This window comes from Ziziphus jujuba, chromosome 1 (assembly GCF_031755915.1).
Source record: "Ziziphus jujuba cultivar Dongzao chromosome 1, ASM3175591v1".
In the NCBI taxonomy this organism is placed as follows: domain Eukaryota; kingdom Viridiplantae; phylum Streptophyta; class Magnoliopsida; order Rosales; family Rhamnaceae; genus Ziziphus; species Ziziphus jujuba.
In genome coordinates, this window is record NC_083379.1 from 9,476,388 (window position 1) to 9,548,476 (window position 72,089).

The following is a 72,089-nucleotide window of genomic DNA, read 5'->3' on the forward strand; positions in this document are numbered from 1 at the left end:
AAAAATAAAGGTCAAAACTTCAAAGGGTGATTAAAAAATAAATAAAAAAAAGGGGAAAAGTGTACAAATTTAGACCATTAGGAGGGAGAAGACGAAGGGAGAAGATAAATTTAGTAATTAAAGCTGAAGAAAGAATTTTTAGACACAAAAAATAAAATAAAATACTCAGCACAGTCCATTTATCACAAAATGATCAGCTCATGAATTCCCTGAAATGCAATTCCAAGGGAAGTCTAAAGCAAAAGAGAAAAGCAAAATTATAGTTGAAGAAGAGAAGGAAATGATGGTGGGAAGCAATTGCAAGGGGAAAACCCAATAAAAATTCTCCAACGAGAAGGAAAGAGTGAGAGGTTTAAAAAAAAATAAAAATGAAAACAAAAATAAAGAAGAGAAGAGAAGTAAAAGCAAGGAAAAGATAATTAGCAGAGACCGCAAGGAAGAAACCAAGGGCCTCCTTTTTTCTGCTTTATATAAGCTTTTCTTTTTTGTTTTTGCTTTTGGTTTCGTGGCAATATCACTTTTAATCTTGGGGGAAGAGTCTGTTGGACTCACTCTGTTTGTTCTATTTCTTCTGCCTAATAAAATAAGTAATAATATAATATTTTTGTGGGGTGGAGATGACAGAAGAAGAGGGAATGTTGGAAAGAGTAAAGCAGAGCATAGTGGAAAGCTTCGGAGAGAGAACAGAGACAGTCAGATAATAAGCTCATTATGTTCTACTTTTTTCCCTGTAAAAATAACTGAAGAAATTGTTTGCAAAAACGCCCATTTTGCTTTCTGTACTAAAATTACGTGTTAATCGTGTGCTATTTCGGTTAAATTTTTTACAGAAAATGCAAAAGAATCTATGATGTAAGTTTTGAGTAATTCAAGATGTAAAATCTTAAGGAAAAAATATATATACGTATATGATACAAGCTACAATATCCAATAATTTGAAACGCAATAATGTCGATAATATTATTTTTGTTGCTGTTGTTGGTGAAAATTTTTTTCTTATTATTATTTATTGTTTTTGAAGATAATTCATTGACAACTACTTACGTCACTAGGTTTGTGTACTTTAAGTCAGTCTCCCAACGTAAAGAGAAGCATAAAAAATTATAAAACAAATACTTTAGTAGGACCGATATAGATTGGATTTTTTATTTTTTTTTTCTTTTGGCTAAAAGTAGAGGTTGGAAATCTTTAGACAATATTATCCTCGAATTTTAATCAAAATTCTGTCTCACGCATCTAGATCTTTTTTTTTATGCTCTTTATTCCGTCTCCATCTCTTTTTTTTTTTTTTTTTTTTTTTTTTTTGTGGGAATTAGTAGTCAAGAACAAACCGAAAGGGAGGGTTTCATTTTCATTATATAGCGGATTAGTGCTGATAAATTGCTAGTTAAGCTGATAACCACTCACTCACCGGAACTGACTATTCTTTCTGAAGATGAGTAGTGAACCTTCTCTCTTGCATTTTACTAAATTTAATTTTCTCCTCAGCTTCTTCCTTTGGCTGCTGAGTTCCCAACTGATCAAGTTTCAGGTTGTCGCTCAGACCTTGAATGATGATGATGGTACGTACTAATTGATATTTAGTTTTGATCATGGAATATAAATGAGTGTAATTACGTGTAGCTGTTGGATTATATATGTTTGACATAACGTATGATTCAACTGTTTTAAATAATTATATTCATTTATTTTTATACAAAAAACTAAAAAATCAAAAATATTTCTGTCTAAACTGGACGGCATGGTTATGATATTAAAAAATTAATGCTTTAAATTCAACGCTTAATGTACTTTAATTTTTTTTTTTGGGTAAAAAAATTTTTAGAGGTCAGCGACAATAAAATAATGTTTGCCGTGCATGCAGTGTCAGCTTCGGGCATAATAGCAGAAAAGTTGGATTTGAAACCACCACCACGTTTTGCGGACCAATATTGCAACAACACTGCCGCTGCTTATGAAGCGGGCGTGTATTGCGACTGCAGCTACAACAGTTCCACCCTTTGCCACATCGTTGCCATGTATATAATACATGCATGCATATAAATATTAGACATAGAGGGTCCCGTGGAAAATATGTATTCCAATTATAGTACCTGCTATAAGTGATACTTTAATAAATACTTTAAAACTGAAAATTCAATTGAAAAAGTTGAAACCTTTAACAAGTAGCATTTATTCATATCTAAATTTAATCGTTATTTTCAAAATAATTTTTGAAAATCCAAATCTATATAATACATATATATATATATATAGAGAGAGAGAGAGAGAGAAAGAGAGAGAAAGAGAGAGTATTTTTTAGTTTTTTCATTTATTTACCCAGTAACCCTTCGTTAATTAATTAGCATTTGATTATTCATCATTTTCCTTTTTGTCATGTACGCAGTTCGCTGAGCAATAGAGGCTTGACCGGAATAATTCCTGCTGAAGTGGCCAACCTTACGTATCTAGAAAGCCTGTACGTATATACCACATTGATTTCTTTTGGCTTCTTATAATATTAAATTATCAAAAGCAATATTGTTTGACTGAAGTTACAAATCTACTATTAAATTGTCATGTTTTGAAAGTACTAAGAATAATTGATGTTATCGAAATTTAAATTTAAGTTATATAAATATATTCTCAATTTTAAAATTGTCATTCCATATTAATCTGTATAAAAATTATTTATGATTATTAATTAAATATTTTATTAGTTTAGTTTTTCTCTAAAATAATTAATTTTTAAAAGAAAATTTTACATTTTATAACATTTAGTTTTGTTTCTTTCTATAACTACGACTTTATTTACTCGATGTTATAAACTTTTTTTGGGATAACTTTTGTTTTTGTTTCATTTCATGAACACCAATATGTTGTTTATAAACCACTATTTGGCATAACTTTCCTTTTATTCCTTATTATTTTCTAAGAAGAGATTATTATTACAGTCCTTTGGTTTGAAGAGTTTCTCTATTCCATGGAAATTTCAAAAGATTTTTTACTTGGATCTTTATAATTTAAAATCTCTTTTGGAATCTTTTTTCTCTATGACCCTAATCGTGGAATTTTGTTTAAATCTTAGAATAGAATCTTCATGATTAAAAGTCTTTTTTGAAGAATCTTTGAAAATCTTTTAGGATCTTAGTCTTATGTCTTTCCTAATTTGCTTCGCATCTTAGTTTGGTGAAAATATTTCATATTTTTGGTTGTTTTCTTCATAAAAGGTCTCTTCCATCGATGTATAAGAAAATTCAAATTAAAGGTTTATTTGATTCATGAAATTTTACCATGTTTAAATTTAAATTTATTGTCACATGCTAAAAATATATAAACTATAAAATTTAACATTTAATTAATTTTTATCAAATTTGAACATTGGCTAAACCTTGATTTTAAGTAAATATTTTTACCAAATATATAAATAAAAATTATCAATTTTTTATTTTTTATTTTTATAAATAACTATTTACCTAAGTATGATTTGAAGACCTTAAACTATATTTTATATCTAACAATATACATAAGGTCAAATAAGGTTGATTTAGTTAGTATATCTTTTATATCAATATGTATAAAGTTGTAGATTCGGATTTTACTATATTTTACAAACTCTTATAGTCCTCCAAAACAATTTTAAAATTCAACTGTTGAAGTAATTTAATAACTAATAATACAGAGATTGATGGAAAAATATCATGATACTTTTGATAGGAAAATGACTAAATATAAATTTATATATGTTTATTGTATATAAAATATTGAGATGATGACTATAAAATATCATGAAAGAGTAATAAACTTGGAGAATTTAATTAATACCCATTTTTATATTAATTTTAAAAAAAAAGTAGTACCTATTTTTGAAGGTCCTCAATTAAAGATCTAGTCAAGCTTATATTTAATGTATTATCCAAATGTACATATATATAATAATTATATATTTCGTCGATCTGCAGCGATCTTTCTAACAACAAACTTTATGGTGGAATACCTGATGAGTTGGGAACTTTGACGTGTCTCTACATTATGTAAGTGCGTAATTTAGTATAAGAAAATTAAATTTATTGTTAAAGACGAAAATAAAATAATTAATTGATTGGAAAACTAAAATGCTGACGGAATTTTATGCACTTCCAGAGATCTTTCAAATAACCAATTGACTGGGGAAATTCCACGTAGTCTTGGGAATTTGAATCCTTATGTTTCGTAAGTCTTTTTAATGCTTTGTTAAATGTGAAATGTGTGAAAATAAAAAAAAAAGTAATAATAATGATAATAAATATGTTAAAAGATATACAACGATCCGTAATGTTGATAAAATATATCAAAATATAAGCTAAAAAATTTACAGTAAATCAAAAGGAATATAATGTACAAAAAAGACGTTGATGCAAAATTTTATTTTGTGGTTTTAGTAGAGCCTTTTTTTTAATTAATATTAATATTATTATTATTATTATTTTTAGTTTTGAGCATAAAATTTACAAAATTTAAATGTTTTTCTCCGCAATAGAAACTCTACACGGCTCTTTTTCCTATCTGGAAGCAGCGGTTTTCCCAGCAGTTTTGACGACAATGATACCCATCTATGTGCTGCTTTCAAATTGTACGTCTTTTTCAGTTTTTACGTTTGATTTTATTTGAATTTCTAATTTATGTTTTACTTTTAGGTAGTACTGAGGATACAGGTAAGTCTACAAAAAATTTACTAACATTGCATTGTAAAATAATGTGTTATTATTTTGTTAATTTAAATATAAATAAATGAACAATTTGTTATTATATTTTAAAAATGATGTAATTATATATAAATTAATAACATTTCTAAAGTCTTCTTAAATAACAAAAACTTTGTCGCAGGGATCTATCAATGAACGAACTAGAAGGGCCCATACCAGAATCCCTGGGAAACATAGAAGTGTAAGTCACTGAAGTCTATTCTATATACGTCAACTTCCTAAATTTCTTTTGTGATTGATCTGTAGCACGCTGTTACATGAACTTTTACTCGCAAACTGTCAAGCCTCTTTTGGGGTTAAAGGGATTGTGAGGGATCGGGCTTCCTGTTTGTTACGCTGCCCATATGGCCGTAAGGCCCATTACAAATAACTAATTGGTTTTTGATATTTAAATTGCAGTACTAGTATTACAAATAATTAAAGTATAAATTAAACTAATTATTGTAGGAGAGTGGTTGCTGGACAAAATTAAGAATATTACTAACTTTTCTTTGGAAAACCATCATATAAACTTTTAAATTTTCTTGTCTAACGGTTGATGGACATATAACTTTAATTAAAAACTTAATAAAAATTTTTTTAATGAAAAATTTTAATATATTGTAATTTAGTTAATGAACAACAATTATGAACCATTGGAGAAAATTAGCAGTATAAGGGACAACAAATTATTTATCAAATAATATAGCAAATGACATGATTATATATTAGTGATTGTAAAATTCATATAGCATAAACATGATAACAAATTAATTACAAATTGTTCGGTCATTTAATTTGCAAGTATTGAGTAAATAAATTTAGCAAACAATTTGATTTCTATAACATTGCTTAGATTGAATAATAGTAGAGGTATCAAAAAGTCTACCAATATACTTATAATTAAGTGATAAGTTGCCATTTTTTAAGTGATTGGTGAATAATGCTAGAGCATAAAAAATCTATTAAAATATTTATCAAATAATGAAATGTCAAACACTGCTTAGATTGAATAATACTAGAGGTATCAAAAAGTCTATCAATATGCTTATTAAGTGATAAGTTGCCATTTTTTAAGTGATTTGTGAATAATACTAGAGCATAAAAAGTCTATTAAAATATTTATCAAATAATGAAATGTCAAATATAACTTATATCTCCCCATATTTTATTTATTTGATTGTTCACTTATTCATATTTATGTTATATTAATTTTTCAACCAAAAAAATAATATCAATCAAAATGTCTACTAAGATTACAAAGTATTGAAGTGTAATGTTTTTAAATAGTTTGTATTTAGCTACACTTAGTGATCTAATTTTTCATTTATTCATAGTTAGGTTATCTTAATTTTTCAACCAAAAAATAATAATAGTCACATTGTCATATGATAAACATGTTGGCGAGATTTTTGGTACTTTTTTTTTCTTTCTATTTTTCAAAACTTATATATATTTTTAAAAAATACTATATATTTTCAGTAATTTAATTTAATTAATTTTACAAAGAAAAAAACTTAAAATAAAAGAGGAAAACACTGCCTTTCTCAACTTAAAATAAAAGAGGAAAACACTGCCTTTCTGTCAGGACCCGTCCAGAATTCCTCCTCCGGAACCCTAGACAGCCCTGATCCCAGGGAAATACCACCGAACCTTCCAACGGAAAATCCGGCAGCACCTCCCCTAAGGGATTTACTTACCACAAATTTACCTGCACTGAAAACACAAACTCAAAAATATCCCCTTATTCCTCCCACAAACTACAAATTGGTTCCACAAATTGCAGCACTTAAAAAAAAATAAATACAGTAATCCAGTGCAAAATAAATACAACAAGAGTGAAAGAAATATTACAACTGCAATAAAAGAATAACAGGGTACTGCCGAACTAAAACAGCGAGGAAGATCAAGTCCGCTCCGAGTGAACACCGACAACCTGGTACCTAGAGGAACGGAATTTAAGAGTGTGAGATGCTAATCATCTCAGTGAGCGACCCTACTACTATACCATATAATATCACAGTAATAAGTATAAATAATAATTATTTGGAAATAATATTTTCTCTCAAAACCCTTACAATTCACTCAGTTGGAAAGGTTCCCCTTTTAAAACAATTTCACAAAACCCTTTATCCATATTCCCCGAAAACCAAGACATCAATTAAATACCAGAAGCGGTAACAATTATATTTTTCATTAACATTTTATTTTTAAAACACAGTTTTGAAAATCATTTGATGCACCCACTATATACCAGTGGCGCCAACAGTACCCAGCGTCCCAAGGTACCGCCAGACAGGAGGTTATAGAAAGAAACCGGCATACGGTCGCGTGGCGTCCCACTGCGCCGCTGCTAACCTGGTGTCCCGGCCAAAGGGGGGTGGCCGCCCTCTCCGATGGCATCCCCAGAACACCCTCATAATATCAACCGCGCGCTACTCACACCCACCTGCGCGCTAATCATATCCGTGTGCACAATATCCATATCACATATACCATATCACATAATCAGAACACCAGTACGTGCACGGTGCATCTAAAAATCATAAAATCCACAATTTAAATTATAAAACAAATTTCACATTTTTCATAAACATAGCGGGCATAATCCATCCGCTTGAACCGGGAAATTCTCCACAATTTCCTTATAATTAATACCATAAATCCCATGATTTTCAAATCCACCAACTCCCAAATCCATCAATTCAAATATCCACATTTTTTCCAAGCATAAATAATTTCTCGAAATATCATAATCAAATCCCATAATATTTTATGGGCATATTTCATAAAAATTGAAATCACCAACATAACCAAATATTTTCCTTGAAATATTTGAAAATCAAATCGTACCCAATTTACCATTAAAACCACACCAATTTCAAAATCCTCAAATCCATAAAATAATTTCACATGGCATACTTTTATAAAATGCACATTTTCTTAAATCCAATAAATTCATAAATAATTCTACAATAAATCCAATAAATATTTGGCACATAGAAATTAAATTCCAAATATTTAATTCACACATAATATATTCATCAATTAAATTCCCCAAATTAATTTGAAGGTGGGTCACTCACCTTGTGCACGTATCTCAATCAAGATCCTCCGCAGGATCGACTCCGCTACTTGCACGTGCACCTAAAACATCCACAGTACCAAAACCACAAATATTAATATTTTATTCGGGTAATCCCCAACTGGGTACCCGGGGAGCGAACACCAAACGATAACTAAAATTTACGAATTATATACCGAATCGAAGCTCGAGTGATGCTAATCACAGATCCGGTCTTAATTTCCGATGATCGTACCCGACGGGGTTTGAATTTTATCGGGAAGCTTTTCGGGTTTCGGCTCCGCAATTCTCCCAAACCGTCGCGAATTGGTGGAAACGGAAGTCGGATTTGGGTTCAGGAGGTCGAACACTGCAGACTGGAGCTGGCCGGAAATTTTTGGGTTCTCGCCGGAACAGTAATTTCCGGCGGGCCGCCACGTCACCGGCAACCGTCGCCGGAACAGTAATTTCCGACGGTGGCCGTTTGCTGTGAAATTTTGCAGATTTGTAGATCGTGAGGAGAGCAATCCAACGGGACCGACGGTGAGCAAAACGGAGGTCGGACGGCGGAGAAATCACCGTTTGAAGATTTTCGACCCCTCGCCGGAAAACGCTCCGATCCCGGCGCGTCGGTGGTCCGATGGCCGTGATTTTTGGTGGGTAGGCCGGACTTGAGGAGAGGATGCTGGGTGTATGGCGCGTGTACTGTATATCGGCCGGAATAGTGCCGATTCGCGGTGGCCGGCGGTGGAGGGGAAAAATCGCCGCCAAACTTCGAACGTCCGATCCGGGCGCGTCCGGCGGCCGTTCGCCGTGAAATTTGGAGGTTTTGCCGGAAATGAGGTGGGCAATCTGGCTGGCCGGCGCGTGTACAGTAACTAGGCCGGAAAAACGTGAAAATGGCCGGCGGCCGGCGGGTCCTCTCTCTCTCTTTCTCTCTCCTCTCTCTCTTTCTCTCTCTTCTCTCTCTTTCTCTCTCTTCCCCGAGAGTTTTTCAAAATTAAAACCCTGTATGACACTGTTCATGCCACGTGGACCACTCAGAAGCTGACACGTGGCATTTCACTGTTCACGACCCAAAAATATTAAAATAATACGGTATCCGGTAAACTTCAAACGTCCATAACTTTTTAACCGGATGTCCGTTTTGAGCGTGCCGCTAGTCTGTGAACTCGTATCGACGAGCACTTCACAACCATGCATGAGTCAAAGCTCAATTCCCCATAAACAAAAAGTCAACTCCGGCACCCCTTGGACAGTTTGGACCGCAACTTGTTTCGTCCATAACTTTCAAACCGTAGCTCCCTTTTCGACGTGCTACCAGTCTACGAACTCGTGGCATCGTGCACTTCGCCACGGTACCCTAGTCAACTCAAAATTCCCACCGAGTCAAAAAGTCAACTTTTGACCCCTTCGGTCAACGGTCAACGGTCAACCTCGGTCAACGTGCACGGATTCCGGTGCGATTCGGGACGGGGTGTTACACTTTCTCCAACCAAAACAAGACCCTGCATTTAAATTTGCATGGCTATTTCAATTTAGACACGAAAAAAAAAAAATGAACATATATTTTATAAGGACCTAGCGGTTTTTGAAATTCTGTTTAAAATGTACCATAAAAAAATAAAAGAAAATCCTTATAAAAATATAAAATATTTCCAATTAGGAATGGTAGAATTTGAAGTTCATCAATTTTTGTTTTTCTTTGTGAATAATTTGAAGTTCATCATTAACTACAGGATTGTGCCTAGCTGTGATATATATATATATATATATATATATATTCATTTTTACACAATTTTCAGAAAAAAAAATTATGAAAAGATAAATAGTTTTTAAAAAACTAGTGTTGCCTTTTTTTTTCTTTTTCTCTTTTTAAAATGTTAAATACATTTTAACTACCCTTTGATTTGAGAAAAGTTCATGTTGGGGTTTGTTTTGTTACGTTTTTCTATTTTTTGGTTCCTTTTTTATATTTTTGTAATCTTTTTTATTTTTATATTATTGTTTTTGCATTTGATACCCTCTATTTTCTAAAAGTTACTAATGGACTTCTTATGGTTCATCCATTTTTCAACCTTAAGTTCTATTTTTTTTCCTTTTCTTTTAAATTAAATGGTGTTTTTTTAAATAATTTAAGCTGAGTTAATGATTACAAATTTAAAAAATAAAAGAAAAAAGATTTAGAATATAACATGAGTATTACCCCTATAAAATGATGTTAAGAAAAAATATTGTTTTTGACGGATTAATTATTTATTGATAAATGAATATTTACTAATTCAAAATTTTTTTATATTTTTACTACTTGTATATATATATATATATATATATAACCAAGATATATGTATGACTTATAAATATGCACATCAACGGTGATCATATGATCTGGTTGACAATTATATATTTTTTTGCAACTAAGAAAAGGTCTTTTAAGCATTAGTAATATAGAAATAATTGTTTGCTTCTAAATGAAAAAATATATATGTATCTTTTTTATTATTTATGAACTTTTACAATTAGATTGTCCCGGAAAACATCTCACTAAATGATATAATGCGATGTGTAAATTTTATATAATCGTCATACTAGTTTTGGTGGGACATTTTCCCATACATTCTTGACAAAAAATTCCTCCACAAGAGAATGAATACATATGTGTGTGTTTGCATTGTGAAAAATTAAGAATGATTTTGCGTTCAATTTAGGTACAAAGAAAAGGGACTTTATATGTATATTTGGAAAAAAAAGTAATATAAACTAATTGTTTGCTACAAAACGAAAAAAAAATATATATATATATATATATATATATATTTTATTATTCATCAACTTTTATTATGAGATTGTTCGAGAAAACATCCCACTAAATGATCTAATGTGATGTTTAAATTTATATAAATGCCATACTGTTTTGGTGGGACATTTTTCCATAACTTCTCGATAAAAAATTCCTTAATAAGAGAATGGATATGTGAGTGTGTGGTGGGGTGAATTGTAAAAGATAATGAATGAGTTGGAATTCAGAAAATTATGAACGAGTTTGAGTTCATTTTAGGTACAAAGAAAAGGTAAAAGGCTTTATATGCATATTTGGAGAAAAAGTTCAATTTGGAAAATAGAAGCTGTAGGTCAAAAGTTCCTTAGTATTATGTATTATGAATTGTTATGTGTTATTTATTTATTTATTGTATACATAAGTAATATTAATTTATATATTTATTAGGTCAAGAATTATTATTTTAAGCAATTAGCGAGGTTATTAATTTACTACATTGGTTCAAGTACTGAGTCAGGGAAATTTTTTATTGTTTAAAAGAGATTATTAATTTAGCAAACATTCATTAAACCATTAATATTTAATGATTTCGTTAAAAATAAATAACTTTTAGAACTTTGAGGGTATCAAATGCAATATATATATATATATATATATTTAGAAACCTTGAAATGAACCTTTTTTTTTCTTTTTTTTTTTTTTTGATAGTAAACCTAAATGAACTTTGTCCAAACTAATGGGTGGTAAGGTATTTCTAACCTTAATTTTTAAAAGAATATTAGTATTTATCACTGTTAATAATCATCATTGTGGAGCTATGCTGTTATGCAAATAATGGATTGGGTGCATTTAAGATTTTTTTTTTATAAATAAATTATCTTGTGGACCTGTAGAATTATTAATGGTAACCATCAATAGCGATAAATAATATTTTTTTAAGGGTAACTACATTTTTATACTCGTGAAATGTAATAATTTTTTTTTTTTTTTGTGTAATTTGCCCTTTATATTATAAAAGCCTTCACATTACCCCCTCAATGATTACTTTTTTGTTAAATAAGTCCAATCATATATTTTGATAAATAAGTATGATGAAAAAAATTTCGCAAATAAATATCATGAAAGTAACTCATACTATATATGTTTAGAAATTATTTTGTTTAATTTAATTTTACTTTTTCACAATATGCATCACTAATTTTATCTTAAGCATCAAGCATAAAATAGAATTAAATGATTGGACTAAAGTGACAAAAACATAATAGCTCAGGGATCATAAAGGGATTTATAATTTGATTAGCATATTACCACGGGGTTAGGCTGGTTTTACTTTTGGAACATTTTTCCTTTCTTAAACTTCTTTTTCCCAATTTATTCGAATATTTTTAAAATAAAATTGCTTATTGATTTTCCCAACATCTATAATCTTCCAACTTCAGGAATGAAAGCTTGGGCGCTGTTGATTCTCTCTGCTCAACCTTTTCCATGTAAGTTTTGATAGACTAGCTAGCTATCTCTTTCCTCATAATTTACAGGTGTATATATACATACATATATATATATATATATATATATATATATATATATATATATATATATATATAAGTTAGACTCATATCAAATTTTTTTTATTAGCTTGATTACATCAAAAATTAAAATTTAAAATTTAAAAAATGATCAAATAAGGATTTAGGTAACATACTAAAATTTTATTTAAAGAATGTAAACTTTGTTGGAATTTGATTATTAATAAATATAATTTTAAATATTATACAATCCAATGGTTGAAAAAGGAAGTCTTGATATTAGTCTTGATATTATAAAACCTGATTTGAGTTTGATTATATATATATATACACACAACTAGGTTTTTATCAAATCAATGGATGGTTTTATTATTGAAACTTCATTTTTAACTCTTGAATTTATTTAAGAGTTGAGATTTAAAAATTTATTTGTGGTCATCTAGGTCCCACAATATTTATTTTGCCTAAGTAGAATTTTAGAATATTACTAAACTCATATTTGATCAATAATCAAATTTTAAATTCCAGTTCTTGAAGTGATTTAGACACTAATAATGAAGCCTTCAGTTTGATCTGATATGAGCATAGTAGTGGACCTAGGAAATTTTTCTAAGGAGTTGTTAATATTGGGATTTTTTTTTTTTTTTGAGGGGCATTAGATCATATGATAATGTTTACTTATTTTTAAACTTATAGTGTGTGAAATACAAGCATATACAAAAACACAACATTTGTATTTTGTTATATTGTAGTCCAAGTTAGAGCATCTACCAAATTATGGGTTAAATTTTCTTCTTTTTTTTTTTTTCCTATAAATTTCTTTCAAAGAAAAATTTAATCTTCACTGCTTTGGTAATAAAAAATAAATTGATGGCAAAGTTATAAACTAGACACACTTCTTAAGACAAAATAAATAAATAAGTTTTAATTTTGTTACAATTTTAAAAATTAAAGTAGTTGAAAACCATAAAAGAAAAATAACAAAAGATACGTCATAAAAATATGACAACTTAACTTCTTTATAATTAAAATGAAAATGAAATAAAAAATTATATTAAGAATATTAATTAAATATGTTTATTTCATACATGCAGTGGTTTATCATACAATCGGTTGAGTGGAGGCATACCGGCAAGTCTCGGGACTTTGAAGTTCCTTACATCCCTGTAAGTTTATACATATATAAAATGCTATCATGTCACGTAATAGTTATCAATGGGATTAATATCCTTTTGATAAGTTAAATGATTATATTTACTTTTTCAATTTAATTTTCTAAAATAAATAATCATTTCATGATTAAATACTATCAATTAATCATATCAGCAATGTTCCATTAATATTTATTATTACTGATGATAAATAACAAAATTCATATATATAATTTTAATTGGAAAATATGAACATAAATAAATAAAATAAATAAATAAAAATGCTCAGTCAATGAACTTGGTTGACATTTTGTATCTCAAAATCAGTCAGGTAAGCATTTCCAATCACACATAATGCAGTACCAGTAGTTCAAGTGATAAATTTTGCAATTTTAAATCATTCTCACAAGATCAATATTGTCATTATGGAAGGGAGTTGGGTGAGAATAACCTCAATGGTTCTCTTCCAGCGACACTTGGAAATTTGACTTCACTATCATCCCTGTAAGTATATGTCCATAAAAACATATTTAATTCAGTAAATATACTTTAGAAAAAAAAAAAACATTTTTTTTTGTGTTAAAAATACCAAAATACCAAAATTGAGAGTGAGAAGTTGCATATGTTTATATATAAATTTGAATATGTGACTTCAGCTGGTTGCAATCCAATAATTTCACCGGTCCTTTGCCAAAGAGTTATGGCAAACTTTCGGGCCTCCAAAGATTGTAAGTTAATTTGCTTTTCCACAGTTAATTCACATATAATCTAGCCTAATTAAGTTTAACATTTAAGAAACGCTTGATTGGTCAATACAGTTCAATATCTGGGAATTCGTTGTCTGGTCCTTTCCCCGACTTCATTACTAATTGGACTTCTATCAGCACTCTGTAAGTTTTCTTATATGGTTAATTAATTAATTAACTTGTTAATTAAAATTGGTTATAAATTTTTGTGATATGTTTCTTTACAGAAACAATCTAATAACAATGCTACATTCTCTTTTGTAGGTGAAGTTGTGAATTTGAATAATCTAATGATTAAAAAGAAAGAGAAACTTTTATTATATAAAATTGAATTTTTTTTTTTAATGACAGTAATTTAGCTAAATATTTTTTTTTTTACACTTATCATGCATACAGCTTGCTCTACGGAAACGACTTTTCGGGCAGGATACCTCCAGAAATATTTAATTTGTCAGGTCTCAGTGATCTGTAAGTTTGTATTCATGCTATAATAACTTTTTCTTTTCATTTTCTTTTTGGTGGATAAAATGCTATCTATAACTTGTTTGGTAACTATTGACAATAAAAAAAAAAGAAAAAAGAAAAAAAAAACTTGTTTTGTAACATTTTAGGTGTTATTTGTTAAAACATTGTTTTTTGATTTTTTATACTTAATTTTATGTAATTTATTTATTTCAAATGATAATTATAAGTGTTAGTTAAAGTCTTTTAAACACTTCAATTTTACTACAAATTTAAAGCGTAGGAGATTAAAAAAACACCAAAAAAATTAAAAAATAGTTTGAAATGGTTTTACGATCTATTTTTATGTTTTTTTTTTTTTTCAAAGTTATAGTTATTTGATATGTCATTAAATAAAAAAATTATGTAGAATTAAGTTAAAATCAAAGCAACAGGTGACACTTTTAAGTAATCAAACATACATGAATGATGGATGGCAACGACAGTACTTATTTATAGTGACGTAAAGAAAAAAAGTTTATCAAATGAAATTCATTTTACAAATAGTTTTCGACTTTGTGTTAAAGTATACTAACCTAGTCTTTCATTGGCTAAGTTTGGAAAGTCTAAAGAGTATAATCGGTTGAACTTTTTGGGTGGAATCCCAAGACTTAATATAGTTTGGAACAATTATCAATTTGATGTACGTTTTCTTTAACATTGCAGCAATGTTATACCCAATTTTTTTCTTTTCTCTTTTAATCCTGTGATTATATGAGAAGTCTAACTATTATTTAAAGGCCAAACCAATTATACATAATTAAAGTAAAATCTTTTAAAAAAATAAAATTTAATATAAAAAAATAAATATTAGAAATCAAGCACCTGGTTATTTGTTCTATTTTTTACAGGATGATAAGTGGTGTGCTGTACTCTTCTTTCCAATTCCCACCGGTTTCAAACCTATCGGACATAACTAATCTGTAAGTAAATTAATTAATTATTATACTATGTGTTGCATGAAAAATATTTGTTAGCAAACATTTATCCCTTTATGACAAAAAAACCATTATCTATTTATGACCAAAAAAAAAAGTTTATATAAATATTGAGAATTTTGAACAAGTTTAAAGAATCAGGGGTGTATTTAATATGAATTTTAAAAGATTTTTCATTTTATTTTAAGTAAATGACTTTTAGTAAGATCACAGACTTTTATTGATTTTTGTTGAGTATACAAAATTATAAAAAAAAAATCCTATAGACTTTTATAGATTTTTATTTAAAATGATATAAAAATTTTTAATAGATGTTGATAAACTTGCATTGAATAGTTTTTATTGTAATAAATTATATTTTTTATGCTAATAAAAATATTTTCTTCAAAGAATAAAAAAGACAAGTCGCTTGAAGAATGAAAAAGTGTTTAAAAAGGACCAAAAAAAAAAAATTCATAATGGCTTTATATTTTTTCCAATACTTAAAAATATCGGAAAAATTTTACTGTGTATTAAATAACGTAGAAAAGATAATAAAAAATGATAAAAAAAAGATTTTTCTTTTAATCCAAATTACTGGTTCATTGCATTTTGGGATGTGTATTTTAAATAAAAAAATTAAAAAAAACAATTGTATATTCTTTTACTTAGAAAAAGGAATTGTTTGTTTGAGAAAAAAAATATTCTTCGGTGACATTTTTGTGTTTTTGTTAGGCCTTTTTCACTATAGTTTGGAAATATATACTACGAGGAACTATCGTATATACATTATGATATTTGACCCCCACAACCTCATCTGGTTTCTACAGGGTAATGAGAAACTGCGAGATCACGGGTGCAATTCCTAGATACCTTTTTAATGTGTCATCATTAAAACATTTGTAAGTTATTATATTTATTATCCATTTAATATGAGGTCTATAAAAAACGGTTTTGCTTCATTAATAATGTCAAGCATTAATTTAAGCGGAAACATCTGTTCGTCAAATTTCCAGATTAATAATATATGCTTTACATAATTTTATTCTGCAGAGACTTGAGCTTCAACAACTTAGCCGGTGATATTCCAGAACTTTTGACCAATGATTTAAACTTAACCTATATGTAAGGGAAATCATAAACGTATAAACATATATATTATATAAATACATAATCATGCTTATCTTAGGATTTTAATATTTCAATATTAAGTTCATATAGGCTATTAGGACATCATAATATGAACTAATTCTCTCTCCATATATATATATATATGTGTGTGTGTGTGTGTGTGTGTGTGTGTGTGTGTGTGTGTGTGTGTGTATGTGTGTCTGGGTAAAGACACCATAAAGAGTTCAAAACATCCAATATATTGCAAGCCACATCATCCATATTGTTGCCATTTAGGGAAAAAAAAAACAATATATATCTATATATATATATATATATATATGTATATTAATAAGGTTTTAAAATATATTCAATCAACCTTTTATAATTATTACAGTAGATCCCTTGCAAATCTTATAGCACATTGTTATTTCCTCATTTAAATTTTATTTTTTTAAAACAATAAAAACATATTTAGGTTTAATGTAATATCATTTAAATAATGTAGTTTGCCATATAAAATTTCTTTGCCATAACAATATTATAAAGTCTTTACCATATGTTTATATAGGATCGGTTCTCCTTGCTTTAATACATATGTGAATCTTATATTGGTCTTTTTGTGTTATCTATTTGATCGTACTCTAACTACAATTTAAAATTAATTAGTAATTTAATATAAATTTAGTGATATACTAAAAAAAATAATTTTTTTGAAAATTCGATGAACCATAAATATAATTTCAATTATTAATCTCTAAAGCTATCTAATAGTTAATAATAGAAGCTTCTATTATAATGTGAACATTTAACTTAAGCAACATGTTACCTATGTATAAAAATATTAGGTATCCACGTTATGATGAAGGACAACTCCCAGCTGTAGCAAATATATATATATATATATATATATATATGTATCAAGTGCGGACGCTAGCTAACTTGTGGACATTGTGTGGATGCAAACATAATCCACACTACATATGTTTGAATCTGCACGATGTCTACAAGTAAGCATCTTCACCTTATAAATGCTATATAAATATATATATGTGTGTGTGTGTTTACTTTTGAATCATTGTATATATCACTCTGTCTATATGCATATATTTGAATCACATGATATCTAATGAGCTTATTTTGTGCAAGATAGGTATTCTATTTCAAACATTCTTGCGGATATAAATCATGTTATCTGTGGTCAATATTTTGCTCAGGTCTTTTGCAAATAATAAGCTTAATGGGAGAATCCCAGCTTGGATTGGTGCAGCTAAATGGAGTCAGATCACGTAATGTTTTACTATTCAAAACTTTGAAACCATGTAATCATATATATATATATATATATATAGATAGATAGAGTGTATATATATATATGATGTTACAAAGTTATGTTTTTAGGATGATGATTTTTTATCTCCATTTTTATATTCCATTATAGTTTGAGTAATGATAAAGTTTTATTTCATTTTAAAGAGCAATTATATTTTTTTTTACTTAATTTATTTTAGTTCTTTATTAATGTTCTTAAATGAGATATCACCATAACAATAGCAAAAATAGATAGTGAGATGAGGCCAGTATTGAGCCTACTATCAACATGAACCATGACAATATCACAGTACATGGTGAATAGCATAATTCAGTCATAATGGCATATAATTAAATTTCATAATTTGTTTTAGAATGCTGATGCTTTCAATAATCAGCATATGACCCTCTACATGTTGTAAGGGATCGTTTATTCTCTCATGTCCTAGTAATATGGGAACTAATGTCATTACATGTCCACGTATTTATATATCTCAGAGATCTTTCCAACAACAACTTTTCGAAGTTCGACTCGGAATTACTGAGAAAAAATTCGGAAAATCTGTAAGGATTAACACTGATTTCTCAAATTTCTCTCTTTCTCCTCTCTCTCTCTCTCTCTCTATACATATATATATGTACACACACATGATATCATTGGTAAATTTAATTGCTGTAAATAGGGTAGATTGAACTTCAGCTATGAAACTTATTAATTAATCCTCGTTTTTGCAGGAACCTTTTTAATTGCTGTAATCAACCCATTCTGCCAAATATGTAGGTTATTGTTTGCTCTGTTGTGCTAAATAAATAGGAGAAATTCTCACAAATTTTTTTTCTTTTTTGGTAAATGATTTCTTAACAATTTGATGGTCAAAATTCCAGGACTAATTTTTGGAATCAGATGAAAGGGAAAGGGTGTCCTAAAGGGAAACATATGAGTATGTTAATTTATTTTTAAAATATATGTTCATTGCTGATCTAATGATGAATGTTTCAGTTTTAAGTTTTCATTATTTATTGGTCAACCTAGTACTTAAATTAAAATTTCGGATTAAGAAAGAATGGGCTTATTGGATCTGCAGAATATTCATTGTTCATTAATTGTGGTGGTGAGGGAACATTTATTGATGGGCATCAATATGACACTGATAATGAAACATCACAATATTTTATAAGCCCAAAAGGAAACTGGGCTTATAGCAATTCTGGAGGCTTTTTGTCAACATCTTTGAATTCCAGTGATTTTATCAAAAGAGCGAAATGTGGAATTTCAGTAGCTGACGCACCTCTATATGAAAAGGCTCGCCTCTCTCCGACCTCCCTAAAGTATTATGGGGTTTGTTTGCGTAAAGGTAGATACAATGTCACACTTCATTTTGCTGAAATTGTTTATGCTGAAGATGACGAGCATAGCAGTTCAATGAAAAGGATTTTCCATGTTGATATACAGGTAAATAACCAATTTTTTTTTTTTCACTCTGTAATGTTGTCAAAATTTGCCAATTTCAATTTTTGAGGAACTTATTAGAACTTCTTGTAAATTATTATAGGGTGAGAGGCAATTAACAGATTTCAACATCAAAGAGAGCGCAGGAGGTCCAAATAAAATTGTAGTAAAAACAAATCTCACAGCAAATGTTACTGATAATGGTGTGTTGGAGATCCACTTGCACTGGGCTGGAAAAGGGTCCACGGCGGATTTATCTCCTTCTAGTGGGAATCTTCGAAGTCGTTTTAGTGGGCCTCTTATTTCGGCCATCACTGTAACTCCTGGTAAAATGTCTTACTAAATTAATGTTTATGTTCCTTTCGGTGAATATTATTGAGCATACGAGAAATTTTGATTGTATAAATAGAAGCTTTAACACTTTTTTTTTTAAATTATTTTAATTGAGAACCTGAGAAAATCTCACATTAATGATAAATTTTTTTTTTTTTTTTTTTTTGGCTAACATTAATCAGAGTTCAAAATCGAAGGTAAGAAGCTGTCTCCTTTAGAAATTTCAATGATTACATTGGCTTCAATAGTATTTGCAGCGCTGCTTTTGTTGGCTTTGGCTTGGGCATTGGGCTGGTTTGGAAAAGTAGAGCTTCACGGTAAGATAAACTACAAAATTATGGATATAGGGTAACAAACAATCAATTTATTATATATATGTTTAAGTATCATTTATACTTTCTTTGATTTTTTTTATTTTTTTAATTTTGTTTGGAACAGAAATAAATGTAGGACAAGAGAAGCCTGTCACCCTCAAACAGTTAAAAGATGCCACTGCAAAATTCAGCAAAGAAATGGAGATTGGTAAAGGGAGCTCCGGGACAGTTTATAGGGTAAATTTTTAAAGGGCAGCTTCTATCTACCAATGTCCTTGACCAAAACTGTTGTCTAATTAATACCATCTTGTCTGTGGCACACCTAACGATCTATGAATCATCCATGGTCATAATTATTCATAACTTCATTCCCTATATATATATATATATATATATATATATATACTTCTTATATTATTTGCACATTGCTAGATGTGTTCATTCAATGTCCAAAATAATTTGTCAGAGATTATTTTTGGCAACTATTTTGGTTCATGGAACAACCTTCAATTTTCATATCCTTATCTATTGAGTAAATGTTAATTTGGATATAAAATACAAATGTTAATTTTTTTTCCATAAAATATAAATAATAATTTGTCAATTGAATGGATGCAGGCTCAACTGACGCCCGAATATAATGTAGCTGTGAAGAGGGTTTTCATTAATTCGATTGAAGGGATCAACAAAACGAAAAGTGAATTTTATAATAGCTTACAAAAATTGGCACATGATAATCTGGTTCAACTATTTGATGTCTATGTTGGAAAGAACATGTATTTGCTCATATACGAATATATGGAAAACAGATCCCTTCAAGATGTCTTGTTTGGCGGTATGCATTTTCTATACTTACTATCATATCTCCAGCTTTTTGCTTCAAATACTTAAAAAAATAAAAAATAAATAAAAAAATCATATAGGAGTTTATTATTAGAGATGAATTAATTAAGTATCTCATTTTCTATGGATTATTTGATTAAAATATACAAAATTGCAATTACTCAAAGTGTTTTATTCTATTTCAGAAAAAAAAAAAAAAAATCCTGTTCCAAATCACATGACTTATAATATAATATATACATATATGGTCATGACTCATTCTTTCATTGGAGAGAATTCTAACAAGAATTATCTTGAACACGTTGTGTGACATTGTCCTGAATGATTCTAGACATATTTTTTTCTGGATGATATATTTATATATATTTTTTTTGTAGGATACCGAAACTGATAATGAAAGTGTCATTGGTTAAGGTTAAATAATGGCTCTATTTATTTTTCCCTCAAAATAATTATTTGGGAATTGAAGTAATGACTTAATGATTTGCAGAATCAAAATCCAAGATCACACTCGACTGGGAAGCTAGATATAATATATGCCTTGGCATAGCGAAGGGTTTGAAGTACCTGCATGAAGAGCATCCAAGAGGACCTGGTTTGAAGATGGTTCATCGGGGTATTAAACCTACCAATATCCTTCTTGATGGAGCCCTAAAGGCTAAAATATCAGATTTTGGGAATTCAGTCCTCTACGCAGAGGATTTCCAAGATAATCAATTTAATAAGGGCGTGAAAGAAGAAGCATCAAGGTAAGTAAACTAATAAAGTAGTAGGCCGTGACACATTCTATATTTTATCTTAGTTTTTCAATAAAATAACTTTTGATTACATATTACTTGAATAAAATGAGACAGAAGTATGATTCCAAAATCAAAAGGTTGCATTGAGATTCTAAAATAAAAAGGTTGCATTAAGACTATCAGTATGCTCTAATACTATTTGATGTTGATTTTGAAAGATGCTTCTTTATGATACAGCGGGTATGTGGCGCCTGAGTACCTTATGTACGGAACCATATCATATAAATATGATGTTTATGGTTATGGGGTGGTTATACTCGAAATCGTTTGTGGGAGGAGAAATGCGGAACAAAAATTGAACAAGGATGAGCTCGAGTATCTTGTAGATGAGGTAAGCAAACAAAGCAGACTTGTGCCTTTTCCTTTTCTTGTCAAATTTAAGGATTTATATCCTATTTATGCACTTATTAAGCCTTAATTTCTCTCGGTAATTCATGCAGTATATGCAAGAAAAAAGTGCTAGAGAATTTTGTTTTCAATCTCTGTACAAGCTGATAACATTACATAAATTTTGCTGCAGGTTGTTGTTGCAAATTCACAAGGAAGGCTCCGTGGGATGGTGGATAAAAATTTGGTGGGGTATGATGAAAAAGAAGCCATGACAATTCTAAAGTTGGCAGTGAGGTGCATCAATATATCCACCAGTTTTAGGCCCACAATGTCTGAGGTTGTGAGTGTTCTGACAGGTGAGAAAACTATTGACGATATTTGGAAGCCTGATTCCACTCAGAATCTGTGCCAAAACTGTTTAAAATCTCTACGTGAAGATGATGGTGTTGTAGAGCTTCCACGCACCTAGCTTTTCTGGTGATTGTGAAACAGAGAGTGTCAAAAAATAAAGAACGTGTTTGTGAAAGTTTAAAAAGATAGCAAGTGTGAAGAAAGCAAGAAAGACTAAAGAAGTAACCAGAGACAGAAACAAGTGAAGTGAGGTCCATTTGGTGCTCTTCCTTGTATTGTATGTTAGCAAGTAAATTGTGTATTGTGCTATTGTAAAATAATTTGAATCCAATCGCTTGTGATTTGAATTTAAACCTTTCTCATAGAAATGTACAATTACCATGTACAACATGCTTTCTTGATCATTTATGTTTCTCACTAAACCTTTTAATGCACGCTGTCATTTATTATCACTTTCTACTTTTCACCATCCTCTCAATTTCTTCCTTTTGTCTTCAAAAATGCTACTCAAGATTTATCAAAGATATGGAGATTGGTAATTGGAATTTTGGCACCAGTTTATAGCGTCAATTTCATGTCTATATAATTGAGTATATGTGAATTTTTGTTCTGCATCTTATGGCTTCATAACCAAACATTTGTCAATTGCTTGGATGCAGGTGGAACTGCCAAATCACATTGTAGCTCTAAAGAGGTTTTTCACTCTTTTCGACTGATGCAATTTGCAGATAGAAAATGAAATCTCCTGAAGATTATGGATAAAAGTTTTTTTTTATTAATTGTAAGATACAAAATAAGTGGAGTGCTAACATATATCCACCAAGTGTGATGCCAACGACGTTTGTAGTCCAGTGTTATGACTGTTAATTAGCAAGTAGGAAGCGGGTCTAATATATCAATGTTTGAAGTTTTGAGCGTTGTGACAAGATTTTTGTTCCTTCATACAAAGTTAAATTTATTTCAATTATACACAAAATACACCAACACCAATATTACAGAATAGGGCCAATAAAATAAGCATAAAAATATCCATACACCACATATATTACAACAGCAGCATCAATGCATAGAAAGCAAATAATATTTATTGTGACATCACACAATTAAAGGACTTCTTGGACATTATAATTTTCTTTACTCCTAATATTTTTGCCAAGATCCTGATTTTTTCTCCAAAACCGCTTGAGACTTGACAGAACAGGGGAAACCTTTCAGTTTGTAGCAATGACTAACCTCCATGTAGCGTAGCACAGGCATATCATTTTGCAAGTCCGTCCAGTTCACATCCAACCGAGCCAAGAACTTCAAGCATAGACCCTCGATGTTCCAAGCAATGTGATGATTGTCATCCTCAACCTCTGAGGTTAAGTTGATAAGATCTCCATTTTCAATGGAAAGGTACTGCAATCTAGTAAGCCGGGAAGGACAAACCCACAATGGTAGAGTTGAGTGATGGTAATTCCTAAGATACAGCTCCTGCAACGCTGGAGGAGGAACTAGCCAATCCATCTTCTTCAAGATCTCTGAGGTGTTCCTCTTACAATTGCCAGCATCAATACCTAGAACCTTGAGGTTTTCGACATGAGCTAGGACGTTCAGCTCGTTTTCTGAGGCTTCAGTATCATCACTTAAGTTGATTCGAAGTACTCTCATCTGTTTAAGTTCTCCAAGCTCAATAAGTTGGCAGCAGTTTCCTTTTGGCTTACTCATCACCACAAATCCAGAGAGTTCTTGAAGATTAGATAACCCTCCCAATCCCCTGGGTAGGTTATCAAGTGGACAAGACCTCAAGCCTAATAATATCAGCTTCCTCAAAGTTGTAATTGATGGATGTATCCTTTTCAGATCGGCACATTTGGTCAAAACCAACAGCTGAAGATTGCGGAGTTTTTTAATTGAACATGGCACTGATTCTAAGCCTCGAACTTTAGCAAGATTCAAATTTGCTAATCGTTTGAGGGAACTAATCCACTTAAACAGCTCTTCTGCATTGATCTCTTTCAGGTTGCTATTTCAGATATCCAACACTCTACGGGATGTCAGCAATCCAAAATTCCTTAAGTCAAGCTTCGCAATATTTGACACCAGTAACATTAATGGTCTGATCGTTGATCTGTTTCCTAGTGGCTTTCCTTGCATGGCATTGCTGAAACCTAACCACCGATATTCTTCTGTCAATTTTTGCCGGCCTTTTTCATCGAAGCTGCAAAACGCCTCCTCTTGAGCATTCATGCTGATCAATTCCCGCACCATGTCATGTATCTTGCAGTTGTAGATCCTCAAATCATAGCGCCGTTGTTGCACAGCTTCGACAAGACACCTTTTCACTAGTTGCAAGAGGTATTCGTAACCCATTTCAATTGCTGATTTTGAGCCTTTCCCCTGGATAAGACCCTCACCAACCCACCAATGGATTAGTTGTTCAGTTCTTACCTCGAAGTCTTCAGGGTAAATGGATAAAGACAATAGGCATTGCTTTAGATGGGATGGGAGTTCATCGTAACTCAGTTGAAGAGATGCCATAACTGATGTATTTCTTCCTTCAGTTGTTAAGTCATGAAAACTTTCCCAAATTTGAGTCCAATTAGCAAGGGATACAATCTTTGGTGCTAATAAAGCTCCTATTGTCTTGATTGCTAGCGGAAGCCCCCCACACTTCTTCATGATATCTTTGCCTATTTTCTCAAACTTGGGATTTGGACAGATTCCCTTATTAGAAGAAAATGCAAATTTGGAGAACAAAGACCAACTGTCCATGTCATTTAGAAAATCAGGCTTGTGGATTTGCGAGTTTTCATGTAACACCCCGTCCCAAAGTACAACGAAAATTTTCCAACTTTGACCGAGGTTGACCGTTGACCGTTGACTTTGATCGTTGACCGAAGGGGTCAAAAGTTGACTTTTTGACTCGGATGGAATTATATGTTGACTGAGGTACCGTTACGAAGTACACGTTATCACGAGTTCGTAGACTAGTAGCACGTTAAAAACGGAGCTACGGTTTGAAAGATATGAGTAAAACAAGTTGGGGTCTAAACTGTCCAAGGGTGCCCGAGTTGACTTTTTATTTATGGGGAAATGAGCTTTGACTCATGCATGGTTGCAAAGTACTAGTCGATATGAGTCCGTAGACTAGCGGCATGTCCGATTTGGACATGTGGTTTGAAAGTTATGGACCTGTAGAGTTTTTCAAACACCGTATTATTTTAATATTATTTTAAACGTGTAACGATGTGCCACGTGTGACTTAATAAACGTGACCATGTGTCACCATGGTGAGATGCCACATATCAACCATGTTTAATATCAAATTATTATTTTATTGTTATTTTATATAATAATATTATTTGTTAATATTATTTATTTAATTAATTTTATTTTATTTTATTTTCCTTTTTCGTTTTCTTTTTCTTTTTTTTTTCTTTTCCCCACGTGGGAAAAAAGGGCACGGGCCCTTCTTCTTCTTCTTCCTTCTACCTTCATTTTTCTTCCCACCGGCAGTCTCTCTCTCTCTCCCGTGTTTATCTTTTCCGGCCACCCATTGCTCACACGCGCCGGCCACCATCCAAGCCCACACACTGGCGAGCTCACCAGCCAAATTTGGCTGCCGGCCGGCCGGTGACGCGCCCAAATCAGGCCGGTGAAGTCGCGGCGGTGGGTTGAATTTTTTTAGGCGATTCTCGCCGTTTCCGGCCAGTCCAGTCCAAATTGTCACCCCTCTCCCCCTATTTTGGGTCCTCTGAGTCCAAATATGGCCTCCAATTTCCAAAATTCGAAGCGGTTTGCGAAATACGAGGAGATCAAAACCGGCCGAAGCTTTCCGACCAAATTCCGACCACCACCGGCGGAACTGGGGTCAATGGAGACCGGTAATGCCATCCTTGTTCCACAAGCTTCGATTCGGTATATTATTCGATAATTTTGCTTAACGTTTGTGTTTAACCCCCGGGTACCGGATATTATTTATCCGAATAAAATATTATTTTATTTGATTGTGTGTGAATTGTGTTTTAGGAGCACGGTAAATTGTGGAATTGATCTCATGGTGGATCTTGGATTATTTGCGTGCTCCAGGTGAGTGACCCACCTTCAAATTAATTTCGGGGATTAAATTTGTGAATATTTTGTGTGAATTGAATATTTGAAATTTATATTCTATGTGTCAAATATTTAGTGGATTTATATGTGGAAATTTTGATGCCCATATTTGAATAAATTAAATCATATTTTGATTTTTAACAAATTATGGAAATTTGGATTTTTATGGAAATTTGCTATATACAGGCATTGTGATTTTGATTTTAATTGATTTATTGTGCAAATTATTGGTGGATTTATTTTGATTAAAGAAATTATGCTTTATATAAATTTATGCCATGTGAAAATTATTTTATGATATTGAGAATTGTGGAGTTTAATTATATATGAAATTCTTGTGGTTTTAACATTATTTTGGGCATGATTTGATTTTCAAATATTTCAAGGAAAATATTCGTTTATGTTGGTGACTTCAATTTGTGTAAGTATCCCATGCAATATATTGTGATTTAAATTATTATATTTCAAAAATAATTATGCTATTGGAAGAATTTGAATATTTAAATTGGTGGATTTGGGAGTTGGTGGATTTGAAAATCATGGAATTTATGACGTTGATTATAAAGAAATTGTGGAGAATTTACGAGTTTAATTGGATGGAATAAACCCGGTATATTTATGGAAAATTTGAAATTTTGAGATGTATTGATTTATGATTTTTTAGATGCACCGTACACGTACTGGTGTTCTGTTTATATGTGATATGATTAGTGTGCACACGGATGTGATTAGCGCGCGGGTTGGTGTGAGTAGCGCGCAGGTGATTTTATGGGGTTGTCCTGTGTTTGCCATCGGATGAGGGTAGGCCGCCCCTCCATGGCCGGGACGCCTATTTGCAGCGGCGCGGTGGGATGCCACGCTACCGTATGTCGGTTTCTCTCTATAACCTCCTATCTGGCGGTACCTTGGGACGCTGGGTACTGTTGGCGCCACTGGTATATAGTGGGTGCATCAAGTGATTTTCAGAACTGGGATTTTAAAATAAATATTTTGAAATTATATTGGAATTGAGAATATAATTAATACTGTTCTGGTATTTATTTGAATGGGGATTTTAAATTGGTTTAATTTTTCCTTTACTTAATTATTCAATAAATTAATTTCTTTCAATTATAAATTTTGGATGCTTGACTTATTATATTTTATTTGATATTCATTTGAATGAATTGATGTCTTGGTTTTCGGGGATTACGAACAAAGGGTTTTGTGAAAAAGTTTTAAAAGGGGAACTTTTCCAACCGAAAGAATTGTAAGGGTTTTGAGAGAAATTATTATTTTCAATTAATTATTATTTATCTACTTTATTACGGTGGTATTATAATTGTATAGTAATTAGGGTCACTCACTGAGATGATTAGCATCTCATATTTTTAAATTCCGTTCCTCTAGGTACCAGGTTGTCGGTATTCATCCGGAGTGGACTTGTTCTTCATCGCTGACTTAGTTCGAGGAGTACCTTGTTCTTCTTTTATTGAAATTGTAATATTTCTTTCATCCATTTTGTATTCTATACTTAGTACTACTTCTTGAAGCTCTGTATACTGTCTCAGACATTTATGTATTAATTATGCACTGGATTATTGTTGTTCATTTGAAGTGCTGTAAATATGTAGAATCAATTTGTAGTATTGTGGGAGGAATAAGGGGATGTTTATAGAAGTGTGTTTTCAGTGAAGGTAATTTTTGGTTAGTCCTACCCTTAGGGGAGGTGCTGCTGGATTTTCCGTTGGAAGGTTCGGTGGTATTTCCCTAGGATCAGGGCTTGTCTAGGGTTCCGGGGAGGAATCTTGGATGGGTCCTGACATTTCAACCCCCATATCATTAGCAGCGTTTTCATTCCTTCTAGTAATTATGATGCAACTGCTTTTACCATCTCGTTTTGGAAAAATGGAGCACAAGGTTGTCCACCATTCCACATTCATTCCCCATACATCATCCATAACAATAAGGCAAGTCTTATCAGCAAGAACTTGTTGAAACTCTCCCAACAACTGGCTACTATCAAACCCAGATACCTTTTTCCCTAACCTTTCCAACATGCACTTTAGAACATGCTCCTCATTAAAAGCTCTTGAAACAGTAACCCAGATGATCTTATCAAACCGACTTAGTACCTCATTATCATGAAAGATTTTTGGGCAATGGTGGTTTTTCCCAAACCCCCCATCCCCACAATGGCAATTCGCAAAAGTGTTTCTTGGGTGTCAAGAATCCACCCTATGATCTTCTTCAAATCAGCTTCCAATCCAACTGTCTCATATGGGTAGGAATCCTAAGACATGAATCCTCAAGCATGGCTTGAATCTTCAATGTGGATGTTATGATGTGGTGCTCTTTGGAAACTACCCAAGCTCTTCTCAATCTGCTCAATTCTCGTATTGATTTCTTTCAATTTCTTGCCTGTCTTATACCAAAACAACGGATCAGAGAGGGATGAATGGAAGCAAGACCAATACTTCTTGTATTCATCTCTGACAATGCAATCAGTAAGAACGTTATTAGCATCATAAATCATCCCCTAAGCTTGATTATAGCTGCCTTGGCAACTTCATTCTTATTTTTGAGATTCTGAGTGTCAATCATGAAGGCTGTCATAAGATCAAGGCGTGACTTCATCTTATCAAACTCATCTTTGAAATTTAGTGTGAATTGGGCTTCGTTCTTTACAGCCGTAAATACTAGTTGCAAAAGGTTTTGGCGCATAGCATCTACCGGCTGAGACATGGTTGCTTCCTGCTTAATTAGTCTTTTACCTGTTACATATAATTAATTTCATAGTGCTGTTATCTTATTTGGTCCTCACTTTCATAATTAGAATTTAAAATATCAACATATAAACAAATAAATAAACAAAACTACAAATCATCACTCTATTCTGGGTTGGAAAAATTAATATTAAACTTAGATTAGAATATTTGAAATTAAAGCGTTCAAGATATGTTGAAGTAGTAAATTTATATTGAAATTTAAATAACTCTGGATTAGGTTGTATTTAAATTTAAATGTGTTATACAAGTCTATATAAAGACTTATATTTTTTGTATTGAAATGTGAAAAAAAAATGCAAAAAAAAAAAAGGTGTAAAAAAAAAGTTAAGAAATAAAAATATTTGTTTTGTTCTTGTAAATTCTGTTTCCTTCCTCCATATTGATATTTTTATTACCAAAAAAAAAAAGAAAAAAAAAAAGCCAACAATGGTATTAGAGTAGGTTACTAAACTAGACTTGGTGATTAAAAAACAAAAAAAAAAAAAAAGAATTCTCTGGTTGTAATATGTAGGTAAGAAAAAAAATTGAGAAATAAAAATATTTGTTGTGTTTCCTTCCTCTATGATATTTTTATTAAGAAAAAAGAAAAAACGAAAACCAACACTGGTATCAGAACAGGTTACTTGACTAGACATGGAGTATCAGAACAGGTTATTACACTAAGCAAATATTCTCTAGTTGTTACAATCTGTAGGTAAGAAAAAAAAAAAAACATTGCGGCTCTAGTAACTCTCTTCTAGTTCCTTAAAATTATCTACTTTATTTTTCATAGGTGAAAACTATCGGATTTGGAGTGTCAAAATGAAAACTTTATTTGTTGCTTTTGACTTATGGGAACTAGTTGAGAATGGCTATACAAATTATGATAACAAATTAAAGAAGGAAGTGAAGGGAGACCAAATGCAGCACAATTGAAAGAGTTGAAAGGAAATAAGAAAAAGGATGTTGACGCTTAATCTATTGTTCAACAAGCTTTGGATGACACAATATTTCCATGGATAATGGGTGCAAGTAAATCAAAAGAAGCTTCGGAATTACTTCAAAGTGAGTATGGAGGAACGAATCTGGTAAACACTATGAGATCGCAAATACTACGTCGTGACTTTGAAACTTTGTTGATGAAAATTAGATGTAACACCCCGTCCCGAACCATGTCGGAAATTTTTGCACGTTGACCGAGGTTGACTGTTGACCGTTGACCGAAGGGGTCAAAAGTTGACTTTTTGATCCGGTTGGAATTCTAGGTTGACTGAGGTACGGTTACGAAGTACACGTTGGCACGAGTTCGTAGACTGGTAGCACGTTGAAAACGGAGTTACGGTTTGAAAGTTATGGACCTGTAAAGTTTTTCAAATACCGTATTATTTTAATATTATTTTTACACGCATAACGATGTGCCACGTGTGACTCAATGAAGGTGGCCATGTGTCACCATGGTGAAATGCCACATGTCAACCATGTGTAAAATCAAATTATTTTTATTATTATTTTGAATAATAATATTATTATTTAATTATTTTTATATATTTAATTTTATTTCTTTTCTTTTTCTTTTTCCTTTTCTTTTTCTTTTTCTTTTTCCCCACGTGGGAAAACACCTCCCTTTTCTTTTCTTTTTCTTTTTTTTTCTTTTTTTTCCTTCTTCTTCCCCGAGCACCAAAACACACACGCAGACAGTTGTTTTTTTTCTCCCACCGGCCGTCCCTCTCTCTCACCGTATTTTTCAAATTCCGGCCACCCATACAGTACACACACCGGCCAGTGACGTGGGGAAGGAGGAGGCGAGCTCGGCCGCCAGTTTTCAAGGTGACCGGCCGCCGGACGCGCGCCGATCGGGCCGGAGAAGCCGCCGGCTAGCAAAAATTCTCTCTCCTCTTTTCTTGTGTTTTCCGGCCAGCCCAGTCCAAATTAAGCCTCCTCTCCCCCTATTTTGGGTCCTCTGAGTTCAAAAATGGCCTCCAATCTCAAAAATTCGAAGCGGTGTGCGAGATACGAGGGATTGAAAACCGGCCGAAACTTTCCGGCCAAATTCCGACCACCTCCGGCGGAATTGGGGTCGATGGAGACCGGATTTGTGATCCTCGTTCCACGAGCTTCGATTCGGTATATTATTCGACCATTTTGGTTAAAGTTTGTGTTTGACCCCCCGGGTACCGGGTATTATTTACCTGATTAAAATATTAATTTATTTGACTGTCTGTGAATTTTGTTCTAGGAGCACCGGTGAGTCGTAGAATTGATCCCGGGGTGGATCTTGGATTAATTGCGTGCTCCAGGTGAGTGACCCACCTTTAAAAATATTTTTGGGGTAATTAATTGTATTTATGTGGTATTAATTTTATATCTGTAAATTATGCTCATGTGGTGTATTTTAAATATAATCGGGAAAAATATTATTTTATATATATAATTATCCATTGGTGCTAAATGAAATGTTGGGGTCATTAGAAAATTCCCGATTATTATTTTATTGTGATTAAATGATATTTATTATACATGAGTAAGTATTTTTAGTATTTGAAAAACTTTACAGGTCCATAACTTTCAAACCACATGTCCAAATCGAACGTGCCGCTAGTCTACGGACTCGTATCGACGAGCACTTCACAACCATACATGAGTCAAAGCTCAACCTTGCATGAATAAAAAGTCAACTCCGGCACCCCTTGGACAGTTTGGACCTCAACTTGTTTTACTCAAAACTTTCAAACCGTAGCTCCGTTTTCAACGTGCTACCAGTCTACGAACTCGTGCCAACGTGTACTCCGTAACGGTACCTCAGTCAACCTAGAATTCCAACCGGATCAAAAAGTCAACTTTTGACCCCTTCGGTCAACGGTCAACGGTCAACCTCGGTCAACGTGCAAAAATTTCCGACATGGTTCGGGACGGGGTGTTACAACCTTCCCCCCTTACAAAAATTTCATCCTCGAAATTTCTTACGTCGCTGAAGTCGATCTTGGAAAAACCATAACATAAAACAAATAATAAAATATGCACACTTGTAATGGAGGTACGTACGATACCTTCTACATACTACGTAATCCATGATTCCAACTGTCGCCGACACTCTGCTACCAATACAAACCAGGGTGGTTGCCTATATTGGCCGTCCAATCCCCTGGACTCGTAGGCAACATGATTATGGGCTAGCTCTACATGGACCACAATGGTTCGCCGCCTCCGTATGGTGCAGTATAATATCAAACAATATACATACAAATACATGTACGAGCACAAACCAAAAATACTTGAATAAAACATCTTTAATTTCAAATACCACTTTGAAAAGCATTTAATTTTGATAAACGATCGGAAAAATATTTTGACACCCTCGAAGATTAGAGTTATTCAAACTCGGGCAACGAATTTGCTTTGAGACAAACGGAAAGAACGCTTTAAGACGGAAAAACGAGAGAATAGACACGGATGGGATGCACAACAATGCACAGTCCCTTAGGAATACTAGAACCTAGAGCTCTGATACCAACTGTCAGGACCCGTCCAGAATTCCTTCCCCGGAACCCTAGACAGCCCTGATCCCAGGGAAACCCTACCGAACCCTCCAACGGAAAATCCGGCAGAGCCTCCCCTAAGGGATTTACTTACCACAAATTACCTGCACTGAAAACACACTTCTAACAACATCCCCTTATTCCTCCCACAAACTACAAATTGTTTCCACAAATTGCAGCACTTCAAAAATAAAACAACAGCAGCAACCCAGTGCATTAAAAACAACTACACGTCCAATACAGTATACAGAGCATTATACAGATACATGCGGAATTTATAAAATGACAGATACGGAAACAATATAAGATAGAGAGGAAAAAGGGAAGAAAAACTTCTTGAACCTTCGGCAACGAACTGAGACGTCGGGCTCGCCCCGGACAATCAACGTCTCCAACCTGGACCTAGGGGAACGGAATTTAAGAGTGTGAGATGCTAATCATCTCAGTGAGTGACCCTATCTACTATACAATATAATACCACAGTAATACAGTAGATAGATAATAATTAATTGGAAAATAATAATTTCTCTCAAAACCCTTACAATTCTCTCAGTTGGAAAAGTTCCCCTTTTTAAAACCTTTTCGCAAAACCCAGTATGCATACCTCCCGAAAATCAAGGGATTAAATAATTTAACAAACAACAATTAAATAAATAAATACCCCAAATATATAATTAAACTGTAATAAATTATAATAAATAAATTTTAGAACACCTTTGGGGTTTTAAACTTTAATTGCAATTTATACCGACAATTACACCTGACGCACCACACCATATACCGGTGATGCCCTCCGATACCCAGCGTCCCGAGCACCGACTGGCGGGAGATTAAAGAGAGAAACCTGCAGTAGTCACTCCGGCGTCCCGACAGTACCGACTGCTAAAAACCATCACCCGGCCAAGGAGGGGGGCGGCTGTGCACAACAATAACCTTGCCTGCCCACGGTCCAATGGCAACTCACGGGTGAAGTAATAACCGTGCGCTAAACCAGATAATAACCGCGCACTACCACGTGTCCATACACCATACACCAGAACACCAATACTGTGTGAGTGCATCTAAAAATAAACAATAATAACCAACCGTACCGTTTTACAAAATTACCGTGGGAAGTATACCAAATTTTCACAAAACACCATCCCACATATTTTTATTCAACAACCCGGTACGAAAACATCGATAACAGATAAAACCATACCTTTTCTCGTAATACGAGATTCAACAATTGAAATACCGCGGGCATAATTTATAAAATTAAACCAAATATTTTCGTAAAATATTTAACCCAATTATGCCCGGAAATTATTACTTAAAATCATGTACAATTAATACCGAAATCCACTTCGCTCATGCATAGTAATAAATTAAACCACAATAAAATAATAATCGGGAATTTCTTAATGATCCCAAAATTTCCATTTATTACCAATGGGTAAATATATATAAAATAATATTTTTTCCCGATTATATTTAAAGTACACCACATAAGCAGAAATTACAAATATCAAATTAATACCACATAAATACAATTAATTATCCCAAAAATATTTTTTAAAGGTGGGTCACTCACCTGGAGCACGCAATTAACCATGATCCACCACGGGATCAATTCTACGACTCACCGGTGCTCCTAGAACAAAATTCACAGGTCACTCACCTGGAGCACGCAATTAACCATGATCCACCACGGGATCAATTCTACGACTCACCGGTGCTCCTAGAACAAAATTCACAGACAGTCAAATAAATTAATATTTTATTCGGGTAAATAATACCCGGTACCCGGGGGCTTAAACGCAAACGTTAACCAAAATAGGCGAATAATATACCGAATCGAAGCTCGTGGAACGAGGATCACAAATCCGATCTCCATCGACCCCAATTCCGCCGGAGGTGGCCGGAATTTGGTCGGAAAGTTTCGGCCGGTGTTCACTTCCCCATATCTCACAAACCGCTTCAAATTTCTGGGATTGGAGGCCATTTTTGGATTCAGAGGATCCAAAATAGGGGGATAGGAGGCTCAATTGGGAGTGGGCTGGCCGGAAAACACAAGAAAAGAGGAGAGAGAAACTTGGCCGGCCGGCGGCTTCTCCGGCCCGATCGGCGCGCGTCCGGCGGCGGCTGGCCGTGAAACTTGGCGGCCAAGCTCGCGAGGTGGCGGGCTTCCTTGGTGGCTGGCGCGTGAGGGCTATGGGTGGCCGGAATTCAAAAACATGGGAGAGAGAGAGGGACGGCCGGAGGGAAGAAAAATAACTGTGTGTGTCGTGTGTGTTTCGGGGAAGAAGAAGGGAAAAAAGAAAGAAAAAAAAAGAAAAAGAAAAAGAAATGGTGGTGTTTTCCCACGTGGGGAAAAGAAAAGAAAAAGAAAAAGAAAAAGAAAAAGAAAAAGAGAAAGAAAAAGGAAAAGAAAAAGAAATAATTAAATAATATTAATAATAATATTATTATTCAAAAATAATAAAATAATTTGATTTTTTTTCACATGGTTGACATGTGGCATTTCACCATGGTGACACATGGCCAACTTCATTGAGTCACACGTGGTACCTCGTTATGCGTGTAAAAATAATAATAAAATAATACAGTATTTGAAAAACTTTACAGGTCCATAACTTTCAAACCACATGTCCAAATCGAACGTGCCGCTAGTCTACGGACTCGTATCGACGAGCACTTCACAACCATACATGAGTCAAAGCTCAACCTTGCATGAATAAAAAGTCAACTCCGGCACCCCTTGGACAGTTTGGACCTCAACTTGTTTTACTCAAAACTTTCAAACCGTAGCTCCGTTTTCAACGTGCTACCAGTCTACGAACTCGTGCCAACGTGTACTCCGTAACGGTACCTCAGTCAACCTAGAATTCCAACCGGATCAAAAAGTCAACTTTTGACCCCTTCGGTCAACGGTCAACGGTCAACCTCGGTCAACGTGCAAAAATTTCCGACATGGTTCGGGACGGGGTGTTACAACCTTCCCCCCTTACAAAAATTTCGTCCTCGAAATTTCTTACGTCGCTGAAGTCGATCTTGGAAAAACCATAACATAAAACAAATAATAAAATATGCACACTTGTAATGGAGGTACGTACGATACCTTCTACATACTACGTAATCCATGATTCCAACTGTCGCCGACACTCTGCTACCAATACAAACCAGGGTGGTTGCCTATATTGGCCGTCCAATCCCCTGGACTCGTAGGCAACATGATTATGGGCTAGCTCTACATGGACCACAATGGTTCGCCGCCTCCGTATGGTGCAGTATAATATCAAACAATATACATACAAATACATGTACGAGCACAAACCAAAAATACTTGAATAAAACATCTTTAATTTCAAATACCACTTTGAAAAGCATTTAATTTTGATAAACGATCGGAAAAATATTTTGACACCCTCGAAGATTAGAGTTATTCAAACTCGGGCAACGAATTTGCTTTGAGACAAACGGAAAGAACGCTTTAAGACGGAAAAACGAGAGAATAGACACGGATGGGATGCACAACAATGCACAGTCCCTTAGGAATACTAGAACCTAGAGCTCTGATACCAACTGTCAGGACCCGTCCAGAATTCCTTCCCCGGAACCCTAGACAGCCCTGATCCCAGGGAAACCCTACCGAACCCTCCAACGGAAAATCCGGCAGAGCCTCCCCTAAGGGATTTACTTACCACAAATTACCTGCACTGAAAACACACTTCTAACAACATCCCCTTATTCCTCCCACAAACTACAAATTGTTTCCACAAATTGCAGCACTTCAAAAATAAAACAACAGCAGCAACCCAGTGCATTAAAAACAACTACACGTCCAATACAGTATACAGAGCATTATACAGATACATGCGGAATTTATAAAATGACAGATACGGAAACAATATAAGATAGAGAGGAAAAAGGGAAGAAAAACTTCTTGAACCTTCGGCAACGAACTGAGACGTCGGGCTCGCCCCGGACAATCAACGTCTCCAACCTGGACCTAGGGGAACGGAATTTAAGAGTGTGAGATGCTAATCATCTCAGTGAGTGACCCTATCTACTATACAATATAATACCACAGTAATACAGTAGATAGATAATAATTAATTGGAAAATAATAATTTCTCTCAAAACCCTTACAATTCTCTCAGTTGGAAAAGTTCCCCTTTTTAAAACCTTTTCGCAAAACCCAGTATGCATACCTCCCGAAAATCAAGGGATTAAATAATTTAACAAACAACAATTAAATAAATAAATACCCCAAATATATAATTAAACTGTAATAAATTATAATAAATAAATTTTAGAACACCTTTGGGGTTTTAAACTTTAATTGCAATTTATACCGACAATTACACCTGACGCACCACACCATATACCGGTGATGCCCTCCGATACCCAGCGTCCCGAGCACCGACTGGCGGGAGATTAAAGAGAGAAACCTGCAGTAGTCACTCCGGCGTCCCGACAGTACCGACTGCTAAAAACCATCACCCGGCCAAGGAGGGGGGCGGCTGTGCACAACAATAACCTTGCCTGCCCACGGTCCAATGGCAACTCACGGGTGAAGTAATAACCGTGCGCTAAACCAGATAATAACCGCGCACTACCACGTGTCCATACACCATACACCAGAACACCAATACTGTGTGAGTGCATCTAAAAATAAACAATAATAACCAACCGTACCGTTTTACAAAATTACCGTGGGAAGTATACCAAATTTTCACAAAACACCATCCCACATATTTTTATTCAACAACCCGGTACGAAAACATCGATAACAGATAAAACCATACCTTTTCTCGTAATACGAGATTCAACAATTGAAATACCGCGGGCATAATTTATAAAATTAAACCAAATATTTTCGTAAAATATTTAACCCAATTATGCCCGGAAATTATTACTTAAAATCATGTACAATTAATACCGAAATCCACTTCGCTCATGCATAGTAATAAATTAAACCACAATAAAATAATAATCGGGAATTTCTTAATGATCCCAAAATTTCCATTTATTACCAATGGGTAAATATATATAAAATAATATTTTTTCCCGATTATATTTAAAGTACACCACATAAGCAGAAATTACAAATATCAAATTAATACCACATAAATACAATTAATTATCCCAAAAATATTTTTTAAAGGTGGGTCACTCACCTGGAGCACGCAATTAACCATGATCCACCACGGGATCAATTCTACGACTCACCGGTGCTCCTAGAACAAAATTCACAGGTCACTCACCTGGAGCACGCAATTAACCATGATCCACCACGGGATCAATTCTACGACTCACCGGTGCTCCTAGAACAAAATTCACAGACAGTCAAATAAATTAATATTTTATTCGGGTAAATAATACCCGGTACCCGGGGGCTTAAACGCAAACGTTAACCAAAATAGGCGAATAATATACCGAATCGAAGCTCGTGGAACGAGGATCACAAATCCGATCTCCATCGACCCCAATTCCGCCGGAGGTGGCCGGAATTTGGTCGGAAAGTTTCGGCCGGTGTTCACTTCCCCATATCTCACAAACCGCTTCAAATTTCTGGGATTGGAGGCCATTTTTGGATTCAGAGGATCCAAAATAGGGGGATAGGAGGCTCAATTGGGAGTGGGCTGGCCGGAAAACACAAGAAAAGAGGAGAGAGAAACTTGGCCGGCCGGCGGCTTCTCCGGCCCGATCGGCGCGCGTCCGGCGGCGGCTGGCCGTGAAACTTGGCGGCCAAGCTCGCGAGGTGGCGGGCTTCCTTGGTGGCTGGCGCGTGAGGGCTATGGGTGGCCGGAATTCAAAAACACGGGAGAGAGAGAGGGACGGCCGGAGGGAAGAAAAATAACTGTGTGTGTCGTGTGTGTTTCGGGGAAGAAGAAGGGAAAAAAGAAAGAAAAAAAAAGAAAAAGAAAAAGAAATGGTGGTGTTTTCCCACGTGGGGAAAAGAAAAGAAAAAGAAAAAGAAAAAGAAAAAGAAAAAGAGAAAGAAAAAGGAAAAGAAAAAGAAATAATTAAATAATATTAATAATAATATTATTATTCAAAAATAATAAAATAATTTGATTTTTTTTCACATGGTTGACATGTGGCATTTCACCATGGTGACACATGGCCAACTTCATTGAGTCACACGTGGTACCTCGTTATGCGTGTAAAAATAATAATAAAATAATACAGTATTTGAAAAACTTTACAGGTCCATAACTTTCAAACCACATGTCCAAATCGAACGTGCCGCTAGTCTACGGACTCGTATCGACGAGCACTTCACAACCATACATGAGTCAAAGCTCAACCTTGCATGAATAAAAAGTCAACTCCGGCACCCCTTGGACAGTTTGGACCTCAACTTGTTTTACTCAAAACTTTCAAACCGTAGCTCCGTTTTCAACGTGCTACCAGTCTACGAACTCGTGCCAACGTGTACTCCGTAACGGTACCTCAGTCAACCTAGAATTCCAACCGGATCAAAAAGTCAACTTTTGACCCCTTCGGTCAACGGTCAACGGTCAACCTCGGTCAACGTGCAAAAATTTCCGACATGGTTCGGGACGGGGTGTTACAACCTTCCCCCCTTACAAAAATTTCGTCCTCGAAATTTCTTACGTCGCTGAAGTCGATCTTGGAAAAACCATAACATAAAACAAATAATAAAATATGCACACTTGTAATGGAGGTACGTACGATACCTTCTACATACTACGTAATCCATGATTCCAACTGTCGCCGACACTCTGCTACCAATACAAACCAGGGTGGTTGCCTATATTGGCCGTCCAATCCCCTGGACTCGTAGGCAACATGATTATGGGCTAGCTCTACATGGACCACAATGGTTCGCCGCCTCCGTATGGTGCAGTATAATATCAAACAATATACATACAAATACATGTACGAGCACAAACCAAAAATACTTGAATAAAACATCTTTAATTTCAAATACCACTTTGAAAAGCATTTAATTTTGATAAACGATCGGAAAAATATTTTGACACCCTCGAAGATTAGAGTTATTCAAACTCGGGCAACGAATTTGCTTTGAGACAAACGGAAAGAACGCTTTAAGACGGAAAAACGAGAGAATAGACACGGATGGGATGCACAACAATGCACAGTCCCTTAGGAATACTAGAACCTAGAGCTCTGATACCAACTGTCAGGACCCGTCCAGAATTCCTTCCCCGGAACCCTAGACAGCCCTGATCCCAGGGAAACCCTACCGAACCCTCCAACGGAAAATCCGGCAGAGCCTCCCCTAAGGGATTTACTTACCACAAATTACCTGCACTGAAAACACACTTCTAACAACATCCCCTTATTCCTCCCACAAACTACAAATTGTTTCCACAAATTGCAGCACTTCAAAAATAAAACAACAGCAGCAACCCAGTGCATTAAAAACAACTACACGTCCAATACAGTATACAGAGCATTATACAGATACATGCGGAATTTATAAAATGACAGATACGGAAACAATATAAGATAGAGAGGAAAAAGGGAAGAAAAACTTCTTGAACCTTCGGCAACGAACTGAGACGTCGGGCTCGCCCCGGACAATCAACGTCTCCAACCTGGACCTAGGGGAACGGAATTTAAGAGTGTGAGATGCTAATCATCTCAGTGAGTGACCCTATCTACTATACAATATAATACCACAGTAATACAGTAGATAGATAATAATTAATTGGAAAATAATAATTTCTCTCAAAACCCTTACAATTCTCTCAGTTGGAAAAGTTCCCCTTTTTAAAACCTTTTCGCAAAACCCAGTATGCATACCTCCCGAAAATCAAGGGATTAAATAATTTAACAAACAACAATTAAATAAATAAATACCCCAAATATATAATTAAACTGTAATAAATTATAATAAATAAATTTTAGAACACCTTTGGGGTTTTAAACTTTAATTGCAATTTATACCGACAATTACACCTGACGCACCACACCATATACCGGTGATGCCCTCCGATACCCAGCGTCCCGAGCACCGACTGGCGGGAGATTAAAGAGAGAAACCTGCAGTAGTCACTCCGGCGTCCCGACAGTACCGACTGCTAAAAACCATCACCCGGCCAAGGAGGGGGGCGGCTGTGCACAACAATAACCTTGCCTGCCCACGGTCCAATGGCAACTCACGGGTGAAGTAATAACCGTGCGCTAAACCAGATAATAACCGCGCACTACCACGTGTCCATACACCATACACCAGAACACCAATACTGTGTGAGTGCATCTAAAAATAAACAATAATAACCAACCGTACCGTTTTACAAAATTACCGTGGGAAGTATACCAAATTTTCACAAAACACCATCCCACATATTTTTATTCAACAACCCGGTACGAAAACATCGATAACAGATAAAACCATACCTTTTCTCGTAATACGAGATTCAACAATTGAAATACCGCGGGCATAATTTATAAAATTAAACCAAATATTTTCGTAAAATATTTAACCCAATTATGCCCGGAAATTATTACTTAAAATCATGTACAATTAATACCGAAATCCACTTCGCTCATGCATAGTAATAAATTAAACCACAATAAAATAATAATCGGGAATTTCTTAATGATCCCAAAATTTCCATTTATTACCAATGGGTAAATATATATAAAATAATATTTTTTCCCGATTATATTTAAAGTACACCACATAAGCAGAAATTACAAATATCAAATTAATACCACATAAATACAATTAATTATCCCAAAAATATTTTTTAAAGGTGGGTCACTCACCTGGAGCACGCAATTAACCATGATCCACCACGGGATCAATTCTACGACTCACCGGTGCTCCTAGAACAAAATTCACAGACAGTCAAATAAATTAATATTTTATTCGGGTAAATAATACCCGGTACCCGGGGGCTTAAACGCAAACGTTAACCAAAATAGGCGAATAATATACCGAATCGAAGCTCGTGGAACGAGGATCACAAATCCGATCTCCATCGACCCCAATTCCGCCGGAGGTGGCCGGAATTTGGTCGGAAAGTTTCGGCCGGTGTTCACTTCCCCATATCTCACAAACCGCTTCAAATTTCTGGGATTGGAGGCCATTTTTGGATTCAGAGGATCCAAAATAGGGGGATAGGAGGCTCAATTGGGAGTGGGCTGGCCGGAAAACACAAGAAAAGAGGAGAGAGAAACTTGGCCGGCCGGCGGCTTCTCCGGCCCGATCGGCGCGCGTCCGGCGGCGGCTGGCCGTGAAACTTGGCGGCCAAGCTCGCGAGGTGGCGGGCTTCCTTGGTGGCTGGCGCGTGAGGGCTATGGGTGGCCGGAATTCAAAAACACGGGAGAGAGAGAGGGACGGCCGGAGGGAAGAAAAATAACTGTGTGTGTCGTGTGTGTTTCGGGGAAGAAGAAGGGAAAAAAGAAAGAAAAAAAAAGAAAAAGAAAAAGAAATGGTGGTGTTTTCCCACGTGGGGAAAAGAAAAGAAAAAGAAAAAGAAAAAGAAAAAGAAAAAGAGAAAGAAAAAGGAAAAGAAAAAGAAATAATTAAATAATATTAATAATAATATTATTATTCAAAAATAATAAAATAATTTGATTTTTTTTCACATGGTTGACATGTGGCATTTCACCATGGTGACACATGGCCAACTTCATTGAGTCACACGTGGTACCTCGTTATGCGTGTAAAAATAATAATAAAATAATACAGTATTTGAAAAACTTTACAGGTCCATAACTTTCAAACCACATGTCCAAATCGAACGTGCCGCTAGTCTACGGACTCGTATCGACGAGCACTTCACAACCATACATGAGTCAAAGCTCAACCTTGCATGAATAAAAAGTCAACTCCGGCACCCCTTGGACAGTTTGGACCTCAACTTGTTTTACTCAAAACTTTCAAACCGTAGCTCCGTTTTCAACGTGCTACCAGTCTACGAACTCGTGCCAACGTGTACTCCGTAACGGTACCTCAGTCAACCTAGAATTCCAACCGGATCAAAAAGTCAACTTTTGACCCCTTCGGTCAACGGTCAACGGTCAACCTCGGTCAACGTGCAAAAATTTCCGACATGGTTCGGGACGGGGTGTTACAACCTTCCCCCCTTACAAAAATTTCGTCCTCGAAATTTCTTACGTCGCTGAAGTCGATCTTGGAAAAACCATAACATAAAACAAATAATAAAATATGCACACTTGTAATGGAGGTACGTACGATACCTTCTACATACTACGTAATCCATGATTCCAACTGTCGCCGACACTCTGCTACCAATACAAACCAGGGTGGTTGCCTATATTGGCCGTCCAATCCCCTGGACTCGTAGGCAACATGATTATGGGCTAGCTCTACATGGACCACAATGGTTCGCCGCCTCCGTATGGTGCAGTATAATATCAAACAATATACATACAAATACATGTACGAGCACAAACCAAAAATACTTGAATAAAACATCTTTAATTTCAAATACCACTTTGAAAAGCATTTAATTTTGATAAACGATCGGAAAAATATTTTGACACCCTCGAAGATTAGAGTTATTCAAACTCGGGCAACGAATTTGCTTTGAGACAAACGGAAAGAACGCTTTAAGACGGAAAAACGAGAGAATAGACACGGATGGGATGCACAACAATGCACAGTCCCTTAGGAATACTAGAACCTAGAGCTCTGATACCAACTGTCAGGACCCGTCCAGAATTCCTTCCCCGGAACCCTAGACAGCCCTGATCCCAGGGAAACCCTACCGAACCCTCCAACGGAAAATCCGGCAGAGCCTCCCCTAAGGGATTTACTTACCACAAATTACCTGCACTGAAAACACACTTCTAACAACATCCCCTTATTCCTCCCACAAACTACAAATTGTTTCCACAAATTGCAGCACTTCAAAAATAAAACAACAGCAGCAACCCAGTGCATTAAAAACAACTACACGTCCAATACAGTATACAGAGCATTATACAGATACATGCGGAATTTATAAAATGACAGATACGGAAACAATATAAGATAGAGAGGAAAAAGGGAAGAAAAACTTCTTGAACCTTCGGCAACGAACTGAGACGTCGGGCTCGCCCCGGACAATCAACGTCTCCAACCTGGACCTAGGGGAACGGAATTTAAGAGTGTGAGATGCTAATCATCTCAGTGAGTGACCCTATCTACTATACAATATAATACCACAGTAATACAGTAGATAGATAATAATCAATTGGAAAATAATAATTTCTCTCAAAACCCTTACAATTCTCTCAGTTGGAAAAGTTCCCCTTTTTAAAACCTTTTCGCAAAACCCAGTATGCATACCTCCCGAAAATCAAGGGATTAAATAATTTAACAAACAACAATTAAATAAATAAATACCCCAAATATATAATTAAACTGTAATAAATTATAATAAATAAATTTTAGAACACCTTTGGGGTTTTAAACTTTAATTGCAATTTATACCGACAATTACACCTGACGCACCACACCATATACCGGTGATGCCCTCCGATACCCAGCGTCCCGAGCACCGACTGGCGGGAGATTAAAGAGAGAAACCTGCAGTAGTCACTCCGGCGTCCCGACAATACCGACTGCTAAAAACCATCACCCGGCCAAGGAGGGGGGCGGCTGTGCACAACAATAACCTTGCCTGCCCACGGTCCAATGGCAACTCACGGGTGAAGTAATAACCGTGCGCTAAACCAGATAATAACCGCGCACTACCACGTGTCCATACACCATACACCAGAACACCAATACTGTGTGAGTGCATCTAAAAATAAACAATAATAACCAACCGTACCGTTTTACAAAATTACCGTGGGAAGTATACCAAATTTTCACAAAACACCATCCCACATATTTTTATTCAACAACCCGGTACGAAAACATCGATAACAGATAAAACCATACCTTTTCTCGTAATACGAGATTCAACAATTGAAATACCGCGGGCATAATTTATAAAATTAAACCAAATATTTTCGTAAAATATTTAACCCAATTATGCCCGGAAATTATTACTTAAAATCATGTACAATTAATACCGAAATCCACTTCGCTCATGCATAGTAATAAATTAAACCACAATAAAATAATAATCGGGAATTTCTTAATGATCCCAAAATTTCCATTTATTACCAATGGGTAAATATATATAAAATAATATTTTTTCCCGATTATATTTAAAGTACACCACATAAGCAGAAATTACAAATATCAAATTAATACCACATAAATACAATTAATTATCCCAAAAATATTTTTTAAAGGTGGGTCACTCACCTGGAGCACACAATTAACCCATGATCCACCACGGGATCAATTCTACGACTCACCGGTGCTCCTAGAACAAAATTCACAGACAGTCAAATAAATTAATATTTTATTCGGGTAAATAATACCCGGTACCCGGGGGCTTAAACGCAAACGTTAACCAAAATAGGCGAATAATATACCGAATCGAAGCTCGTGGAACGAGGATCACAAATCCGATCTCCATCGACCCCAATTCCGCCGGAGGTGGCCGGAATTTGGTCGGAAAGTTTCGGCCGGTGTTCACTTCCCCATATCTCACAAACCGCTTCAAATTTCTGGGATTGGAGGCCATTTTTGGATTCAGAGGATCCAAAATAGGGGGATAGGAGGCTCAATTGGGAGTGGGCTGGCCGGAAAACACAAGAAAAGAGGAGAGAGAAACTTGGCCGGCCGGCGGCTTCTCCGGCCCGATCGGCGCGCGTCCGGCGGCGGCTGGCCGTGAAACTTGGCGGCCAAGCTCGCGAGGTGGCGGGCTTCCTTGGTGGCTGGCGCGTGAGGGCTATGGGTGGCCGGAATTCAAAAACACGGGAGAGAGAGAGGGACGGCCGGAGGGAAGAAAAATAACTGTGTGTGTCGTGTGTGTTTCGGGGAAGAAGAAGGGAAAAAAGAAAGAAAAAAAAAGAAAAAGAAAAAGAAATGGTGGTGTTTTCCCACGTGGGGAAAAGAAAAGAAAAAGAAAAAGAAAAAGAAAAAGAAAAAGAGAAAGAAAAAGGAAAAGAAAAAGAAATAATTAAATAATATTAATAATAATATTATTATTCAAAAATAATAAAATAATTTGATTTTTTTTCACATGGTTGACATGTGGCATTTCACCATGGTGACACATGGCCAACTTCATTGAGTCACACGTGGTACCTCGTTATGCGTGTAAAAATAATAATAAAATAATACAGTATTTGAAAAACTTTACAGGTCCATAACTTTCAAACCACATGTCCAAATCGAACGTGCCGCTAGTCTACGGACTCGTATCGACGAGCACTTCACAACCATACATGAGTCAAAGCTCAACCTTGCATGAATAAAAAGTCAACTCCGGCACCCCTTGGACAGTTTGGACCTCAACTTGTTTTACTCAAAACTTTCAAACCGTAGCTCCGTTTTCAACGTGCTACCAGTCTACGAACTCGTGCCAACGTGTACTCCGTAACGGTACCTCAGTCAACCTAGAATTCCAACCGGATCAAAAAGTCAACTTTTGACCCCTTCGGTCAACGGTCAACGGTCAACCTCGGTCAACGTGCAAAAATTTCCGACATGGTTCGGGACGGGGTGTTACAACCTTCCCCCCTTACAAAAATTTCGTCCTCGAAATTTCTTACGTCGCTGAAGTCGATCTTGGAAAAACCATAACATAAAACAAATAATAAAATATGCACACTTGTAATGGAGGTACGTACGATACCTTCTACATACTACGTAATCCATGATTCCAACTGTCGCCGACACTCTGCTACCAATACAAACCAGGGTGGTTGCCTATATTGGCCGTCCAATCCCCTGGACTCGTAGGCAACATGATTATGGGCTAGCTCTACATGGACCACAATGGTTCGCCGCCTCCGTATGGTGCAGTATAATATCAAACAATATACATACAAATACATGTACGAGCACAAACCAAAAATACTTGAATAAAACATCTTTAATTTCAAATACCACTTTGAAAAGCATTTAATTTTGATAAACGATCGGAAAAATATTTTGACACCCTCGAAGATTAGAGTTATTCAAACTCGGGCAACGAATTTGCTTTGAGACAAACGGAAAGAACGCTTTAAGACGGAAAAACGAGAGAATAGACACGGATGGGATGCACAACAATGCACAGTCCCTTAGGAATACTAGAACCTAGAGCTCTGATACCAACTGTCAGGACCCGTCCAGAATTCCTTCCCCGGAACCCTAGACAGCCCTGATCCCAGGGAAACCCTACCGAACCCTCCAACGGAAAATCCGGCAGAGCCTCCCCTAAGGGATTTACTTACCACAAATTACCTGCACTGAAAACACACTTCTAACAACATCCCCTTATTCCTCCCACAAACTACAAATTGTTTCCACAAATTGCAGCACTTCAAAAATAAAACAACAGCAGCAACCCAGTGCATTAAAAACAACTACACGTCCAATACAGTATACAGAGCATTATACAGATACATGCGGAATTTATAAAATGACAGATACGGAAACAATATAAGATAGAGAGGAAAAAGGGAAGAAAAACTTCTTGAACCTTCGGCAACGAACTGAGACGTCGGGCTCGCCCCGGACAATCAACGTCTCCAACCTGGACCTAGGGGAACGGAATTTAAGAGTGTGAGATGCTAATCATCTCAGTGAGTGACCCTATCTACTATACAATATAATACCACAGTAATACAGTAGATAGATAATAATCAATTGGAAAATAATAATTTCTCTCAAAACCCTTACAATTCTCTCAGTTGGAAAAGTTCCCCTTTTTAAAACCTTTTCGCAAAACCCAGTATGCATACCTCCCGAAAATCAAGGGATTAAATAATTTAACAAACAACAATTAAATAAATAAATACCCCAAATATATAATTAAACTGTAATAAATTATAATAAATAAATTTTAGAACACCTTTGGGGTTTTAAACTTTAATTGCAATTTATACCGACAATTACACCTGACGCACCACACCATATACCGGTGATGCCCTCCGATACCCAGCGTCCCGAGCACCGACTGGCGGGAGATTAAAGAGAGAAACCTGCAGTAGTCACTCCGGCGTCCCGACAGTACCGACTGCTAAAAACCATCACCCGGCCAAGGAGGGGGGCGGCTGTGCACAACAATAACCTTGCCTGCCCACGGTCCAATGGCAACTCACGGGTGAAGTAATAACCGTGCGCTAAACCAGATAATAACCGCGCACTACCACGTGTCCATACACCATACACCAGAACACCAATACTGTGTGAGTGCATCTAAAAATAAACAATAATAACCAACCGTACCGTTTTACAAAATTACCGTGGGAAGTATACCAAATTTTCACAAAACACCATCCCACATATTTTTATTCAACAACCCGGTACGAAAACATCGATAACAGATAAAACCATACCTTTTCTCGTAATACGAGATTCAACAATTGAAATACCGCGGGCATAATTTATAAAATTAAACCAAATATTTTCGTAAAATATTTAACCCAATTATGCCCGGAAATTATTACTTAAAATCATGTACAATTAATACCGAAATCCACTTCGCTCATGCATAGTAATAAATTAAACCACAATAAAATAATAATCGGGAATTTCTTAATGATCCCAAAATTTCCATTTATTACCAATGGGTAAATATATATAAAATAATATTTTTTCCCGATTATATTTAAAGTACACCACATAAGCAGAAATTACAAATATCAAATTAATACCACATAAATACAATTAATTATCCCAAAAATATTTTTTAAAGGTGGGTCACTCACCTGGAGCACGCAATTAACCCATGATCCACCACGGGATCAATTCTACGACTCACCGGTGCTCCTAGAACAAAATTCACAGACAGTCAAATAAATTAATATTTTATTCGGGTAAATAATACCCGGTACCCGGGGGCTTAAACGCAAACGTTAACCAAAATAGGCGAATAATATACCGAATCGAAGCTCGTGGAACGAGGATCACAAATCCGATCTCCATCGACCCCAATTCCGCCGGAGGTGGCCGGAATTTGGTCGGAAAGTTTCGGCCGGTGTTCACTTCCCCATATCTCACAAACCGCTTCAAATTTCTGGGATTGGAGGCCATTTTTGGATTCAGAGGATCCAAAATAGGGGGATAGGAGGCTCAATTGGGAGTGGGCTGGCCGGAAAACACAAGAAAAGAGGAGAGAGAAACTTGGCCGGCCGGCGGCTTCTCCGGCCCGATCGGCGCGCGTCCGGCGGCGGCTGGCCGTGAAACTTGGCGGCCAAGCTCGCGAGGTGGCGGGCTTCCTTGGTGGCTGGCGCGTGAGGGCTATGGGTGGCCGGAATTCAAAAACACGGGAGAGAGAGAGGGACGGCCGGAGGGAAGAAAAATAACTGTGTGTGTCGTGTGTGTTTCGGGGAAGAAGAAGGGAAAAAAGAAAGAAAAAAAAAGAAAAAGAAAAAGAAATGGTGGTGTTTTCCCACGTGGGGAAAAGAAAAGAAAAAGAAAAAGAAAAAGAAAAAGAAAAAGAGAAAGAAAAAGGAAAAGAAAAAGAAATAATTAAATAATATTAATAATAATATTATTATTCAAAAATAATAAAATAATTTGATTTTTTTTCACATGGTTGACATGTGGCATTTCACCATGGTGACACATGGCCAACTTCATTGAGTCACACGTGGTACCTCGTTATGCGTGTAAAAATAATAATAAAATAATACAGTATTTGAAAAACTTTACAGGTCCATAACTTTCAAACCACATGTCCAAATCGAACGTGCCGCTAGTCTACGGACTCGTATCGACGAGCACTTCACAACCATACATGAGTCAAAGCTCAACCTTGCATGAATAAAAAGTCAACTCCGGCACCCCTTGGACAGTTTGGACCTCAACTTGTTTTACTCAAAACTTTCAAACCGTAGCTCCGTTTTCAACGTGCTACCAGTCTACGAACTCGTGCCAACGTGTACTCCGTAACGGTACCTCAGTCAACCTAGAATTCCAACCGGATCAAAAAGTCAACTTTTGACCCCTTCGGTCAACGGTCAACGGTCAACCTCGGTCAACGTGCAAAAATTTCCGACATGGTTCGGGACGGGGTGTTACAACCTTCCCCCCTTACAAAAATTTCGTCCTCGAAATTTCTTACGTCGCTGAAGTCGATCTTGGAAAAACCATAACATAAAACAAATAATAAAATATGCACACTTGTAATGGAGGTACGTACGATACCTTCTACATACTACGTAATCCATGATTCCAACTGTCGCCGACACTCTGCTACCAATACAAACCAGGGTGGTTGCCTATATTGGCCGTCCAATCCCCTGGACTCGTAGGCAACATGATTATGGGCTAGCTCTACATGGACCACAATGGTTCGCCGCCTCCGTATGGTGCAGTATAATATCAAACAATATACATACAAATACATGTACGAGCACAAACCAAAAATACTTGAATAAAACATCTTTAATTTCAAATACCACTTTGAAAAGCATTTAATTTTGATAAACGATCGGAAAAATATTTTGACACCCTCGAAGATTAGAGTTATTCAAACTCGGGCAACGAATTTGCTTTGAGACAAACGGAAAGAACGCTTTAAGACGGAAAAACGAGAGAATAGACACGGATGGGATGCACAACAATGCACAGTCCCTTAGGAATACTAGAACCTAGAGCTCTGATACCAACTGTCAGGACCCGTCCAGAATTCCTTCCCCGGAACCCTAGACAGCCCTGATCCCAGGGAAACCCTACCGAACCCTCCAACGGAAAATCCGGCAGAGCCTCCCCTAAGGGATTTACTTACCACAAATTACCTGCACTGAAAACACACTTCTAACAACATCCCCTTATTCCTCCCACAAACTACAAATTGTTTCCACAAATTGCAGCACTTCAAAAATAAAACAACAGCAGCAACCCAGTGCATTAAAAACAACTACACGTCCAATACAGTATACAGAGCATTATACAGATACATGCGGAATTTATAAAATGACAGATACGGAAACAATATAAGATAGAGAGGAAAAAGGGAAGAAAAACTTCTTGAACCTTCGGCAACGAACTGAGACGTCGGGCTCGCCCCGGACAATCAACGTCTCCAACCTGGACCTAGGGGAACGGAATTTAAGAGTGTGAGATGCTAATCATCTCAGTGAGTGACCCTATCTACTATACAATATAATACCACAGTAATACAGTAGATAGATAATAATTAATTGGAAAATAATAATTTCTCTCAAAACCCTTACAATTCTCTCAGTTGGAAAAGTTCCCCTTTTTAAAACCTTTTCGCAAAACCCAGTATGCATACCTCCCGAAAATCAAGGGATTAAATAATTTAACAAACAACAATTAAATAAATAAATACCCCAAATATATAATTAAACTGTAATAAATTATAATAAATAAATTTTAGAACACCTTTGGGGTTTTAAACTTTAATTGCAATTTATACCGACAATTACACCTGACGCACCACACCATATACCGGTGATGCCCTCCGATACCCAGCGTCCCGAGCACCGACTGGCGGGAGATTAAAGAGAGAAACCTGCAGTAGTCACTCCGGCGTCCCGACAGTACCGACTGCTAAAAACCATCACCCGGCCAAGGAGGGGGGCGGCTGTGCACAACAATAACCTTGCCTGCCCACGGTCCAATGGCAACTCACGGGTGAAGTAATAACCGTGCGCTAAACCAGATAATAACCGCGCACTACCACGTGTCCATACACCATACACCAGAACACCAATACTGTGTGAGTGCATCTAAAAATAAACAATAATAACCAACCGTACCGTTTTACAAAATTACCGTGGGAAGTATACCAAATTTTCACAAAACACCATCCCACATATTTTTATTCAACAACCCGGTACGAAAACATCGATAACAGATAAAACCATACCTTTTCTCGTAATACGAGATTCAACAATTGAAATACCGCGGGCATAATTTATAAAATTAAACCAAATATTTTCGTAAAATATTTAACCCAATTATGCCCGGAAATTATTACTTAAAATCATGTACAATTAATACCGAAATCCACTTCGCTCATGCATAGTAATAAATTAAACCACAATAAAATAATAATCGGGAATTTCTTAATGATCCCAAAATTTCCATTTATTACCAATGGGTAAATATATATAAAATAATATTTTTTCCCGATTATATTTAAAGTACACCACATAAGCAGAAATTACAAATATCAAATTAATACCACATAAATACAATTAATTATCCCAAAAATATTTTTTAAAGGTGGGTCACTCACCTGGAGCACGCAATTAACCCATGATCCACCACGGGATCAATTCTACGACTCACCGGTGCTCCTAGAACAAAATTCACAGACAGTCAAATAAATTAATATTTTATTCGGGTAAATAATACCCGGTACCCGGGGGCTTAAACGCAAACGTTAACCAAAATAGGCGAATAATATACCGAATCGAAGCTCGTGGAACGAGGATCACAAATCCGATCTCCATCGACCCCAATTCCGCCGGAGGTGGCCGGAATTTGGTCGGAAAGTTTCGGCCGGTGTTCACTTCCCCATATCTCACAAACCGCTTCAAATTTCTGGGATTGGAGGCCATTTTTGGATTCAGAGGATCCAAAATAGGGGGATAGGAGGCTCAATTGGGAGTGGGCTGGCCGGAAAACACAAGAAAAGAGGAGAGAGAAACTTGGCCGGCCGGCGGCTTCTCCGGCCCGATCGGCGCGCGTCCGGCGGCGGCTGGCCGTGAAACTTGGCGGCCAAGCTCGCGAGGTGGCGGGCTTCCTTGGTGGCTGGCGCGTGAGGGCTATGGGTGGCCGGAATTCAAAAACACGGGAGAGAGAGAGGGACGGCCGGAGGGAAGAAAAATAACTGTGTGTGTCGTGTGTGTTTCGGGGAAGAAGAAGGGAAAAAAGAAAGAAGAAAAAAGAAAAAGAAAAAGAAAAAGAAAAAGAAATGGTGGTGTTTTCCCACGTGGGGAAAAGAAAAGAAAAAGAAAAAGAAAAAGAAAAAGAAAAAGAGAAAGAAAAAGGAAAAGAAAAAGAAATAATTAAATAATATTAATAATAATATTATTATTCAAAAATAATAAAATAATTTGATTTTTTTTCACATGGTTGACATGTGGCATTTCACCATGGTGACACATGGCCAACTTCATTGAGTCACACGTGGTACCTCGTTATGCGTGTAAAAATAATAATAAAATAATACAGTATTTGAAAAACTTTACAGGTCCATAACTTTCAAACCACATGTCCAAATCGAACGTGCCGCTAGTCTACGGACTCGTATCGACGAGCACTTCACAACCATACATGAGTCAAAGCTCAACCTTGCATGAATAAAAAGTCAACTCCGGCACCCCTTGGACAGTTTGGACCTCAACTTGTTTTACTCAAAACTTTCAAACCGTAGCTCCGTTTTCAACGTGCTACCAGTCTACGAACTCGTGCCAACGTGTACTCCGTAACGGTACCTCAGTCAACCTAGAATTCCAACCGGATCAAAAAGTCAACTTTTGACCCCTTCGGTCAACGGTCAACGGTCAACCTCGGTCAACGTGCAAAAATTTCCGACATGGTTCGGGACGGGGTGTTACAACCTTCCCCCCTTACAAAAATTTCGTCCTCGAAATTTCTTACGTCGCTGAAGTCGATCTTGGAAAAACCATAACATAAAACAAATAATAAAATATGCACACTTGTAATGGAGGTACGTACGATACCTTCTACATACTACGTAATCCATGATTCCAACTGTCGCCGACACTCTGCTACCAATACAAACCAGGGTGGTTGCCTATATTGGCCGTCCAATCCCCTGGACTCGTAGGCAACATGATTATGGGCTAGCTCTACATGGACCACAATGGTTCGCCGCCTCCGTATGGTGCAGTATAATATCAAACAATATACATACAAATACATGTACGAGCACAAACCAAAAATACTTGAATAAAACATCTTTAATTTCAAATACCACTTTGAAAAGCATTTAATTTTGATAAACGATCGGAAAAATATTTTGACACCCTCGAAGATTAGAGTTATTCAAACTCGGGCAACGAATTTGCTTTGAGACAAACGGAAAGAACGCTTTAAGACGGAAAAACGAGAGAATAGACACGGATGGGATGCACAACAATGCACAGTCCCTTAGGAATACTAGAACCTAGAGCTCTGATACCAACTGTCAGGACCCGTCCAGAATTCCTTCCCCGGAACCCTAGACAGCCCTGATCCCAGGGAAACCCTACCGAACCCTCCAACGGAAAATCCGGCAGAGCCTCCCCTAAGGGATTTACTTACCACAAATTACCTGCACTGAAAACACACTTCTAACAACATCCCCTTATTCCTCCCACAAACTACAAATTGTTTCCACAAATTGCAGCACTTCAAAAATAAAACAACAGCAGCAACCCAGTGCATTAAAAACAACTACACGTCCAATACAGTATACAGAGCATTATACAGATACATGCGGAATTTATAAAATGACAGATACGGAAACAATATAAGATAGAGAGGAAAAAGGGAAGAAAAACTTCTTGAACCTTCGGCAACGAACTGAGACGTCGGGCTCGCCCCGGACAATCAACGTCTCCAACCTGGACCTAGGGGAACGGAATTTAAGAGTGTGAGATGCTAATCATCTCAGTGAGTGACCCTATCTACTATACAATATAATACCACAGTAATACAGTAGATAGATAATAATCAATTGGAAAATAATAATTTCTCTCAAAACCCTTACAATTCTCTCAGTTGGAAAAGTTCCCCTTTTTAAAACCTTTTCGCAAAACCCAGTATGCATACCTCCCGAAAATCAAGGGATTAAATAATTTAACAAACAACAATTAAATAAATAAATACCCCAAATATATAATTAAACTGTAATAAATTATAATAAATAAATTTTAGAACACCTTTGGGGTTTTAAACTTTAATTGCAATTTATACCGACAATTACACCTGACGCACCACACCATATACCGGTGATGCCCTCCGATACCCAGCGTCCCGAGCACCGACTGGCGGGAGATTAAAGAGAGAAACCTGCAGTAGTCACTCCGGCGTCCCGACAGTACCGACTGCTAAAAACCATCACCCGGCCAAGGAGGGGGGCGGCTGTGCACAACAATAACCTTGCCTGCCCACGGTCCAATGGCAACTCACGGGTGAAGTAATAACCGTGCGCTAAACCAGATAATAACCGCGCACTACCACGTGTCCATACACCATACACCAGAACACCAATACTGTGTGAGTGCATCTAAAAATAAACAATAATAACCAACCGTACCGTTTTACAAAATTACCGTGGGAAGTATACCAAATTTTCACAAAACACCATCCCACATATTTTTATTCAACAACCCGGTACGAAAACATCGATAACAGATAAAACCATACCTTTTCTCGTAATACGAGATTCAACAATTGAAATACCGCGGGCATAATTTATAAAATTAAACCAAATATTTTCGTAAAATATTTAACCCAATTATGCCCGGAAATTATTACTTAAAATCATGTACAATTAATACCGAAATCCACTTCGCTCATGCATAGTAATAAATTAAACCACAATAAAATAATAATCGGGAATTTCTTAATGATCCCAAAATTTCCATTTATTACCAATGGGTAAATATATATAAAATAATATTTTTTCCCGATTATATTTAAAGTACACCACATAAGCAGAAATTACAAATATCAAATTAATACCACATAAATACAATTAATTATCCCAAAAATATTTTTTAAAGGTGGGTCACTCACCTGGAGCACGCAATTAACCCATGATCCACCACGGGATCAATTCTACGACTCACCGGTGCTCCTAGAACAAAATTCACAGACAGTCAAATAAATTAATATTTTATTCGGGTAAATAATACCCGGTACCCGGGGGCTTAAACGCAAACGTTAACCAAAATAGGCGAATAATATACCGAATCGAAGCTCGTGGAACGAGGATCACAAATCCGATCTCCATCGACCCCAATTCCGCCGGAGGTGGCCGGAATTTGGTCGGAAAGTTTCGGCCGGTGTTCACTTCCCCATATCTCACAAACCGCTTCAAATTTCTGGGATTGGAGGCCATTTTTGGATTCAGAGGATCCAAAATAGGGGGATAGGAGGCTCAATTGGGAGTGGGCTGGCCGGAAAACACAAGAAAAGAGGAGAGAGAAACTTGGCCGGCCGGCGGCTTCTCCGGCCCGATCGGCGCGCGTCCGGCGGCGGCTGGCCGTGAAACTTGGCGGCCAAGCTCGCGAGGTGGCGGGCTTCCTTGGTGGCTGGCGCGTGAGGGCTATGGGTGGCCGGAATTCAAAAACACGGGAGAGAGAGAGGGACGGCCGGAGGGAAGAAAAATAACTGTGTGTGTCGTGTGTGTTTCGGGGAAGAAGAAGGGAAAAAAGAAAGAAGAAAAAAGAAAAAGAAAAAGAAAAAGAAAAAGAAATGGTGGTGTTTTCCCACGTGGGGAAAAGAAAAGAAAAAGAAAAAGAAAAAGAAAAAGAAAAAGAGAAAGAAAAAGGAAAAGAAAAAGAAATAATTAAATAATATTAATAATAATATTATTATTCAAAAATAATAAAATAATTTGATTTTTTTTCACATGGTTGACATGTGGCATTTCACCATGGTGACACATGGCCAACTTCATTGAGTCACACGTGGTACCTCGTTATGCGTGTAAAAATAATAATAAAATAATACAGTATTTGAAAAACTTTACAGGTCCATAACTTTCAAACCACATGTCCAAATCGAACGTGCCGCTAGTCTACGGACTCGTATCGACGAGCACTTCACAACCATACATGAGTCAAAGCTCAACCTTGCATGAATAAAAAGTCAACTCCGGCACCCCTTGGACAGTTTGGACCTCAACTTGTTTTACTCAAAACTTTCAAACCGTAGCTCCGTTTTCAACGTGCTACCAGTCTACGAACTCGTGCCAACGTGTACTCCGTAACGGTACCTCAGTCAACCTAGAATTCCAACCGGATCAAAAAGTCAACTTTTGACCCCTTCGGTCAACGGTCAACGGTCAACCTCGGTCAACGTGCAAAAATTTCCGACATGGTTCGGGACGGGGTGTTACAACCTTCCCCCCTTACAAAAATTTCGTCCTCGAAATTTCTTACGTCGCTGAAGTCGATCTTGGAAAAACCATAACATAAAACAAATAATAAAATATGCACACTTGTAATGGAGGTACGTACGATACCTTCTACATACTACGTAATCCATGATTCCAACTGTCGCCGACACTCTGCTACCAATACAAACCAGGGTGGTTGCCTATATTGGCCGTCCAATCCCCTGGACTCGTAGGCAACATGATTATGGGCTAGCTCTACATGGACCACAATGGTTCGCCGCCTCCGTATGGTGCAGTATAATATCAAACAATATACATACAAATACATGTACGAGCACAAACCAAAAATACTTGAATAAAACATCTTTAATTTCAAATACCACTTTGAAAAGCATTTAATTTTGATAAACGATCGGAAAAATATTTTGACACCCTCGAAGATTAGAGTTATTCAAACTCGGGCAACGAATTTGCTTTGAGACAAACGGAAAGAACGCTTTAAGACGGAAAAACGAGAGAATAGACACGGATGGGATGCACAACAATGCACAGTCCCTTAGGAATACTAGAACCTAGAGCTCTGATACCAACTGTCAGGACCCGTCCAGAATTCCTTCCCCGGAACCCTAGACAGCCCTGATCCCAGGGAAACCCTACCGAACCCTCCAACGGAAAATCCGGCAGAGCCTCCCCTAAGGGATTTACTTACCACAAATTACCTGCACTGAAAACACACTTCTAACAACATCCCCTTATTCCTCCCACAAACTACAAATTGTTTCCACAAATTGCAGCACTTCAAAAATAAAACAACAGCAGCAACCCAGTGCATTAAAAACAACTACACGTCCAATACAGTATACAGAGCATTATACAGATACATGCGGAATTTATAAAATGACAGATACGGAAACAATATAAGATAGAGAGGAAAAAGGGAAGAAAAACTTCTTGAACCTTCGGCAACGAACTGAGACGTTGGGCTCGCCCCGGACAATCAACGTCTCCAACCTGGACCTAGGGGAACGGAATTTAAGAGTGTGAGATGCTAATCATCTCAGTGAGTGACCCTATCTACTATACAATATAATACCACAGTAATACAGTAGATAGATAATAATTAATTGGAAAATAATAATTTCTCTCAAAACCCTTACAATTCTCTCAGTTGGAAAAGTTCCCCTTTTTAAAACCTTTTCGCAAAACCCAGTATGCATACCTCCCGAAAATCAAGGGATTAAATAATTTAACAAACAACAATTAAATAAATAAATACCCCAAATATATAATTAAACTGTAATAAATTATAATAAATAAATTTTAGAACACCTTTGGGGTTTTAAACTTTAATTGCAATTTATACCGACAATTACACCTGACGCACCACACCATATACCGGTGATGCCCTCCGATACCCAGCGTCCCGAGCACCGACTGGCGGGAGATTAAAGAGAGAAACCTGCAGTAGTCACTCCGGCGTCCCGACAGTACCGACTGCTAAAAACCATCACCCGGCCAAGGAGGGGGGCGGCTGTGCACAACAATAACCTTGCCTGCCCACGGTCCAATGGCAACTCACGGGTGAAGTAATAACCGTGCGCTAAACCAGATAATAACCGCGCACTACCACGTGTCCATACACCATACACCAGAACACCAATACTGTGTGAGTGCATCTAAAAATAAACAATAATAACCAACCGTACCGTTTTACAAAATTACCGTGGGAAGTATACCAATTTTTCACAAAACACCATCCCACATATTTTTATTCAACAACCCGGTACGAAAACATCGATAACAGATAAAACCATACCTTTTCTCGTAATACGAGATTCAACAATTGAAATACCGCGGGCATAATTTATAAAATTAAACCAAATATTTTCGTAAAATATTTAACCCAATTATGCCCGGAAATTATTACTTAAAATCATGTACAATTAATACCGAAATCCACTTCGCTCATGCATAGTAATAAATTAAACCACAATAAAATAATAATCGGGAATTTCTTAATGATCCCAAAATTTCCATTTATTACCAATGGGTAAATATATATAAAATAATATTTTTTCCCGATTATATTTAAAGTACACCACATAAGCAGAAATTACAAATATCAAATTAATACCACATAAATACAATTAATTATCCCAAAAATATTTTTTAAAGGTGGGTCACTCACCTGGAGCACGCAATTAACCCATGATCCACCACGGGATCAATTCTACGACTCACCGGTGCTCCTAGAACAAAATTCACAGACAGTCAAATAAATTAATATTTTATTCGGGTAAATAATACCCGGTACCCGGGGGCTTAAACGCAAACGTTAACCAAAATAGGCGAATAATATACCGAATCGAAGCTCGTGGAACGAGGATCACAAATCCGATCTCCATCGACCCCAATTCCGCCGGAGGTGGCCGGAATTTGGTCGGAAAGTTTCGGCCGGTGTTCACTTCCCCATATCTCACAAACCGCTTCAAATTTCTGGGATTGGAGGCCATTTTTGGATTCAGAGGATCCAAAATAGGGGGATAGGAGGCTCAATTGGGAGTGGGCTGGCCGGAAAACACAAGAAAAGAGGAGAGAGAAACTTGGCCGGCCGGCGGCTTCTCCGGCCCGATCGGCGCGCGTCCGGCGGCGGCTGGCCGTGAAACTTGGCGGCCAAGCTCGCGAGGTGGCGGGCTTCCTTGGTGGCTGGCGCGTGAGGGCTATGGGTGGCCGGAATTCAAAAACACGGGAGAGAGAGAGGGACGGCCGGAGGGAAGAAAAATAACTGTGTGTGTCGTGTGTGTTTCGGGGAAGAAGAAGGGAAAAAAGAAAGAAAAAAAAAGAAAAAGAAAAAGAAATGGTGGTGTTTTCCCACGTGGGGAAAAGAAAAGAAAAAGAAAAAGAAAAAGAAAAAGAAAAAGAGAAAGAAAAAGGAAAAGAAAAAGAAATAATTAAATAATATTAATAATAATATTATTATTCAAAAATAATAAAATAATTTGATTTTTTTTCACATGGTTGACATGTGGCATTTCACCATGGTGACACATGGCCAACTTCATTGAGTCACACGTGGTACCTCGTTATGCGTGTAAAAATAATAATAAAATAATACAGTATTTGAAAAACTTTACAGGTCCATAACTTTCAAACCACATGTCCAAATCGAACGTGCCGCTAGTCTACGGACTCGTATCGACGAGCACTTCACAACCATACATGAGTCAAAGCTCAACCTTGCATGAATAAAAAGTCAACTCCGGCACCCCTTGGACAGTTTGGACCTCAACTTGTTTTACTCAAAACTTTCAAACCGTAGCTCCGTTTTCAACGTGCTACCAGTCTACGAACTCGTGCCAACGTGTACTCCGTAACGGTACCTCAGTCAACCTAGAATTCCAACCGGATCAAAAAGTCAACTTTTGACCCCTTCGGTCAACGGTCAACGGTCAACCTCGGTCAACGTGCAAAAATTTCCGACATGGTTCGGGACGGGGTGTTACAACCTTCCCCCCTTACAAAAATTTCGTCCTCGAAATTTCTTACGTCGCTGAAGTCGATCTTGGAAAGACCATAACATAAAACAAATAATAAAATATGCACACTTGTAATGGAGGTACGTACGATACCTTCTACATACTACGTAATCCATGATTCCAACTGTCGCCGACACTCTGCTACCAATACAAACCAGGGTGGTTGCCTATATTGGCCGTCCAATCCCCTGGACTCGTAGGCAACATGATTATGGGCTAGCTCTACATGGACCACAATGGTTCGCCGCCTCCGTATGGTGCAGTATAATATCAAACAATATACATACAAATACATGTACGAGCACAAACCAAAAATACTTGAATAAAACATCTTTAATTTCAAATACCACTTTGAAAAGCATTTAATTTTGATAAACGATCGGAAAAATATTTTGACACCCTCGAAGATTAGAGTTATTCAAACTCGGGCAACGAATTTGCTTTGAGACAAACGGAAAGAACGCTTTAAGGCGGAAAAACGAGAGAATAGACACGGATGGGATGCACAACAATGCACAGTCCCTTAGGAATACTAGAACCTAGAGCTCTGATACCAACTGTCAGGACCCGTCCAGAATTCCTTCCCCGGAACCCTAGACAGCCCTGATCCCAGGGAAACCCTACCGAACCCTCCAACGGAAAATCCGGCAGAGCCTCCCCTAAGGGATTTACTTACCACAAATTACCTGCACTGAAAACACACTTCTAACAACATCCCCTTATTCCTCCCACAAACTACAAATTGTTTCCACAAATTGCAGCACTTCAAAAATAAAACAACAGCAGCAACCCAGTGCATTAAAAACAACTACACGTCCAATACAGTATACAGAGCATTATACAGATACATGCGGAATTTATAAAATGACAGATACGGAAACAATATAAGATAGAGAGGAAAAAGGGAAGAAAAACTTCTTGAACCTTCGGCAACGAACTGAGACGTCGGGCTCGCCCCGGACAATCAACGTCTCCAACCTGGACCTAGGGGAACGGAATTTAAGAGTGTGAGATGCTAATCATCTCAGTGAGTGACCCTATCTACTATACAATATAATACCACAGTAATACAGTAGATAGATAATAATTAATTGGAAAATAATAATTTCTCTCAAAACCCTTACAATTCTCTCAGTTGGAAAAGTTCCCCTTTTTAAAACCTTTTCGCAAAACCCAGTATGCATACCTCCCGAAAATCAAGGGATTAAATAATTTAACAAACAACAATTAAATAAATAAATACCCCAAATATATAATTAAACTGTAATAAATTATAATAAATAAATTTTAGAACACCTTTGGGGTTTTAAACTTTAATTGCAATTTATACCGACAATTACACCTGACGCACCACACCATATACCGGTGATGCCCTCCGATACCCAGCGTCCCGAGCACCGACTGGCGGGAGATTAAAGAGAGAAACCTGCAGTAGTCACTCCGGCGTCCCGACAGTACCGACTGCTAAAAACCATCACCCGGCCAAGGAGGGGGGCGGCTGTGCACAACAATAACCTTGCCTGCCCACGGTCCAATGGCAACTCACGGGTGAAGTAATAACCGTGCGCTAAACCAGATAATAACCGCGCACTACCACGTGTCCATACACCATACACCAGAACACCAATACTGTGTGAGTGCATCTAAAAATAAACAATAATAACCAACCGTACCGTTTTACAAAATTACCGTGGGAAGTATACCAAATTTTCACAAAACACCATCCCACATATTTTTATTCAACAACCCGGTACGAAAACATCGATAACAGATAAAACCATACCTTTTCTCGTAATACGAGATTCAACAATTGAAATACCGCGGGCATAATTTATAAAATTAAACCAAATATTTTCGTAAAATATTTAACCCAATTATGCCCGGAAATTATTACTTAAAATCATGTACAATTAATACCGAAATCCACTTCGCTCATGCATAGTAATAAATTAAACCACAATAAAATAATAATCGGGAATTTCTTAATGATCCCAAAATTTCCATTTATTACCAATGGGTAAATATATATAAAATAATATTTTTTCCCGATTATATTTAAAGTACACCACATAAGCAGAAATTACAAATATCAAATTAATACCACATAAATACAATTAATTATCCCAAAAATATTTTTTAAAGGTGGGTCACTCACCTGGAGCACGCAATTAACCCATGATCCACCACGGGATCAATTCTACGACTCACCGGTGCTCCTAGAACAAAATTCACAGACAGTCAAATAAATTAATATTTTATTCGGGTAAATAATACCCGGTACCCGGGGGCTTAAACGCAAACGTTAACCAAAATAGGCGAATAATATACCGAATCGAAGCTCGTGGAACGAGGATCACAAATCCGATCTCCATCGACCCCAATTCCGCCGGAGGTGGCCGGAATTTGGTCGGAAAGTTTCGGCCGGTGTTCACTTCCCCATATCTCACAAACCGCTTCAAATTTCTGGGATTGGAGGCCATTTTTGGATTCAGAGGATCCAAAATAGGGGGATAGGAGGCTCAATTGGGAGTGGGCTGGCCGGAAAACACAAGAAAAGAGGAGAGAGAAACTTGGCCGGCCGGCGGCTTCTCCGGCCCGATCGGCGCGCGTCCGGCGGCGGCTGGCCGTGAAACTTGGCGGCCAAGCTCGCGAGGTGGCGGGCTTCCTTGGTGGCTGGCGCGTGAGGGCTATGGGTGGCCGGAATTCAAAAACACGGGAGAGAGAGAGGGACGGCCGGAGGGAAGAAAAATAACTGTGTGTGTCGTGTGTGTTTCGGGGAAGAAGAAGGGAAAAAAGAAAGAAAAAAAAAGAAAAAGAAAAAGAAATGGTGGTGTTTTCCCACGTGGGGAAAAGAAAAGAAAAAGAAAAAGAAAAAGAAAAAGAAAAAGAGAAAGAAAAAGGAAAAGAAAAAGAAATAATTAAATAATATTAATAATAATATTATTATTCAAAAATAATAAAATAATTTGATTTTTTTTCACATGGTTGACATGTGGCATTTCACCATGGTGACACATGGCCAACTTCATTGAGTCACACGTGGTACCTCGTTATGCGTGTAAAAATAATAATAAAATAATACAGTATTTGAAAAACTTTACAGGTCCATAACTTTCAAACCACATGTCCAAATCGAACGTGCCGCTAGTCTACGGACTCGTATCGACGAGCACTTCACAACCATACATGAGTCAAAGCTCAACCTTGCATGAATAAAAAGTCAACTCCGGCACCCCTTGGACAGTTTGGACCTCAACTTGTTTTACTCAAAACTTTCAAACCGTAGCTCCGTTTTCAACGTGCTACCAGTCTACGAACTCGTGCCAACGTGTACTCCGTAACGGTACCTCAGTCAACCTAGAATTCCAACCGGATCAAAAAGTCAACTTTTGACCCCTTCGGTCAACGGTCAACGGTCAACCTCGGTCAACGTGCAAAAATTTCCGACATGGTTCGGGACGGGGTGTTACAACCTTCCCCCCTTACAAAAATTTCGTCCTCGAAATTTCTTACGTCGCTGAAGTCGATCTTGGAAAAACCATAACATAAAACAAATAATAAAATATGCACACTTGTAATGGAGGTACGTACGATACCTTCTACATACTACGTAATCCATGATTCCAACTGTCGCCGACACTCTGCTACCAATACAAACCAGGGTGGTTGCCTATATTGGCCGTCCAATCCCCTGGACTCGTAGGCAACATGATTATGGGCTAGCTCTACATGGACCACAATGGTTCGCCGCCTCCGTATGGTGCAGTATAATATCAAACAATATACATACAAATACATGTACGAGCACAAACCAAAAATACTTGAATAAAACATCTTTAATTTCAAATACCACTTTGAAAAGCATTTAATTTTGATAAACGATCGGAAAAATATTTTGACACCCTCGAAGATTAGAGTTATTCAAACTCGGGCAACGAATTTGCTTTGAGACAAACGGAAAGAACGCTTTAAGACGGAAAAACGAGAGAATAGACACGGATGGGATGCACAACAATGCACAGTCCCTTAGGAATACTAGAACCTAGAGCTCTGATACCAACTGTCAGGACCCGTCCAGAATTCCTTCCCCGGAACCCTAGACAGCCCTGATCCCAGGGAAACCCTACCGAACCCTCCAACGGAAAATCCGGCAGAGCCTCTCCTAAGGGATTTACTTACCACAAATTACCTGCACTGAAAACACACTTCTAACAACATCCCCTTATTCCTCCCACAAACTACAAATTGTTTCCACAAATTGCAGCACTTCCAAAATAAAACAACAGCAGCAACCCAGTGCATTAAAAACAACTACACGTCCAATACAGTATACAGAGCATTATACAGATACATGCGGAATTTATAAAATGACAGATACGGAAACAATATAAGATAGAGAGGAAAAAGGGAAGAAAAACTTCTTGAACCTTCGGCAACGAACTGAGACGTCGGGCTCGCCCCGGACAATCAACGTCTCCAACCTGGACCTAGGGGAACGGAATTTAAGAGTGTGAGATGCTAATCATCTCAGTGAGTGACCCTATCTACTATACAATATAATACCACAGTAATACAGTAGATAGATAATAATTAATTGGAAAATAATAATTTCTCTCAAAACCCTTACAATTCTCTCAGTTGGAAAAGTTCCCCTTTTTAAAACCTTTTCGCAAAACCCAGTATGCATACCTCCCGAAAATCAAGGGATTAAATAATTTAACAAACAACAATTAAATAAATAAATACCCCAAATATATAATTAAACTGTAATAAATTATAATAAATAAATTTTAGAACACCTTTGGGGTTTTAAACTTTAATTGCAATTTATACCGACAATTACACCTGACGCACCACACCATATACCGGTGATGCCCTCCGATACCCAGCGTCCCGAGCACCGACTGGCGGGAGATTAAAGAGAGAAACCTGCAGTAGTCACTCCGGCGTCCCGACAGTACCGACTGCTAAAAACCATCACCCGGCCAAGGAGGGGGGCGGCTGTGCACAACAATAACCTTGCCTGCCCACGGTCCAATGGCAACTCACGGGTGAAGTAATAACCGTGCGCTAAACCAGATAATAACCGCGCACTACCACGTGTCCATACACCATACACCAGAACACCAATACTGTGTGAGTGCATCTAAAAATAAACAATAATAACCAACCGTACCGTTTTACAAAATTACCGTGGGAAGTATACCAAATTTTCACAAAACACCATCCCACATATTTTTATTCAACAACCCGGTACGAAAACATCGATAACAGATAAAACCATACCTTTTCTCGTAATACGAGATTCAACAATTGAAATACCGCGGGCATAATTTATAAAATTAAACCAAATATTTTCGTAAAATATTTAACCCAATTATGCCCGGAAATTATTACTTAAAATCATGTACAATTAATACCGAAATCCACTTCGCTCATGCATAGTAATAAATTAAACCACAATAAAATAATAATCGGGAATTTCTTAATGATCCCAAAATTTCCATTTATTACCAATGGGTAAATATATATAAAATAATATTTTTTCCCGATTATATTTAAAGTACACCACATAAGCAGAAATTACAAATATCAAATTAATACCACATAAATACAATTAATTATCCCAAAAATATTTTTTAAAGGTGGGTCACTCACCTGGAGCACGCAATTAACCCATGATCCACCACGGGATCAATTCTACGACTCACCGGTGCTCCTAGAACAAAATTCACAGACAGTCAAATAAATTAATATTTTATTCGGGTAAATAATACCCGGTACCCGGGGGCTTAAACGCAAACGTTAACCAAAATAGGCGAATAATATACCGAATCGAAGCTCGTGGAACGAGGATCACAAATCCGATCTCCATCGACCCCAATTCCGCCGGAGGTGGCCGGAATTTGGTCGGAAAGTTTCGGCCGGTGTTCACTTCCCCATATCTCACAAACCGCTTCAAATTTCTGGGATTGGAGGCCATTTTTGGATTCAGAGGATCCAAAATAGGGGGATAGGAGGCTCAATTGGGAGTGGGCTGGCCGGAAAACACAAGAAAAGAGGAGAGAGAAACTTGGCCGGCCGGCGGCTTCTCCGGCCCGATCGGCGCGCGTCCGGCGGCGGCTGGCCGTGAAACTTGGCGGCCAAGCTCGCGAGGTGGCGGGCTTCCTTGGTGGCTGGCGCGTGAGGGCTATGGGTGGCCGGAATTCAAAAACACGGGAGAGAGAGAGGGACGGCCGGAGGGAAGAAAAATAACTGTGTGTGTCGTGTGTGTTTCGGGGAAGAAGAAGGGAAAAAAGAAAGAAAAAAAAAGAAAAAGAAAAAGAAATGGTGGTGTTTTCCCACGTGGGGAAAAGAAAAGAAAAAGAAAAAGAAAAAGAAAAAGAAAAAGAGAAAGAAAAAGGAAAAGAAAAAGAAATAATTAAATAATATTAATAATAATATTATTATTCAAAAATAATAAAATAATTTGATTTTTTTTCACATGGTTGACATGTGGCATTTCACCATGGTGACACATGGCCAACTTCATTGAGTCACACGTGGTACCTCGTTATGCGTGTAAAAATAATAATAAAATAATACAGTATTTGAAAAACTTTACAGGTCCATAACTTTCAAACCACATGTCCAAATCGAACGTGCCGCTAGTCTACGGACTCGTATCGACGAGCACTTCACAACCATACATGAGTCAAAGCTCAACCTTGCATGAATAAAAAGTCAACTCCGGCACCCCTTGGACAGTTTGGACCTCAACTTGTTTTACTCAAAACTTTCAAACCGTAGCTCCGTTTTCAACGTGCTACCAGTCTACGAACTCGTGCCAACGTGTACTCCGTAACGGTACCTCAGTCAACCTAGAATTCCAACCGGATCAAAAAGTCAACTTTTGACCCCTTCGGTCAACGGTCAACGGTCAACCTCGGTCAACGTGCAAAAATTTCCGACATGGTTCGGGACGGGGTGTTACAACCTTCCCCCCTTACAAAAATTTCGTCCTCGAAATTTCTTACGTCGCTGAAGTCGATCTTGGAAAAACCATAACATAAAACAAATAATAAAATATGCACACTTGTAATGGAGGTACGTACGATACCTTCTACATACTACGTAATCCATGATTCCAACTGTCGCCGACACTCTGCTACCAATACAAACCAGGGTGGTTGCCTATATTGGCCGTCCAATCCCCTGGACTCGTAGGCAACATGATTATGGGCTAGCTCTACATGGACCACAATGGTTCGCCGCCTCCGTATGGTGCAGTATAATATCAAACAATATACATACAAATACATGTACGAGCACAAACCAAAAATACTTGAATAAAACATCTTTAATTTCAAATACCACTTTGAAAAGCATTTAATTTTGATAAACGATCGGAAAAATATTTTGACACCCTCGAAGATTAGAGTTATTCAAACTCGGGCAACGAATTTGCTTTGAGACAAACGGAAAGAACGCTTTAAGACGGAAAAACGAGAGAATAGACACGGATGGGATGCACAACAATGCACAGTCCCTTAGGAATACTAGAACCTAGAGCTCTGATACCAACTGTCAGGACCCGTCCAGAATTCCTTCCCCGGAACCCTAGACAGCCCTGATCCCAGGGAAACCCTACCGAACCCTCCAACGGAAAATCCGGCAGAGCCTCCCCTAAGGGATTTACTTACCACAAATTACCTGCACTGAAAACACACTTCTAACAACATCCCCTTATTCCTCCCACAAACTACAAATTGTTTCCACAAATTGCAGCACTTCAAAAATAAAACAACAGCAGCAACCCAGTGCATTAAAAACAACTACACGTCCAATACAGTATACAGAGCATTATACAGATACATGCGGAATTTATAAAATGACAGATACGGAAACAATATAAGATAGAGAGGAAAAAGGGAAGAAAAACTTCTTGAACCTTCGGCAACGAACTGAGACGTCGGGCTCGCCCCGGACAATCAACGTCTCCAACCTGGACCTAGGGGAACGGAATTTAAGAGTGTGAGATGCTAATCATCTCAGTGAGTGACCCTATCTACTATACAATATAATACCACAGTAATACAGTAGATAGATAATAATTAATTGGAAAATAATAATTTCTCTCAAAACCCTTACAATTCTCTCAGTTGGAAAAGTTCCCCTTTTTAAAACCTTTTCGCAAAACCCAGTATGCATACCTCCCGAAAATCAAGGGATTAAATAATTTAACAAACAACAATTAAATAAATAAATACCCCAAATATATAATTAAACTGTAATAAATTATAATAAATAAATTTTAGAACACCTTTGGGGTTTTAAACTTTAATTGCAATTTATACCGACAATTACACCTGACGCACCACACCATATACCGGTGATGCCCTCCGATACCCAGCGTCCCGAGCACCGACTGGCGGGAGATTAAAGAGAGAAACCTGCAGTAGTCACTCCGGCGTCCCGACAGTACCGACTGCTAAAAACCATCACCCGGCCAAGGAGGGGGGCGGCTGTGCACAACAATAACCTTGCCTGCCCACGGTCCAATGGCAACTCACGGGTGAAGTAATAACCGTGCGCTAAACCAGATAATAACCGCGCACTACCACGTGTCCATACACCATACACCAGAACACCAATACTGTGTGAGTGCATCTAAAAATAAACAATAATAACCAACCGTACCGTTTTACAAAATTACCGTGGGAAGTATACCAAATTTTCACAAAACACCATCCCACATATTTTTATTCAACAACCCGGTACGAAAACATCGATAACAGATAAAACCATACCTTTTCTCGTAATACGAGATTCAACAATTGAAATACCGCGGGCATAATTTATAAAATTAAACCAAATATTTTCGTAAAATATTTAACCCAATTATGCCCGGAAATTATTACTTAAAATCATGTACAATTAATACCGAAATCCACTTCGCTCATGCATAGTAATAAATTAAACCACAATAAAATAATAATCGGGAATTTCTTAATGATCCCAAAATTTCCATTTATTACCAATGGGTAAATATATATAAAATAATATTTTTTCCCGATTATATTTAAAGTACACCACATAAGCAGAAATTACAAATATCAAATTAATACCACATAAATACAATTAATTATCCCAAAAATATTTTTTAAAGGTGGGTCACTCACCTGGAGCACGCAATTAACCATGATCCACCACGGGATCAATTCTACGACTCACCGGTGCTCCTAGAACAAAATTCACAGACAGTCAAATAAATTAATATTTTATTCGGGTAAATAATACCCGGTACCCGGGGGCTTAAACGCAAACGTTAACCAAAATAGGCGAATAATATACCGAATCGAAGCTCGTGGAACGAGGATCACAAATCCGATCTCCATCGACCCCAATTCCGCCGGAGGTGGCCGGAATTTGGTCGGAAAGTTTCGGCCGGTGTTCACTTCCCCATATCTCACAAACCGCTTCAAATTTCTGGGATTGGAGGCCATTTTTGGATTCAGAGGATCCAAAATAGGGGGATAGGAGGCTCAATTGGGAGTGGGCTGGCCGGAAAACACAAGAAAAGAGGAGAGAGAAACTTGGCCGGCCGGCGGCTTCTCCGGCCCGATCGGCGCGCGTCCGGCGGCGGCTGGCCGTGAAACTTGGCGGCCAAGCTCGCGAGGTGGCGGGCTTCCTTGGTGGCTGGCGCGTGAGGGCTATGGGTGGCCGGAATTCAAAAACACGGGAGAGAGAGAGGGACGGCCGGAGGGAAGAAAAATAACTGTGTGTGTCGTGTGTGTTTCGGGGAAGAAGAAGGGAAAAAAGAAAGAAAAAAACAAGAAAAAGAAAAAGAAATGGTGGTGTTTTCCCACGTGGGGAAAAGAAAAGAAAAAGAAAAAGAAAAAGAAAAAGAAAAAGAGAAAGAAAAAGGAAAAGAAAAAGAAATAATTAAATAATATTAATAATAATATTATTATTCAAAAATAATAAAATAATTTGATTTTTTTTCACATGGTTGACATGTGGCATTTCACCATGGTGACACATGGCCAACTTCATTGAGTCACACGTGGTACCTCGTTATGCGTGTAAAAATAATAATAAAATAATACAGTATTTGAAAAACTTTACAGGTCCATAACTTTCAAACCACATGTCCAAATCGAACGTGCCGCTAGTCTACGGACTCGTATCGACGAGCACTTCACAACCATACATGAGTCAAAGCTCAACCTTGCATGAATAAAAAGTCAACTCCGGCACCCCTTGGACAGTTTGGACCTCAACTTGTTTTACTCAAAACTTTCAAACCGTAGCTCCGTTTTCAACGTGCTACCAGTCTACGAACTCGTGCCAACGTGTACTCCGTAACGGTACCTCAGTCAACCTAGAATTCCAACCGGATCAAAAAGTCAACTTTTGACCCCTTCGGTCAACGGTCAACGGTCAACCTCGGTCAACGTGCAAAAATTTCCGACATGGTTCGGGACGGGGTGTTACAACCTTCCCCCCTTACAAAAATTTCGTCCTCGAAATTTCTTACGTCGCTGAAGTCGATCTTGGAAAAACCATAACATAAAACAAATAATAAAATATGCACACTTGTAATGGAGGTACGTACGATACCTTCTACATACTACGTAATCCATGATTCCAACTGTCGCCGACACTCTGCTACCAATACAAACCAGGGTGGTTGCCTATATTGGCCGTCCAATCCCCTGGACTCGTAGGCAACATGATTATGGGCTAGCTCTACATGGACCACAATGGTTCGCCGCCTCCGTATGGTGCAGTATAATATCAAACAATATACATACAAATACATGTACGAGCACAAACCAAAAATACTTGAATAAAACATCTTTAATTTCAAATACCACTTTGAAAAGCATTTAATTTTGATAAACGATCGGAAAAATATTTTGACACCCTCGAAGATTAGAGTTATTCAAACTCGGGCAACGAATTTGCTTTGAGACAAACGGAAAGAACGCTTTAAGACGGAAAAACGAGAGAATAGACACGGATGGGATGCACAACAATGCACAGTCCCTTAGGAATACTAGAACCTAGAGCTCTGATACCAACTGTCAGGACCCGTCCAGAATTCCTTCCCCGGAACCCTAGACAGCCCTGATCCCAGGGAAACCCTACCGAACCCTCCAACGGAAAATCCGGCAGAGCCTCCCCTAAGGGATTTACTTACCACAAATTACCTGCACTGAAAACACACTTCTAACAACATCCCCTTATTCCTCCCACAAACTACAAATTGTTTCCACAAATTGCAGCACTTCAAAAATAAAACAACAGCAGCAACCCAGTGCATTAAAAACAACTACACGTCCAATACAGTATACAGAGCATTATACAGATACATGCGGAATTTATAAAATGACAGATACGGAAACAATATAAGATAGAGAGGAAAAAGGGAAGAAAAACTTCTTGAACCTTCGGCAACGAACTGAGACGTCGGGCTCGCCCCGGACAATCAACGTCTCCAACCTGGACCTAGGGGAACGGAATTTAAGAGTGTGAGATGCTAATCATCTCAGTGAGTGACCCTATCTACTATACAATATAATACCACAGTAATACAGTAGATAGATAATAATCAATTGGAAAATAATAATTTCTCTCAAAACCCTTACAATTCTCTCAGTTGGAAAAGTTCCCCTTTTTAAAACCTTTTCGCAAAACCCAGTATGCATACCTCCCGAAAATCAAGGGATTAAATAATTTAACAAACAACAATTAAATAAATAAATACCCCAAATATATAATTAAACTGTAATAAATTATAATAAATAAATTTTAGAACACCTTTGGGGTTTTAAACTTTAATTGCAATTTATACCGA

The 72,089-nt window shown here is 36.8% G+C and overlaps 1 protein-coding gene and 1 pseudogene across 1 annotated transcript; one reads left to right on the forward strand and one right to left on the reverse strand.

Moving 5' to 3' along the window:
• Positions 1–1,317: 1,317 nt before the first annotated feature.
• LOC125422254 (probable LRR receptor-like serine/threonine-protein kinase At1g53430) lies at positions 1,318–22,690 on the forward strand. The gene is made up of 28 exons (XM_060813304.1): positions 1,318–1,562; positions 1,865–2,018; positions 2,387–2,458; positions 3,942–4,013; positions 4,123–4,191; positions 4,499–4,591; positions 4,846–4,905; positions 11,986–12,033; positions 13,167–13,238; positions 13,656–13,727; positions 13,880–13,951; positions 14,042–14,113; positions 14,366–14,437; positions 15,322–15,393; positions 16,218–16,289; positions 16,441–16,512; positions 17,715–17,786; positions 18,307–18,372; positions 18,544–18,585; positions 18,694–18,749; positions 18,894–19,261; positions 19,362–19,584; positions 19,774–19,908; positions 20,030–20,142; positions 20,524–20,740; positions 21,239–21,497; positions 21,726–21,879; positions 22,069–22,690. Exons 1-28 carry the CDS (start codon positions 1,436–1,438, stop codon positions 22,345–22,347), a joined length of 3,255 nt encoding a protein of 1,084 aa, XP_060669287.1. The 5' UTR covers positions 1,318–1,435; the 3' UTR covers positions 22,348–22,690.
• Positions 22,691–23,369: 679 nt separating this feature from the next.
• LOC132804170 (disease resistance RPP13-like protein 4) lies at positions 23,370–29,051 on the reverse strand (annotated as a pseudogene).
• Positions 29,052–72,089: the final 43,038 nt, after the last annotated feature.

Coding starts and splice junctions, on each gene's coding strand:
- LOC125422254 (XM_060813304.1), top strand. CDS start 1,436: ATGAGTAGTGAACCTTCTCTCTTGCATTTTACTAAATTTAATTTTCTC. Junction 16,290..16,440: donor GTGTCATCATTAAAACATTT/GTAAGTTATTAT, acceptor TTTATTCTGCAG/AGACTTGAGCTTCAACAACT. Junction 21,498..21,725: donor GTGAAAGAAGAAGCATCAAG/GTAAGTAAACTA, acceptor TTTATGATACAG/CGGGTATGTGGCGCCTGAGT.